Here is a 72,089-nt window from a genome sequence, read left to right on the forward strand (position 1 = left end):
TCAGGCTGTCTATGATTTGTGTAACTTAAGGATGGCACAGTGTCTACAGCCAAGGATTATGGCTCCATGCAGAATTGAGGGCTCTCTCTGTGCTCCTGAGGCTCTAAAGTTTCTCTAGCAATGAATACTCGGGATTCTTCTGATTATTTCTTGCTCTAGGTATGTTTTTGTTCTCCTGCTCTGCCCTCTAAGCCTTTCTTTCATCTTCCCCAACCTATTTCTCAATGCTAGGCCCTTTCGTTATATAGAAAACATGCCATGACTCTGGAGGAAATGTGACGGACCAGGATATAGGAGGTAATTTTAGGCATGGTACAGTTTTATCTGAAGGACAAAGGCAGACGTTGCAGCCTGAACTATTGTGCAAAAGTCTGTCTCTTACATCATTTTTCTGATGGCAGGGAGTGGCTATCCTCTTCTCCCATCTCCTGTACTATGTTAGGTAGTTATCCATGTAAGAACTAACATCTGGGAAGACTAGCAATTCAACCCTATTTAGTTCATTTCCACCAAGTGCTTATAGTCCCTAGAATGTTTGAGTATGAATGACACATTAACTCAACATTTTCTATATAACTTCACATAGGCACAGTTGGGTATTCTGCAAAGACTGGTGCTGGCAGGTGGTCAAGGCTGTTGTTTGTATCTCTCCTGACAAACTTGTGCCCATGGTTACAGGACATCATGTTACTCTCTACACCTGTTCCTACAGAAAGGAAGTGACTCTCAAGTGCTACCTCCATTCTAATAAGGATCCTCTAACTTCAGAGCAAAGATGTCTTGAATCCATGATGTCACGAATGTAGCTTAAAGTTCCTGCTTCCTGAAATCCCCTGGTTTTCCTAAGTGATTTAAGTTTTATAGGGCTGTGGATACTAAAGTGACCCTAATAATAACACAATCTGTACCCAACTATAAAGAGGAGGAAAACCGTCATAACCTGGGGAGTTTAGTAATGTGATGCATTTGTAAGAATCATTTCCTTTCCCTATCTCTGTCTATCTTTCTCTCAGTGTCTTTCTCTGTCTGTCATTCCTCTCCTGTCTGTCTGTCTTTCTGTCTGTCTGTCTGTCTGTCTGTCTGTCTGTTTGTATCTCTCCCTCTGTCTGTCTCCATCCCTTTGTGTTTGTACTTGGTGGAACAGAAAATACTTCATTTCTCAAAAATGATAGGAAAAAAACATGTGTTAGGATTATTACTTAGTGAATGCACATATTTCGTGCTTTTGAACTTGAAAATTGTCATCAATGTGCACATTACCTTCCCCAAAATGTGTGTTTAAAACACATGTCTACCATTATGAATGTATATGGGTCACATGCTGACATTCAGGTGGAGTGTCAGTGTGAACTTCTTTCCTTATATCTTGAAGACAGATGGAGCCTTGATTTCTGTCTGTATATTTTCCTGGAGTTATCATGGCAAAATCTCAAACATATTGGCCAGGTGGCAGAAACTGTTACTTTCTGTTACCTCAATACTGACAATGAATTTCCCCACCCCTCTTCTTTTTCTTCCCTGGTCCATCCTTTTCCCCTACTCCCTTGTTCTGTCCATTTAGACTGAGATCAAGAAGGAGCTCTGGTATTATTAGGAACTTTCACAAATCACAGAAATTGAATAAGTAGAGCTTAATCAAATCAAGACTCTGGGGCTGATGACCACTGATCTGTTGAGGAACTAGCTTTTTGTGTTGATACTGTACACTTTTTATGTGAGGAAACACAAACTATAAAATATTTTCACCAACTATCCTCCTCACCTTCGAATTATTAATTCTTTCCCAGTGCTTATGAATTCTAACATTTTCCCTATTACTTTATTTCATAATTCTTTGATTTGCAAACATTATAGTAAAATTATATGCATTACCCATTGCCCCTGTCCCTCAAAACACTTCCAAATACCCCCCACGCTGTTTTTTGCCTTCATGGCTTCTCTTTGTAACATAACACTTATTCTTAAATGCACAACTACAACATGCTCAGTTTGAGTACTGCTCCTTGTATATGTGTTTTCCATGCCATCTTTGGTTTTGGACATCCAATTAGTGTGTTCTCCCCTGGAGGAAATGATTCCTCCTGTCCTTACTTTTCCTTAGCTGTATGCAGTTCTTTGTGTAGGGTGAGTAGTGGGCTTTTGTAGGATGATGTCGTACAGGTTAAGGCAGGTACAAAATAGAATGAGGCCTGTCATTGGACAAGAAGGAAAGATGGGCAGGAAAAAAGTTTTAGAGAGAGAAGGAACTGGAGAGAGAGAGAAAAGAGAGAGAGAGAGAGAGAGAGAGAGAGAGAGAGAGAGAGAGAGAGAGAGAGAGAGAAGAGAGAAAGGGCTGGGAGACATCCTCTGCACCTTTACAGGTTACTATGAGTATTCTTAAGGGATGGCTGTGTACAGGGCTTTGTATGTCTAGGTGGGAAATTATATCTTATCAATTAGATTGAAGGTTATTGTTTTGTGTGTTCTTTCATGTGGTGATTTGAATTCAAGAGAGTATGTGGTGTCTGGAGACACTAGACCAACAAGAAATTAGAATGTATATTTTTGGCATGGTGGCAACCTGCCTTGGGAAGTAGATGGGTAGAGAGATTGTTGCCAGGCTAAGAGAGAAGCCATTGACAGTGTGATATGGGATGGAGCAAAGTGGGTGAGAGGCTTTGCTGACTGAGATGAAGATATCTACCAAATATCATGGGGCACTGCAGTGCTGGACTTATTGTGGGATAAAAGACAGCATTTTTTATTTTAATTTTGTGACAACAGGCTTTCCTGTACTTTCACATGTCTCATTGTTCTCCTTGCTTAGCTCATGTTTAGGTAGGCTCAACTCCTTAACAATGCAAGGAGATACAATCTCACAACAAACTCCCTGATGGCCCAATCAAGAATGGCTGGATAATTTTCACTTAATCATGACCATAGAATGGGATGGCCCTAAGACTATTATAGTTGTAGTTTTATTTAACACCCCAATTTCACATGTCAAAAGTAAAAAGTAAAAGAATTTTGACAGTGGTATTTGATTCTTGGGGTCTTTTCTCAGAGGCATCATGACAAAATATTAAAGTCATTGGGTGGATGCAGAGTCATTTTGAATTCAGAGGAAAGACCAAAATTCCACACTGTTTGGAAAGTGGACCTGACTCCATCATTCTACAATTTTGGACATTTTTGTCTTTTCTTTTTCAGGTAGGGAAACCACTGATCAGTCAATAACAGAGCTTAATTGACTAAGTCTACATGACAAGAACTTGTATGACAAAACCATCAGCTGACATGTCTATAGAGCTCGTTCTGTGTGAGAAACAGTTCCATATTTGGTGGGTATGTATACAGCATGCTCTTTCACATCTAGGGTCCTCTGACACAGGTACAGATCTGACTGTCCGTATGTTCTAGAGGAGGTGACTGAAGCACTGAGTGCTTAAGGTCACGTCCATGGAAATGGCAGTGGGTAGAGTTTGATTCAGAGTCCAAATTGATAATCATTTGTTCTAGAGGTTTATTGAGAATATTTGGCCTTGCTGGACAGTGTTGGCACATGATTGATCCAATGACTTACAAGTTAGAAGGTGGAAGATCTCAGATAGAGGCCAACTTGGTCTACAGAGTGTGTTCTAGGACAGCCAGGAATACACAGAGAAAGACAGTATTGAAAAACAGAGAGGGAGAGAAGGAAGAAATCAGAGGGTAGAGGAAAGGGGGGTATAGGGAAGGAAAGCACACACACACACACACACACAAACACAGAGAGAGACAGAGACAGAGAGAGACAGAGACAGAGAGAGAGACACAGAGAGAGACACATACAGAAAGAGGATGATTTTTTTTTCTGTTTTCTGGTGCTAAAAGAGCAGAATAAAGCAGACACAGAGAAAATGACCCTGTGCACATGAAATTTGTGGGCACACATTCCTCCAGGGGGGCACATTTCAAGTTTGGTGCATTTCTCCATTCCAATACACCAGATATATAAAGCTATTGTGTATATGACCATCAATTGAGATGCAGCTCTTGGCCCAGAACTAGTACACCTTGGGACCATGAGCAGAAATGCTACTTAGACCTCATGGAATTGTTTAATGTACAAGAATTTTTATATTCTGCAGTAACACCACAATGTTATGCACAATTCATCCTTGATTGGAAAGCATTAGGACAGTGGGGATGGCTGTGAGGTGGTGTGAGCTGGAGATGAGTTTGGTGATGTGGAATCAGGATGAGGTGACAACTTGTTGCCAGCTCAGTGTTGGTTGGCATTTGTGAACAAGGCCATAATTTGTAATGAAGTGTTTTCTCTTTTCTCCTGAGGTTGTTGCTATTTGATTCCTACCAAGATAAAATGAATAAAGACAACATACTCCACACTGACACTACCATAAAAATCACCTTGTTCTCTGAAGTGAGCATTGGGATCTCAGCTAACAGTGCCCTGTTTTTTTCCCACCTCTTCATGCTCTTTGAAAAGAACAGATCTAAGCCCATTGATCTCTACATTGCTTTCTTATCCTTAACCCAACTAATGCTGCTTATAACTATTGGACTTATAGCTGCTGACATGTTTATGTCTCGGGGGAGATGGGATTCTACCACATGCCAGTCCCTTATCTATTTGCACAGGCTTTTGAGGGGTTTTACCCTTTGTGCTACCTGTCTGCTGAATGTCCTTTGGACCATCACTCTCAGTCCTAGAAGCTCCTGTTTAACAACATTTAAACATAAATCTCCCCATCACATCTCAGGTGCCTTTCTTTTCTTCTGTGTTCTCTATATATCTTTTGGCAGTCACCTCTTTTTATTGACAATTGCTACCCCCAATTTGACTTCAGATAATTTTATGTATGTTACTCAATCCTGTTCATTTCTACCCATGAGTTACTCCAGAACAAGCATGTTTTCCACACCAATGGCCATCAGAGAAGCCCTTCTTATCGGTCTCATTGGCCTGTCCAGTGGGTACATGGTTGCTTTCCTACGGAGACACAAGAATCAGGCCCGGCATCTTCACATCACCAGCCTTTCTTCAAAAGTGTCCCCAGAGCAAAGGGCCACCAGGACCATCCTGCTGCTCATGAGCTTCTTTGTGGTTCTCTACATTTTGGAAAATGTTGTCTTCTACTCTAGAATGACAGTCAAGGATGGGTCAGTGTTCTACTGTGTCCAAATTATTGTGTCCCATAGCTATGCCACCATCAGTCCTTTTGTGTTTATCTGCACAGAAAAGCGTATAATTAAGCTTTGGGGGTCAATGTCTAGCAGAATAGTAAGTATTTGATTACTGAGTGATGGATATGGTCCCTTAATATAATCCAATATGTTGTCATAATAGCTATGGATCATGACATATTGGGAACATTCTGTGTCTTAAATTGATATATAAAATTTTCTTTTTTCTGTTTAATCTGTTTCCTTTGTGTGTGGATGATAAGTATGTAAAGGAAGATTAAACAGCATGTCCCCTCAGATATCACATGATGTTTATATTGTTTTATTGTGTTTTCAGAGGAGATCTGTGAGAAGGCTCTCATTTGACCTGGGTTACATCACTGCTTTTAAGATCATAAGGATCAATTTTATGTTTTAACATAGTCTATCTGTCCGTCCATCTGTCTGTCTGTTTCTCTCTCTCCCTCCCTCTCCCTCCCCCCCTCTCTCTCTCTCTCTCTCTATATATATATATATATATATATATGTGTGTGTGTGTGTGTGTGTGTGTGTGTGTGTGTGTGTGTGTGTGTGTGTGTGTGTGTGTATTTGAATACAGGTTTTCATGGAGGCCAGCACTGTCAGGTACTCTGATGCTAGACCTATAGACACTTGTGGCCCATCCAGTGTGGGTGTTGGTAATTGAACTTGAGTCTTCTCTGGATCAGGATACCAACTGCTGAGCTGTCTCTCTGGCACAATCCATGACTTTAACTATGTGATATCTATGACATTTCTAATTATTCAGTTGCAACAGTTTTTTATATTTGGCAAAATACATAAGGAAACATTGTTTTGAGAGCCAATTATCACATGATCCAGAAAACAGACACGTATGGAGCTTAAACTATATGCAGAAAATGATAGTTTTTTTCCCTCAATGATGCTCAGACAACCAGATTTAAAATAGTGAAAGGTAGTAATAGCTACTGTTTGGCAGTGCCAGAGTGTGGGATCAGATCAGTCTTCCCATATTGAGAAAGGTTAGTCTTAGTCCACCAGGAATACATTGAACATGTACCCTGTCATAGAGACATAATCACATAAACTACAAAGGACAGACTTTAGAGGAGTCAAACTGACAGAGATGGTGAACAGAATAAATTACATGGAATCAAACAAAACAAACTTAAATATTAAATTAGTCAGAAATAATTTCTTTGCTGTAGTATCAGCAAATATCATGAAAACTGTGGGATTATAGCATGTCTGCATACCTGAAATTATACCAATACCTCTCCAAAGCACACTTTGTGCAGGGGAACACAAACTTACTTTAAATAGCTGAACAGTGTCAGAGAGCCACACAATTCACAACTCTGAACATTCCTAGAGGCATACTTCACACAGTAAAACTGTTTTATGTCACTCAATGTGAGGAAATGTCACCTACATATACCCCACCACACCTAGAATCCAGCAATTTCAGTGCTGACACATATAATCTAAAGAAATAACAAAACTGATTGGAGAAAAGAGAAAGATTGGGGGAGCTCTTTTGTGTGTTGTCTTCACTTTGAGTGAACCCTCAAATAGGCTGTGTGTCAACAATTGAATGGTATTTAACTAGATGATATGAGAGAACCTTATAATATCAAGAATGGAGGATAAAGATTAAACAACACAACTGTAAGTTGTAGAAAATATGTGAGCAGCATTGGGCCTGTTGACTCAAGTCTGTAATCCTGAGGTTGACACAGCAGAGAGCATGTTAAAGGTCAGCATGAGCTACAGAAGTGAGTCTACATTTCTATACCACAGCCACAAAAACAAACATAAAAATAAGAATAACAATGTTTTTAAAAATCCCAAAATAGGCTGGGTGTTGGTGGCACATTTATTTAATCCTAGCACTCAGGAGGAAGAAGCATGTGAATATCTGAGTTGGTGGCCAGCCTGGCATGCAGATTGAATTCCAGGCAGCTAGGGCTACACAGAAAAACATTTTCTCAGAAACTAAATGTATATACATATACACACACACATAACACACACACACACACACACACACACACACATCAAAACCAAAAATTCCCCCCAAAACACATGGAAATTATGCACAGAAAAGTACTGGGTGAATGGCATAAAATCCACAGTGAGATGCCACAATCATGCGTCAGAACCATACAGATGCTGACTGTCAGAGCAAATGGCAAACACTCGGAATTTTGGGGCCAAGGGTAGACGTATGGAGGTTTCTCATCATAACATCAGGGAGAATTCACATAGAGGCACAGGCAACTCACAGGAGATTCCACAGTCCCTCATCCTAACGCAAAGAAACTAAAACATATAAAATGGGTAAAGACCCATTTGACATTAAGAATTAGCAAATTAGTTATTTTGGTTAACTATGTGATGGACCCTTTCATTCCTTTGATAGAAGTGTCATGGGAATTTATGAGAATATTTGAACCCAGTTCCCCATACCTCCGTTGTGCTGTTGTCTAGGATGAAATACAGTAAAATCAAGAAGCAGGTATAATTTTCCAGCAGGGATGCCCTCTTTGTGGGCCTCTAGTAGACAGACTTCTATCATATACAGACATTAAAATCATAGTCTGCAGAGATGTGTTAAAGGCACCAGTAACACAAGAGTGTTCAGATCTCCACAAGCATAGCATACAGCTCTGCCATATCCATCTCGGTAAGTGCCCTGCAACTAAGTGCAGGATCACAAGATTTTCAGGTCCCAGGAAGGCTGTGGGAGGAAGAACTTGGGGGCTGCATGAAGGTTTTCAGCATCTGCAGAGGATGAGCTCTGATCACCCCTCAGCCTAGGGGACTGTGTTTTGCAGAATGAGGGGATTTTATTATAAGATTTATTTCTGTGATGTAGAACCTCCAAATTGTATTACATTAATTTTATGCCAGCATTTCTTTTCTAATTTAATGACTCGCAGTGTATGCATTTTGTTACATATGTGTACTTTTACAAACATATCAGAGAATTGATGCTTTCATTTCAAATATTAATTACAAATCACCTTTGCATCTGTGATTGTTGTATGACAAATACAAGTATTAAAAGTGAGTTCTGTATTTTTAGTAATTAAAATAATTTCTGGATCTTTAGAGGTGAGTCCCACCTTCAATCTCATATTTTAAAGGGTACCATCTCATTGCTTCAAAGTATAAACCAGTATTTTCTCATTACATCGTTGTCTCCCTATTCACTCTAAGTGGTTACAAACTGGTGCTGTTAGTATTTGACCCATACTGTATAAGTTAAGAAATGTCAGCAGAGTGACCATGAGGACGAGGAGGCAGGAAACTAAACACTGAACACACAGTGGATGTGGTATCCTCCTTGGGCCCTGAGGCACCAGGAATTGATAAGTTACAGAGCTTGGAAAAAACAATCTCTGTATTCTATTAATGGAAATAAATATCCCTTCAATTCCTCTACTTCTGCGTGACCTCCCTACCTTGCAGGAGCTCTTGAGGCATGCTGTCTCATTCCTGTCCTTTACTCTGTTTTTGACTTTCATATTTTTCAAAATGCACCATTTTTTAAAAAGGAAAGTTTCATTTTAAAAATTTATTTATTCACTTTACATCTTAATATCAGCCCTCTCTCCTCTCAGTACCCCTCACACAAGTCCTCCCTCCATATCCCTTTCCTCTTCTCTTTTGACAAGGGGAGCCCACTTTGGGTATCATTTCCTCCAACCTGGTACATCAACAAGTACCTGAAGGACTAAGCATATCCTCTCCCACTGAGTCCAGATAAGGAGGTACAGTTAGGGGAATAGGATTCACAGACAAGCAACAGATTAAAGGACAGCCCCCACTCTAGTTGTTTGAGATGCTGCATGAAGACCAAGCTGCATATCTGCTCAATATTTGCTGGTGGCTTAGATCCAGCCCATGCTGGTTTCATTGGCTGGTGGTTGAATCTCTGAGAGTATGAACATATTCACAGTAGTTGATTCTGTTTTTCCTGTGGTGTCCCTGTCCTGTTCAGTTACCTCAATCCTCCAACCAACTCTTTCATTAGACTTCTCTAATTCCATCCAATATCTGGCTGTGGGTCTCTGCATCTCTTTCCATTGGCTACTGGAAAGTCCAACCTGTGCTTGCTCTTTGGTTGGTGGTTTAAACTCTGGGAGCAACCTAGGATCCAGTTTACTTGATTCTGTTGGTTTTCAGGTACATTGGAGCCTCTCAGAGAACAGTTATGCTAGGCTTCTCTCTACAAGCATAACAGAGTACTATTAATAGTGCCAAGGATTGCTTCTTACCCATGGTGTGGGTCTCAAGTTGAGCCAGTTATCGGTAGGCTCCTTCTCTGTTTTATATGTGTTCCTGCACATCTTGTGGGTAGGACACATTATGGGTAGAAGGTTTTGAAGTGGGTTGGTGACCTTACCCCTCCACTGGGAGTTCTTCCCAGACACAGGAAATGGCCACATATGGATTCATATCCTCAGCTGTTAAGGAGTCTCAGCTACAAATGCCCCCAGAGATGTGTGAGACCCCCCCATCCCAAGTCTCTGGCATGTTCTAGGATTGCTCACATGGCTGATTTCCATTCTCTCTCCCTCACTCTCCTCTCCCTATTCCTGATACCTCCCCATGCCCTCTCCCAGCCATTTTCCTCTCTCCATCCACCTCCAATATCTATTTTATTCCCCTCATGAGAAAGATTCAACCTTCCTCCCTTGGACCTTCCTTGTTATTTGGCTCCTTTGGGTTTGCTGTTTATTCTGTGGTTATCTTCTATTTTATGGCTAATATACACTTGGAAGTGAGTACATACCAAGCATGTGCTTTTGGTCTAGGTTACTTCATTCATGATGATATTTTCTAGTTCTGTCCATTTGCCTGCAAAATGCATGATGTCCTGTTTTTAATAGCTGAGTAATATTACATTGTGTAAATGAACCACATTTTCTTTTTCTGTTCTTCTGTTGAGGGACATCTAGGTGGTTTTCAGTTTCTGTCTTTTGTAAGTAAAGTTGCTCTGAACATCGTTGTACAAGTATCTTTGTGGGATGATGGAGCATCTTTTAGGTATATGCCCAGAAGAGATATAGCTGGGTAGAGCTATTATCAGTTTTCTGGGAAACCACCAAATTGATGTCCAAAGTGGTTGTCCAAGTTTTTACTCTCAGCAGCAATGAAAAAGTGTTCCCCTTGCTCTGCATCCTTGCCAGTATGTGCTATCTCTGTAGTTTATGATCTTAGCCATTATGAGGGATTCAAGAAAGAACCTAAGAGTTGTTATGATTTTCATTTCCCTGGTGACTGAGGACTTTAAACATTTCATTAAGTGGTTATCAACCTGAGATTCCTCAGTTTGAAATTCTCTGTTTAGATCTATATTCCATTTTAAAATTGGGTTATTTGGCTTGTTGGTTTATTTGACTTGGTGTTTAACTTCTTGAGTTCTTTGTCACATTTGAATATTAGCCCTCTGTCAGGTGTAGGGTTGGTGAAGATCCTTTCCTAATTTGTGGCCTCCTGATTTGTCCATATGACAGTGTCTTTTGACTTATAGAAGCTTTTCAGTTTTATGAGGTCTCATTTATTAATTATTCCCTAATCCATTGTGTTCTGTTCAGGAAATTGTCTCTTGTACCAGTGAGGTCAGGGTTATTCCCCACTTTCTGTTCTATTAGTTTAATATATCTTGTTTTACATTAAGGTCTTTGATCTACTTGGATAGGAGTTTTGTGAAGGGTTATAAATATGGATCTAACTTCATTCTTCTACACTGTGGGTTTATTTCTGGGTCTTTGATTTGATTCAGTTGACCAAGCAGTCTGTGTCTGTAGCATTGCCATGAAGGTTTTTTTTTAGGAGTCAATTTTTAGAGATCACAGTTCTCAATATTTCAATATAATGTTATTAAGAATATTTGTTAGTAGAGTTAAAGAATAAAGAGGACACTGCAGATGAAGGCAAGGACAGGTCCAAGAGATGCTGTACAAGGGCAGTGGGAAAAGGAATATGTTCTGAGATACACAGTAGCTGCTACTTTCTCTCTTCTCTCTCTCTCTCTCTCTCTCTCTCTCTCTCTCTCTCTTTCATTCTTTTGTAGCTGTTACTTTATAAGAATGCTCATGTACAAAGAAGCCTGACAGTTGGGCAGACAGTCCTCTAAATTTGCAAATCCTTAGGACAGTGAGGACAGAGGGATGGTTTTTGAGATTGGAGATCAGATGATGTTGTGGTTTAAGTGAGTTCTGAACTGATATATTTTCCCAAGATGATAGCATGGTTAAGATTCACAATGAAGGCTGTATATAGGACGAAGGTTATCTTTTTTTTTTTTCCATCCTGCGAGATTTGTTCAATGCCTCTTTGCCACCTAAGATGGGTCAGAAGGACAAGCTCGATCCTTTTCTGAGACATCAGAAACACTTTCTTTTCTGAAATATAATTAAGATCTCAGGCAACAGTGTTGTTCTCTTTCTCTATATCCTTGTGTTCAGTGGTGGGCATAGGGCCAGTCATGTTGACCTGTTCATTGGCTTACTGACCCAAATCTACCTACAGATGTTGCTGGTGGTTGGATTCATGGGTACATATATTTTTATGCTTTGGTAATGATGGGATGACATCACATGTAAATCACCTATCATCTTATTCCGTTTTTGAGCAATCTCTCCATTTGTACTGTCCTCCAAGCATCATTCCCAGTTCCAGACTCTTCTGATGAGGAAAATTTAAAAGTACCTCATTCACGTATGATATATTATGGTCCTACTTTGTCCTGTCTTCCTTATATTGATCCATTTCCAGTAATCTTTTCATCTCCCTGTTGTTACTCCTAATGTGATGTCAGACCATCTACTATATGTAACTGAGTACTGGTCTTTTGTACCATTTCCCTATGCAATACATATTATTCACATTGTTCATCTTCAGGGACGCATTCTTGGTTGGTGTCATTGTCCTCTTCAACAGGTACATGCTATCTCTCTTGTCCAGGCACAGGATTCAGACCTAGTATCTTCACAGAACCAGCCTCCTCCAAAAGCTTCCCTAGAGCAAAGGGTCCCCTGGACCATTCCAATTCTCATGAGCTTCTGTGTGCTGATGTCTATGTTGAACTGGTTTATCTCCTGCTCAAGACATCTGTTTAAAAACATTCCAGTATTCTCCTCTACCTGGATTCTTGTTAGCCACAGCTATGCCATGATCAGTCCCTCTGTGTTCATTTGCACAGAAAAGTTATAAATGATCCTCAAGGTCAATGCCTAAGAGGACAATGACTATTTATTATTCAGTGATGGCAAAGTGTCATTAGGATGAGACCATATTGGCATCTGGACCATGCATCATTTGTGGCTACTTTATGCATACATATTTCTACCACTCTTCTCCAACTCTTCAAACCCTCCAACTCTAGGAGGAGAGAGAGAAAGGTAGACAGGAAAGGGGACGTCAATATCATTAGACTACTTCTTGCTGATTAGGGGCATCAAGTTGATTGGTGGAAATTTTGTTCTTTTTCTTCCAGGATATCACCAAGCAGCAACCAGAAACATCAGAAGCAGGAGGAAGAGCAGCAGTCACATTCCCTTTTGGGGTGTTTGTATTTATATATTCTCTCAAGAGTCTCTGGAATTCCAAATGTCATATATTTGGGAAAACTATCTGTGGTTGCCAAAATCATGCCCTGGTCAGAGCATAATGCAAACATAGTCCACTGCTGTGGACAATCTGATGCATCCCCATATCCCATAACTTGCATAAAACAAAAATATTCACATAGCATTTCTATTTATTTTTTATTTCTATTTATTTATTTATTTATTTATTTATTTATTTATTTATTTTTATTTTTATTTTATTTTTACACCAGATTTTATTCTTCTCCCAATTCACCCTCTAACTACTCCACATCCCATATCTCTTCCTTGCCCTCCTATCATCCTCAAGAATGTACCCACCCACCAGACATTTAACATCCCTGGGGCCTCCAGTCTGTTGAGATTCTTGAGGGTTAGGTGAATCTTCTCAGTCTGGCCTGGGAGTCCTCTGCTGTGTATGTATTGGGGACCTCATATCAGCTGTATATGCTCTCTGGTTGGTAATCCAGTGTCTGAGAGATCTCAGGGGTCCAGGTTAATTGATAGTGCTAGTCTTCCTACAGATTTGTCCTCCTTCTCAGCCTCCTCCAGCTTTTCCCTAATCCAACCAGAGGGGTCAGCAGCTTCTTTCTTGTGGCTATTGTGAAGGGAATTATGGGAGAACAAAGAGTCCTGCATCCCAGAAGAGAGAAATCATAGTGAAGGAAACTGATCAGAATTAAGTCTAAGGAGTAAAAGGAGAACAGTTAGGGTTGTCTATTTGGTTGCAAACTTTCTGATCTGGCAGATGTGGCAAGGGATCTCAGATAAAGTTTTTGTTCAGCCATCCCAAGATAGCTGTTATTCAGGGCATGGTGACATAAAAGTAGAGATGATACTATACTGGGATTTCCATACTCTTCAGGGGGAACTTGCCACCTTGAACAGATTAGCTGTAGAGCTGCAATAAAGACTCCCTTCATCTAAGCCTGTGAAGGATCTCCTCAGGCAGAATTCTTCCCTACTATGTCCATCTGGGTAAGTGCTCTACATAAAGTTCAGAATCAGAAGGTGGTCGTGACCCAGGCAGGATGAGGGAGGAGAAGTTGGGGGCTGCATGTAGATTTTCATCATCTGTAGAGGAGACCTTGAGCTCTCATGACCCCTCAGCAAAGGGACAATGTTTTGCACAGCAACAAAGGTATGTTCTTCTTAAGATGTTTAATTTTCTGATATAAAAACTCTTAAAATTTATTTTGGACTATTTCTTTCGACTTAACAACCCACATTAATTTGGTAAACCTACAGTTAACACTTGTCATGTATATGATTAAAAGCTTTAAAAGTTCCAAGTCTATTTTTTAATTAAATGTTTTCATTTCATATCTATTATTTTCATAGATCAACAATTATTGATAAAAGTGGTTTACAAATTTGAGTGACTAAGTCATCAAAATAACTATGAAGAAATCAATCCTTTGTTTCTAATAGCTGATAGAGGTCACTCTCCCATGACTACAGCATGTCTACTAATGTTTGATCATGGTTACTTCTCCCATTTATTTATTTAATTTCAAATATGTTTTTAATTAAATAGGAATGTCACTTTTCTTCTCCATCTTCAACCCTGAAACTAACTGCACAAATGTGCCCCACTCAAATTCACTGACTTTTCCCTTAACATTTTTATGTACAAAATATGTAAGTGTATGTTTGCATAAATACATAAATGCATTTTGGGGTTGAGTTTAATATGGTCCTAGGGCTGATTGCTTTGTATTGGATAAGCAATAATGGTGCTCATGCTTGATATTTCTTCCTCTCCCAGGAGATTCTAGGAGCCTATCGTTTTTTGTATAGGGAAAAATTTCCACTTCCATTATTATCATGTCTGTTGGTGTTGCCATTGTTCCAGTCTTGCTTTTGCCACCAATTTCAGGAGAGACTATCTCTTTGTCAACTTCCTAGAATCTGGCTCCTTCTAAATCTTTCTGGTTTGTCTTCATAGATGTTCTCTGAGTCATACCTGCAGGAACTGTGATGTAGACTTATTCATTGTGGGTAGGAACCGCCACAATATGTATATATCTCTGCATTGTGTGGTTGTGCTTTCTGTGATAGTCTCCATATGCTGTGAGGAGAGGCTTCTATGTGGAGGGATGGTAGCATTGCTTATCTCTAGGGATAATACCTAGAATATATTTAGGAATTATGTTGGTCTACCAAAGTGATGGTTGTAAATTCTTTTCTTAGGTCATTTTCATTATTGGTCCCTGGAAGTTGGATATGTTTCTAGAACCAGACATGATTCCCCTCTTGTTGAGGGCATTGGGTTCTCCATCATATCAGACAGCTGTTGGGTACCACCAAGGGTAAGTGCTTCTATTACACTTGCTTTATTACAGGCTTGCTTTGCTCTTCTTTGTTGTTGTTCAGAATGGTTGCAGTCTGACAGGACTACTGATTCTGTCCCTCCTTAGACAGGTTGTAGAAGAGTTTCTGTGCCAAGGAAGCTAGACCACAGCAAGGAGGCTTTCAAGTCACATTTAGTCAAATAATCCTCATCATATGTTGGTAAATATGTGGCATCTTCAGGACCTATAACCTCTGAGAGGCAACCATGGCTCCATTAGTAGTCTATATCATTTTGAGAATTACTGAACTACCCTGAGCATATCTCCACAGAAGGTTTCTTGTGCTTGCTCCAAAGGTTTGTTATTATTCAGTTCTTGTGGGAGCATTGTCATTCAAACTGACGCAGACTTCAATTTTCCAATGCAGTTTCAGAAGTCACAGATTGGCAATGTGAGCCCTTGGCCTTGCTCACCTTGGTAGATGTCACTTGAGGGAGCTATGATGATGTAATTACAGGAGAGTGATATTAAATGCATTTTGAACAAGAACCCAAAGCCCAGAAATACAAAAGGGCCTTTTCTCTCTCTTACTTACTCAATAAAAATAAACCTTCCAGTTTCACACATATGAAAATGCTTGATCTCCTGTTGTTTTGTGTTAAATGTGATGTAATTGAGCCTCATCCCATCTTCTTCTTTATATTTAGTTTTCAGATTCTTATCAAACCAAGGTTTTTAATGAAAGTTGGTAAGGAGGTGAATGTGAAACCACAGCTTGTTTTGCTTTGACACATAGTTGGCAGATTCAAAAGCTCATTCTACAAAGGACAACTGCACATGACAATAAAGGACCTACCAATGTTCACTCGTGAATGCTTTTTATTCTCAAACCAAATTCAGACATTAGGAAATTGTTCTGTCAAGCTTCAGCTCCTGCTCAGCCTACAGAAAGTGTTGCCAAGAGCACCATGCCTCTGAGGTCCCTAAAACACTGAGTAATCAGTGAACACAAAGTTTCCACTCTCTGCTACAAACACAAATACCCAACTTCTTGAATAAACACTAGTTAGGTTCAATTAATACCTTCCCCTGTGTTCTACTCACTGAGTTAAATTTTATTTCAACTTCTTTAACAATAGAAAATGTACCAATCTCTTTTTGTTTTATGTGGAACAATTCAGGATCAAATGTAACTGTAGACGTTACATACTCTATTCTTGCTTGTTGTCCCTGCCAGTGACTGGTGACTGGGCTCTTCTGGCAGACTCTGGTTGGTTTGATTTTCTAGAGATAGTAACACAACTGTGATATGGCATTTCAAAGGTATATTCAAAGGAAAGACCAGGACTCTCAGGATATGGACTGTTCCACCATTATACTGTTTAGTAATTTTGATCTTCTCTGTTTCAACTGAATGATGTTAAAAGGACTGTGTTAATTTTCCCAAGTCAGGGCAGAGAAACACATGAGAAAAAGACCAGTGGCTGACATGTCCATGGAGATCATGACATAGAAGAAATATGTCCACATTTGGTGTGTATACCTCATCTTCTTTTACTCCTATGCTTTCTCCCACACTGGTGTATCATGGTCCACATATTTAATAGGATGTGACTCCAGTCCAGCCTCAGAGTGCTGAGGTGTGTGTGTGTGTTTGTGCAATATGACTATGGGTACAACCTTAATCAGCATGAATCCTAAGTTCACTTACCTGCATTTTAAGTGGAACCATGATGAGAATATTTTGTCAGGCAATTAATGGAAAGGTAAAGAGAATGACCAAAAGAAATAACTCTGTGAGTGTCTAATGCATGGGATCTCATTCTCAGAAAAGCTTCATTTTATTGATGACATTTCCCACTTCAGATAATCAGAAAATAAAGAACTATTACATGCTTGACAACCAAGATGATACAAATCAAAACCACATTAGGCATTGCCCAGATAAATAGACATAAGAGATAATAGAAAAGTAAATATTTTCTATAATGTATGGAACTTGACTGTAGAGCAAAACTTACACGCTGATAGAGTTTCATAATTAAAATTTTAAGCTATCCACAGTTGGACATGTTAGACAATGTGTGAGAGTAAGGATGGATTCTGAGTGATGTAAAAAGGAGCTGAATTTCTAGACAGTAGCAGATAAATTGGGATACATCTGTACACATTCAGGGTAATGTTCCTTTCCTGGAGGTAGAAGGCAATATGTAACAAATTACTTGCTTCCTCGTCAGAGAGCTACTATGTGCTTCTACCCACATTAATATGAATAAAGACACTACAATGTACTGTAGTGCTTACATCAGAGATGTCTTCTTCTGTGAGATAGGCGTCGGGATCTCAGCGAACAGCTGCCTTCTCCTCTTCCATATCTTCATGTTCATTCGTGGGCACAGGCCCAGACTCACTGACTTGCCCATTGGCCTCGTGGCCCTAATCCACCTACTGATGCTGTTACTTGCAGCATATATAGCCAAAGACTTTTTTATGTCTTCAGGTTGGGATGATATCACATGTAAACTGTTCATTTTCTTGCACAGGTTTTTCAGGAGCCTCTCTGTTTGTGCCACCTGTATGTTGAGTGTCTTCCAGGCAATCATCCTCTGCCCTCAAAGCTCTCACTTAGCAAAGTTCAAACTCAATTCTCCACATCAGCTCTCATGTTTCTTTATTTTCATGAGCATCTTCTATACATTCATCAGCAGTCATATTTTAATAGCAGCTATTGCCACACGAAATCTCACCTCGGTTAATCTTATACATATCACGAAATCTTGCTCTTTTCTACCCATGAGTTCCTCAATGCAACGCACCTTCTCCACACTGCTGGCTTTCAGGAATGCCTTCCTTATTGGTCTCATGGGCCTCTCAACTTGCTACATGGTGACTCTCTTATGTAGGCATAAGACTCGGTCCCAGCGGCTTCAGAACTCAAAACTTTCTCCAAAGGCAACTCCAGAGCAGAGAGCCATCTGGACCCTTCTAATGTTTATGAGCTTCTTCCTGGTTATGTCAACTTTTGACAGTATCATCTCATACTCCAGAACTATATTCCAGGGAAACCCATCTCTCTATTGTGCCCAGATTCTTGTAGCTCATAGCTATGCTGTAGTCAGTCCTATGCTGGTTCTTAGTAATGAAAATCGTCTAACTAACCCGTTGATATCCATGTATGAGAGGATAGTGAGGTTGGATTTTCTGTGCTGGTAAGATTCCTCAGGATGTGGAATAATATATATAATTATAATATATTATTATAATATTATTATATATTATATATAATATAGCTCAGAGCTATGAATCATGGCAGTATGTGCATGTTTTGAGGTTAAACGAAAATGTGGATTTGTGCCTTTTTTTTTAACTTGTGCAACTTTCTATAATGTATGGATGTCAGATTTATATTCTAAAAATTTCAGCCACATACTGAGTGATTGCAAAGTTTTTTCTCTTAACTCTTTTTGGGAGAAACTGGCAAGATGATCTCCCCTATGAAATCTTGATCCCCTTCACTTCTCCAAATCTGTACTGGATAATGACATTTCTCAATATTTGAACTGTCCCATTATTATCATTTTTTCACAATTAGAAAAACTATGTATTATGACATGATACAGAAGACATACACGTCTGAACACACATATCCATTATTTTTAGGAGTAAAAATTATTTATACTAAAATGGGTATGAGAAAATTTTAACATCCCAAGAACAAACAAAGGGCTAGAACTGTCTGAATACAAGAACACTGCTGTAGCCTCTATCTGATCCAACTATTAGTCATTATTCAGAATGGATGAGAGTTTAGCACATGAACCAATGCTAATGAGACCTGAAGCTATTCTGATAAGAAATTTCAGTTACACAGAAGGTTATACTATATGAATCTACATACAGAGGGCAGGACTCAGAGGATCCAACATGAACAAAATAGAGCATGGTGTTCTAGATACTCAAGAAATAGACATTGTGGACGTTTTGCTGAAGGAGTTAGAATTTCAGTTCAGGAAGGGAGTGCTGCTGTAGACATATGCACTCTGGTTGGACTATAATTTGTGTGCCCTCTTCAACACCACTGTAGGTCCACAATGTTCAGAATGGGAAATGTGTATCTCACATGCATTTTCTGATGATGAAATGTGTTCATGTACTTTTGCCATGATGTATAAAATGAACAAAAATGTAAAGATTCTAAAAGTACCAAACTGCAATTTCTCAACAGTTTAAAAGCTCATGATAAATTTGTTCCATGTAATGGTTGTCCATCCTTCTCTGCCTCTTATCCTCAGTTTTCCCATGAAGGATACAAGTTCTTCAGTTCATCAGCCCTCTTAGGGAGGAGCTTCTGCACCTTGGAAGGGTTTCCCACCTGTTGTAGGAGTACAGTTCTGACCTTATTGATCAGGTATTTTATATGCAGTTGAAATTCCAAATGAAAGTAGATCAAAGTAAATAGCATATTAGCTAGCTTGGAAACAACTGATTGTATGCCAAGTGTGGGTTTATTCTTTTGTATTGGAAAAAAATCAATCAAAGTTAAAACATACCCAATGATGTGTTTTTACATCAGTGTCTTAGCATCATATGTAGTTAATATGTCAGAAGAACAACTTTGTGAAATATTATGAATTACTCCAACCAATATTCTGTCACCTAGAAAAGTTCTACAGATGTCAATATGGTCATTGCCTTTAAGGATTATCATTTCTCTTTTTTAAAAAAACGTTTATTCATTCTTTGTGACATTCATACCATGTACAATTTTTATATTTCCTCTGTTCTTGCAACCTCTCCCACCACAAAGAAAATAAAATAAGGTAGAATAAAAGAAAGCCTTGTCGTAGAAGATGTAGTGTGTCATGGTGTATCCTAGAGAATGCCATTTGTCCACACATCTTTACTTGCAAGTGCTCATTACAATGAGTCCTTGGTCTGATTCAAGGCCTCTGGTTTCTGCTACACTATCAGTGGTGTATACTCTCAGGGACTTCTCTTTGATATTCTGTTGCTGCCCTTATTATGAAGATCCTTCAGTTTTAGTTCTGTAGGATTAGCCCTTTCACATACTCCAGCAGACCATAGATTGGGGAGATATTGGGGAGGTGATGATTTGACCAGTCTGCTTCTCTTTTTGCTTAGCACCATCATGGAGAGCCCTCCTGTACTTTAAAGTTTAGCTTATCCAATGCCAGACTAGTAAGGAGCAAAGACAGTTGTCCTGCTCTCATGTCCTCAGGGCTGGCTCACTCTACTTTTGTCTCCAGAGTCAGATCTACTGTGCTTCCCAGGTGACATGCAGAACCTGCTTTCCTGAGTGCTGCAGCTGCTGAAGGGCAGTACACACTCCCCTGAGTGTGTTGGTGGTTGATTAATGGGGCTAACTCATCAGAGTTTCTTAGGCAGAATTTCAGACCAAGGACATCTACATAGCTTTTGAGGGTAATATGGGCCTGGGACATCAAGTAGACCCCAGATCCCATAGACTACAGACCCAGACATGACCCTCAGAAGCAGCATGGTCCCAGATGTCCCCATGGCTTTAGATGGCTGCCCAGACCACTCACAAGAGTATGATCCTGTTCACTAACATACATATTTGACCTCCAGCAGCAGCCAAGACCACATACATTGGTTTGGGCTTTGGTGGTAACTCAGGTCACAGACATAGATCAACACAGACCTCAGCTGCAGGAGAACAACACACCCTTAAAAGGTCCTTGATGGCAGCCAAAACTACATTCTGGCCTTCTCACACCTGTCTCTTCCTCTCTACTTAGAGTTTCCAGTTCCATTTCTGCACTGTTTCAAGACCCATTAGACTTCCTTTCTCTTACATCTTTCCAGGAATACTCCATCTTTCCCATCCTTCCATCACACCTTCCTCCATCCTATGGACACCCTTGGATGGTGCTTGGGTATCTTTTTTCAAACCTTCTTGGGGCAGCATTGCCAGGACAGGTGGTTGGGTCAGGTTGTAATTTTTACAATTGTGTCCTAGCCTCTTTATTTTGAATATTCTGCAGTGATATAATATATATTATGGTATTGTGCACATGTAATATACAATGATTAAATATTATATGTAATTGTTATATAATCATATATTATATTACAATTACTTATAATTCACAGAGAGGGAGATAGATAGATAGATAGATAGATAGATAGATAGATAGATATTGAGAGAGAGAGAGTAAGCATCCACTTTTGAATTTATACTAGGCTAGGGTCACTTGATTTGGCTACTAGGAATTGAACTAGGCTGATTGGACTGTCTGCAGCAAAACTAAAACTGGTAATTTAATACAGAGCCACCAGACTTGTAATACCTTTATCAAAGACAGAATATAATGGCTATTGCCAGGATCATATAGTCTTAGTTGCCAGTATACCATAACATTTGTTGGGTATACATGATACAACAACATTAATATCTAAGACCAATCATCCTGAAAGCTTCCATGCTTCCTTGACAACTATGAGAACAGAGGCCTAAATGCTTCATAGTCTGAGGGAATATATTAGTCTCTCAGACCTAAAAGGCACATTGTATCCTGGGAGCCATGGACTCTACCCTGAAAAACCTATGATATAATTTTTTCAAAGAAGCCAGGCCAGGCCTACTCCATGATTACCTGCAAATCAGCTAAGGGCACATGCGTGCACACACACACACACACACACACACACACAGAGAGAGAGAGAGAGAGAGGAGAGAGCATACAGATTGCTTAAGATCAAGCTAAATATATTTATCTCTAACATTTGTCACTTCCTTATGATGGACATTTTTGAAGCATTTCTTCTTGCAGTTTGAAATCTGTGGTAAACTACTGTTATCTCAAATCTCCATATTTTACAAAGCATACTATAGAGTGATTTCTTTCTGATATTTTGATCTTATTACTGAAAACAGATTGCTTTTATCATAGGATATACCCTGATTACAGTTCATTCTCAGTCTATTCCTCCACATTCTTCCAAATATTCCCTCCTATCTGCATCCACTCTACTTTTTCTCTCATTAGAAAAGAACATCTTTCTAAGAGGCAATGACAAAACATAAAATAAAGTACAATAATACAAAACAAAAAGCATCACAACCAAGTTGGACACATCTAACCAACAGAAGAAGAGGGGCCCAAGAGAAGGCACAAGATTGAGGGAGTGGGTCACTCATACCACAGGAGTCCCATAGAAACCCTAAACTGAATGTTATAATATTATGCAATATTATGCAGAGAGTCTGGTGCAGATCCATGCAGGTCCTGTGCTTGCTGCTTCTGTCCAGATGAGTTCATAAGAGCTTTGCTTAGTGGATTTAGAGGTGTTGTTGTCTTGATGGCCTCCATTTTCTCTGCTCTTTCACTGTTTCTGCCTTGTCTTTCCTGGGGTTCCCTGAATTCTGAAGAGATTTGATGGAGGCACCCCATTTGAAGCTATATGTTCCCAAGGTCTTCTCTCTCCTTCTGTCTCTTTGTCTCTGTCCCTGTCTCTCATTCTGTCTCTCTGTCTCTCTCTGTGTCTCTGTCTCTGTCTCTGTCTCTGTCTCTGTCTCTGTCTCTGTCTCTCTCTCTCTCTCTCTTCTCTCTCTCTCTCTCTCTCTCCCTCTCTGCATAAGTACTGGCTGTGGGTCTCTGTATTTGTTCTGAGTTGCTGCACAAGGAAATCTCTCATGATGACTGAATAAGACATTCACCTCAGAGTATGGAAGAACATCACTGAGACATTTTATCATTGCCTTTTTTTAAGACTAGAAGTAGTTTTGTCATCAACCTCTGGTCTACTTGGTTTCTGTTCCTTGCTCACCCAAACAGTGTTGGGTATGGGGTCCATCTCATGGAATGGGCCTTAAGTCAAACCACACCATGGTTGCCTACTGCTACAAGGTTTCTGCCAGGTTATCCTAGGTCGTTTTACTGGCAGAAGTGTATTAGAGAGAAAGGCTTTGTGGCTGGCTTGGTGTTTGACTGAAGAGTATATTCTCATATGACAGACGGTATTTCTACATAGGCACATGCTCAGCCTCACCATGTTCAATGTGTTTTGTGGGTGTTGTCTTTAGTAACGGGTCTTTGCTGTCATATTGTGGGCAGCAACACATTGTCTTGGTAACTGCCTGGAATCTTTTGAGATTTCCCTGGGACAGCGAAAGAGATGGACAACTGAATGGTGTCTATGGCATCAACACAAGTGCAAGGACACCCCCCCACACACTCACAGACTGAAAGAGACAGAGGTACAGAGGCAGAGAAACAGAGAGACACAGAGAGAGACAGAGAGTCAAAGACAGAGACAGAGACATAGAGTAAACCTTTTAAATTTAGATAGTGAATAAGAGAAGAAACACAATACATCTTTGACCTCAACTAATGACATGAGGTGTGCAGTCTTGCAGTATTCTAACTAGCTGGAAAGATAATTCAAATGTAAGGCTCTAACGCATGTGTATTTTTCTGTATCAATGACAGTATCATTTGTCATTCCTAACTCTAAAGGGTAATTTGGGGAGATTTTATACATCAAAACACCACTCTCATCATGAGCAGTGATGTCATAATCTGCACTTTCATCCCATTAAAGGATCTTTTAAAGAAATAACATGAGCACTGAATGACGCAAGAAGAGCATCTGAAGAAAGATTGTGACTCATCCTCTCTACAACTGTAGCTGCTGAAATGTGCTGATGAATGTCTCTATGTTAACGGAGTGCATGTCCTGACTGACTAAAAAGAGAGAATATCTGCAGAGACTTAAACATTAAGAATATGGGTAGATCCTTCTTTAAAAGGGGAACAAGAATACCCTTGGCAGGGAATAGAGAGGCAAAGATTAAAACAGACACAGAAGGAACACCCATCCAGAGCCCATGCATATACAGCCATCCAATTAGACAAGATGGATGAAGCAAAGAAGTGCAGGCCGACAGGAGCCGGATGTAGATCTCTCCTGAGAGACACAGCCAGAATACAGCAAACACAGAGGCGTATGCCAGCAGCAAACCACTGAACTGAGAATAGGACCCCCATTGAAGGAATCAGAGAAAGAACTGGAAGAGCCTGAAGGGGCTTGAGACCCCATATGTACAACAATGCCAAGCAACCAGAGCTTCCAGGGACTAAGCCACTACCTAAAGACTATACATGGACTGACCGTGGACTCTGACCTCATAGGTAGCAATGAATATCCTAGTAAGAGCACCAGTGGAAGGGGAAGCCCTGGGTCCTGCTAAGACTGAACCCCCAGTGAACTAGATTGTTGGGGGGAGCGTGGCAATGGGGGGAGGATGGGGAAGGGAACACCCATAAAGAGGGGAAGGGGGAGGGGGATGTTTGCCCAGAAACCGGGAAAGGAATAACACTCGAAATGTATATAAGAAATACTCAAGTTAAAAAAAAAAGAATATGGGTAGAAATGAATAAACTATTTTCAGAAAACTGTAAAAACATGAACAGAGAAAAATGTAGTGGCACATGCTTTCAATGCCAGTACTTGACCTAGAGAAAAGGGTAAATGCAGGCAGAGCTCTGTGAGTGCAAGGCTAGCTTCGTGTATATTGTGAGTTCTAGACCACCTGGGGCTACTTGATGAGACCCTGTCTAAAAATTAGGAAAATATTCCCTCCCTCTTAATACCTAGTTCTCTCCAGAATCATGTTTCCATCTATAATCTCTAACTGAATGTTGGCAGAAGGCAAGAATGGTTTAAAGCATTTTACTCATATTTGATGTCGTGAATACAAATCACCCCATGTGACATCATTTTACTTCCTCCTCCTTTTTATAAATGAGTCTCTTCCGGTACCCAAGGCTAGCCTTGAACTTACAATCTTCCTGCCTCCACCTCTGGCACCATCACATTATGCAGGCATCAGGAGTGAACCACCAGGCTTGATTGACTACAACCTTCAGCTGCAGACAATGAGGTCTCTTATGTCACAGGGCTAATATACTTCCCATAGCTGTGGGTTAGTCATATTGGAGAAGAAATCTGTTCCTGCCTCTGTCAGTGAGGATGGTATTGAACATCCAGGCTCCTCATAGAGCATATCCCAGCTTGGCCTCTATTATGTCCATCTGATCACCCTCATAAAAGCAGGGGTGAGGGAGGTGGGATATGGTATTTTCAGAGGGGAATGGGAATAATATTTGAAATGTTACTAAATAAAATAATAAATCAAAAATTACAAAAATCATTGCTTCTGGTGTCTTGCTTTTATATCCCAGCTGCCCAAGGATGCTATGTCCACAGTGAATGGGCCATACCAAATCAATCATTGATCAAGGAAATATCCCTCAGACTTACTCCTAAGAGCATCTGGTGGAGAATTGACTGTCTCTCTTCCCACAGGACCCTATCCTGTGCCAAACTGATAAAAACTCACTAGCAGAATACTACAGCACATCTCTGAATACGATGGGAGCAGATCTTACAATGTGCTTTGATGGCACACAAGAAAATCATCTAGTTACCTTCAGTTATCACCTGATCCAGTCTAGAGTTGTCCTAAGACTTCTCAATAAAAAGGTAGCTAAGGAAGCCAATGGTAGAAAGCCAGTAGGCAGCATTCTGTAGTTTCTGGTTCAGTTCCTACTTGAGCTACTCCCCTGGCTTCCATCACCAGTAGCCTATAGCTTGTAAATTCAAACAAATTAATGTATGTCCATTCCTTTTGGTCACAGTATTTTATGACATCAACAGGAAAGCAAGGATAGGGAGCAACTTTAATGATGGTGGTGGAATGTAGTTTTTTCCCACAGACAATAATGCAGTCAGAAAAGTTGTTTGAAGTATTTACATTCAGCTTTGACATTTAAAGAAGTATTTCCATTAAAAAATCATTTGTTCTGAATACCATTGTAACACAAAACAGTATCTTCGCAGCAATTTCAGTACTCAATGTCAAAACAGCCAGGTGGGACTGTGCATGTGAGGGTTGGATCAACATCTGTGTTGTCCTTCTCTAGGACCAATGTCAGAATATTGTAGAGGATATGTTCCTAGGACATCACTGTGGTTTTTCTTGGGTTCCCTGAACCTGATTGGTTCAGTTGAATAACTTCCTACAGACCATAGTGTAGATGACAACAAGAGTCTATTATAGGATACCATGAAGTATTTATTCTCAATGGCAATATTGAGCAATGTGACTCCATCTTGGCAGAAATCAGTGTCCCGGGATGAAAGCCAAAGAGCCTGTTGTTTGGTTTTACATCCCAAGGTAGACCTCCTACTTTTTCAAAGGCTCTGAAACAGGCAGCTTCCCCAAAGGCTCTTTTCAGTTCATGGTGTTCTTACTAAGAAGTTAGAAACTTACCAAGGTAATAGGTTCCTAGCTATTCAGAAACTCATATCTCATAACAGGATGAGATGCACCTCCAATATTCTACTATTTTTACTAAAATTCATGTAATAGCAGCTTTAAAAGAATTATGGACATCTTCAGCATCTGGAAATCCCTTTCCTTTCCTGGGCCATAGGGAAGCCCTGCTATCTGCATTGTCCTTCATTTTGTCTGGTCTGTTTCTACCCTTGTAATCTAAGGAGGAAGATTTGTGCAACTCTCCACTCCCTTAAAATTGGTGTTTTAACAAGAACACATATGGAAGATTCAAAGTAGGTTTGAAGGAAAGGATGGGGACATACACTCTGGCAAATGCAAAAATACTATATTAGTCTACAAACCTACTGGAACCTTTCCCTTTGGAAAGTGGAGTACTGTTCTTTTCTCTTTTTCTTTTTTCTTTTACATAAATGCATTCAAATATTTATTTCATTCAGTTTATGCATTTGTAAAATAAAATAAACAATGTTGTTAATAAGCATATGAGATTGTGTTAGGGTTACCATATCATTTTTATTGGTTATTTTTATTTCTTTACATTTCAAATGTTATCTCCCATTCCAGTTCCCCCCACACCCTATACCTAACCCCTCCTTTGCCTCTGTTCCTATGACCCTGCTCCCCCACCAGCCCACCCACTCCCACCTCAGTGCCCTAGTATTCTTTTATGCTGAGTCATTGAGACTTGACAGGCCCAAGGGCTTCCCCTCCCATTGATGTCCTATAAGGCCCATTCTCTACTATATATGCAGTTGGAGCCATGTGTTCCCCCGTGTGTACACTGTGATTGGTGGTTTAGTCCCTGGGAGCTCTGGGGGTTTGGTTGGTTGATATTATTTGTCTTATGGGTTGCAAACCCCTTCAGCTTTTTCAGTACTTGCCCTAACTCCTGCACTGGGTTCCCCATATTCAGTTGGATGTTGGACTACGTACATCTGGATGGCCTTTCCTTCAGAGTATGCTCCACTCTTTGTCCAAGCATTTCCTTTTGACAGGAGGAATACTGGATTATTTTTGAGGTAAGTATGTTGCCCAATCTAGAGTACTGTTCTTTGACACAGAATGTTTTTATCCTATTTTCACAATTTTTGACTTGAACAAAACTGCTATAGTCTCTCTTTTCTTCTTTGTTTGGTACTGGAAATCTCACAAGTTGGTAACTTAACCTCAGTTCTGGATTTTACAAACAGTTGACTGTAGGGGAGGGCCCTCCTTACTGACCTTTGATGATCTATACTGCTGCATATTAGATGGAGCTTCAGCATCTCTAAGAAGCTGGAGAACTATCTATCTGCATTTCTCTTCCTTCTTGTCCTTGCTCTCATCCCTTGCCTTGATAGCATATGTGTTGATGTGGTTGTGCAGCAAAACCTCATCTTTTGGTAATGTTGAGATTCATCTTGAGCCTCTTCCTTCCACAGCTTGGGTGCTGTCTGGTCCAGTTGACCCATCCTGCAGGACAGTCAACGAGGGTGCAGGGGGTACCTGGAAGAGAACGGGGGACAAGAGACATGAAGAAAGACACCAAGAGTCTGATCAAGGCAAAAATTTAATTTTTTCCCAAGGCTGAATTTATACCATAGCAGGAGTAACAGAGAGAGGGAGGAAGTGGGAAGCATCAACGCAAGCCAAGGACACAGTAATCATGTGGTCAGCTGATGTCAACAAGATCTTGGTTTTTCAGAAAGGTTACAGGTTTGCCATATCATTAGTCAGCAGGATGTTGGTTTCTCAGAAAGGTCACAGGTTTGTCATATCATTGGGCATCCTGACATAGATGTATTTCTCAGCAAGATCACAACATTGTTATATCATTAGTCAGCAGGATGTTGGTTTCTCAGAAAGTTCACAGGTTTGTCATATCACTGGGCATCCTGACCACCAGATTTGTATTAGTCTTCTGCAGCTGACTGGGGATTTTCCATGAACCCAGTCATACTAAACTCTAACTATAATATTAACATCAATAATGGAGGGTTTTAAGGGCATCGCTCCCAAGAGGGTCCCAGCAGACTACGGGCACTGAGGAAATGAGGAAATGACAGACAAGCAAACCCATCCAGTAAAGCTGGGGTTGGCTTGGAATTTATGATGGAGGAGTTGCAGCACTTCTTAATGTGTATAATATATTCAGCTGAAAAAGGAAGTGACGTTATTGTATACAGATAAAGGAGGAAGCAGGATTTGCATACAGTTGAGCAGGTTTTCCTGCTCTTAGGGGTAACTGTCTCTGTCATGTACATTCTTCAGGCTGGAATAGTGGAAGCTATGGTGTATATTCCCTGCACATACTAAATACATTCCGATTTGGATCACAAGAATGCTTTGCCATCCCACCAAGCTTTATCCATGGAAGGTTTTGTCCTTACTATGGGTCTGAGTCACTGGTCATTGCCAAAGCTGTGCTAATGTCAAATTGCACACATTCATACAGGACTTGGTTAGTTTCCTACAGAACCATTCATGAGTCAGATCTCTTAACCTCTTAGAAATGTTCCAATTCATTTGACTAACAGCACTGTCATTGTGGCAAAGCATGTCATTAAGCAGCAGGCATGTAAGCTGTAATAAACTGAGAACTCACATCTTGAACCCTAAGCTGGTTTCTCATAACCATGACTGCCTCTCCAAAGGTCTCCAGCTATTGCTTTCTCCCTCCTCACTTTTCTATCATTTCTTATAAAATTAACTTTTAAATATCACTTACAGTTTGAATCCTGAAGCTGAGCATATGGAAATTAAGGCACACAGAACCAACACTACATAGAATTCAAATATTCCACATGAGGACAAACCCAGCGAAAAGCTGCAATTTAATTATGTAGAGAGATGGTGTCAGAGCCGATGGGAAGTCATGGGAGGCCCATGAGTCTCTCACCCCAGAGCATGAAATGGTTTGGGATTGATTATACCTGAAGTTCAAAATGATAAAAGTTAGAGTTGTCGAGTAGGCGCAAACTTTCTGATCCCTCCCCAGGTATTGCAAGATAACTCAGATAGTTTATGCCCAGCCCTCCCCAGATGGCTCTTATCCAGATCATAGAGAGTAAGATCAAAGGCAGTGGAGATGCTCCACTGGGATGCCAGTTCTCCGTGCTCCACAGTGAAAACTTGCCACATTCTACAAACACTAAAATTACAAGTTACTCACAAGCATTACAAACTCCCTTTAGTCTGTGCAGGATCTCGTCAGGCACAGAGTTCTCCCCCAACAATTCTATACAGGTAAGTCTCCTGTACCCTAGTGCAGAATCTGAAGGTGGTCTGGTCCCTGGCAGTCTGAGGAAGGAGGAGTTTCCAGTCTACAAGGAAGTTTTCACATCTACAATGGAGATACTGAGCTCTGGTGGCTTCTCAAAAGAGGGGAATGTGTTCTGCAAAGGTAACAAACATATTTTCTTCCAAGGATATTCATCTTCAGTAACTCCTAAAGTTCATATATTTTGCTCACTTTTGGAATACCCATAGATTTTTGGTTTGGACTCATTTTTCAAAAGTAAATTGACACTCTGTGTTACCACTTAAGTCACACAATGGATTTCCTGATTTATTTTTTCTCACAGATCTCATGCTACCAGATCTTCTCATCTTACCAAAACAACTTTAAACCCAAAACTTAGTGTAATGTCCTTATCTGTGGAAGTCTAGAATTGTTATTGTACACGACTTCTGTGGTTTGAATAATTTAGAGATATAGAGATGTGGTGGTTTGCATATGCTTGGCCCAGGGAGTAAAACTATTAGGAGATAATTTCTTGTTGCAGTAGGTGTGGCTTTGTTGGAAGAAGTTTGTTACTGTTGGCATGGGATTTAAGACCCTTGTCCTAGCTTTGTAGAAGCTAGTCTTTCCAGCTTGCCTTTGGAACAAGATGTAGATCTTTCAGCTCCCCCTACACCCTGCCTGCATGCAGGCTGCAATGCTCTTGAGTTGATTATAATGGACTGAAACTCTGAACCTGTAAGCCAGTCCCAATTAAATGTTGTCATTCATAAAAGTTTCCCTGGTTATGGTGTATGTGCACATCAGTAAAACTCCAAGATAAAATTTGGTAGCAGATCCTGGTTATTGCTGTGGTAGCCCTGACCATGCTTTTTCTTGGAAGAATGTGACTTTTAAGGAGTTTGGATTTGGAGTTCAGAGGGATGCTTTGATTGGGGCTTATATGACAACCTATTAGGAATATGTCTGACTTTGTTGTTGAAGGTGATTTGAACTGTGGAAACCTGGCTATAGAGGTTTCAGAGGAGAGAAGTATTCATACGTAGCCCAAACCCTTTGGAGGAGCCCAGAATATCATACATGGTCCTATACACTGGTACAAGGATCTGTAATGTTGAAGTTGCCTTGGAGACCACAAGTTGTTCAAGCTTCAAGAGCTGTGGAATATCTGCTGTGGAAAACTGCTAACAGGGAGTGGAGCCAGCAAGGAGAAAGACGTTTATTTAACTCAACAATTATGAAAAAGGAGTTGGAGATCTGAAAACCATTTTCGCCTATAATCTGGAGATGCAGTTTGGATTTTGCTCAGCTAGTTGCCTATCTTGCTTTGAGGATTATAGTTAAGTGATTGGATGAATCTCAGAACAGATTTTGTGTTTGGACTTTTTGCATTGTTGAGTCTGCTATAGACTATGGGAACTTTGGAATTTGAACTAAATGTATTTTATACTAAAGCTAGGTATGACTCCAATAGATTCATGGGTGTAAACAAGCTATTGGGAGCCAGGGGAGTATGCGTTGCCTTTTAGGAGGAAGTGCATAACTATGGGGGTGGGCTTTGAGACTCTCCTCCTAGCTTCCTGGAAGATAGTCTTCTCCTGTCTGTCTTTGGAACAAGATGTAGAACTCTCAGCTCCTCCTTCACCATGCCTGCCTGGATGCTGCTATGTTCCCACTTTGATGATAATGGCCTGAACCTCTGAGCCTTTTATCCAGCCCCGTAATTGTTGTCCTTATAAAAGTTGTCTTGGAGATGGTGTCTGCTCACAGTAATAAAATCATAACTAAGACAAAAGCTTTACAAAGAAATGAAGCAGCAAGTTCATGGCTTACATGATGGACAGCCTCACAGTGTGCTGCATTTCATTTCCAGTTCATCTAGAGCTACTAGAACTCAGAGGCTGTCCTTATCCTGGTCTCTGACCCAGGGGAAGTCTCAGTTAAGGATCATGGTTGCCAGTTATGAAATATCAAGTCCATGGTAAACTTGGTCTTATTTTCCCAGGGTCCTAAAAATGGAAATTTATAACTCTAGTTTTTTTGGGAAACAATTGCAAAGCACTCAAATAATGGGATTGCCTTGAGGTTGTTGCTTTCTCTATGTCTGATCTCTTTTACTAGCTGCCATAATTCCCCAAACTGCATCTAATAATGGTTTTAGAAATAGATAAACAGAATTCTATCTCTATGTTTATTACAAAGAGACCATCAAAGCTGGTGGACAGGGAGGTCATTAACCCCTTGTTTGATGATGGGATTGATCCATCACATGACAGGTTGTGTCAGAAAAAGTTTCTTCTGCAGAATGGCTCAGTCTTTATAGTAACACCAGGCATTTGTGACAAAACTGTCAGGTCTGTGACAAGGCTTCACTAGGACTTCCTCACCCTTTCCTATAAGAGCACACTGTTGTCTCTGGGGGGGGTCTGATGATGTGGTTTTAAATACTACAACAGTCTATCTGCAATTGTGAGCCCAGAGGACAACAAAAAGTGTTTCACTTACTCCTTATCACAAGTATTTCTCATGGTGTTTCCAATAGCACATACACAGCCTCTTTCTTCATGGTCTCTCTTGACACAGTGTTGACATCTTCTTACTGATGGTTTTCCTTGCATGACGGTTTTCCTCTCCTTCACAGTCTTCCAAGTAGTTTTCCAAGGAGAATTGATAAAGAATACTTCCTGCTGAAACTCCATTCTAAACCGAACTTAATTTCATGAAGCAGAGCCAAACCCATCTTCGCAGGCCTCAGTCCACTGTTCAGGAAAGCACATTAGGGGTGAGAGTGATGGTAGCATAGCAAGGGTGAACTGTGTGACAATGACAAACACAAGTACACCAGTTTCTTAAATGTAAGGACAGACAGGCAATGCTCAGACATGACTTAAACTCTGCTCTTTATGCAGCCACTCAATACCAGTGTGTAGGTAGGCTGCAGTGATGTCATAGAGAAGAAAATAGACAGTGTGCCTTTCTCTTCCCTGATGCAGTGCACCTATGGGGTCATAAATACTCAGCATGCAGTGGGTTCTTCAGAGAGGTTTCCCTCTTCCATTTTGCTCTCTACTTACCCCCAGATGACAAGGTCAGATTATTGTTGTGAACACTGGCCATTTGTTTGAAGCCTATTGACAATGCCAAGAATCTTAGGCTGCCTATGATTTGTGTAACTTAAGGATGGTACAGTGTCTACAGCCAAGGATTATGGGTCCATGCAGAATTGAGGGCTCTCTCTGTGTTCCTGAGACTCTAAAGTTTCTCTAGCAATGAATACTCGGGATTCTTCTGATTATTTCTTGCTCTAGGTGGTTTTGTTCTCCTGTTCTGCCCTCTAAGCCTTTCTTTCATTTTCTCCAAACTATTTCTCAAATCCATGTCCTTTCCTTATATAGAAAACATGACATGACTCCAGAGGAAATGTGACAGACCAGGATATAGAAGGAAATTTTAGGCATGGTATAGTTTTATCTGAAGGACACAGGCAGACGTTGCAACTTGAATTGTTGTGCAAAAGTCTGTCTCTTACATCATTTTTGATGGCAGGGGTGGCTGTCCTGTTCTCCTATCTCCTATATTGTGTTAGGTAGTTATCCATGTAAGGACTAACTTCTGAGAAGAGTGGCAATACAACCCTTTTTAGCTCGTTTCCATGAAGTGCTAATAGTCCCTAGAATGTTTGAGTATGAATGACACATTAGCTCAACATTTTCTAAATAACTTCACATAGGCACAGTTGAGTGTGCTGCAAAGATTGGGGCTGGCAGGTGGTCAAGGCTGCTGTTTGTGTCTCTCCTGACAAACTGGTACCCATGGTTACCAGACATCACATTACTCTCTCCAGCTATTCCTGCAGAAAGGAAGTGACTCTCAAGTGTTACCTCCATTCTAATAAGATCTTCTGACTTCAGAGCAAAAATGTCCTGAATCCATGATGTCATGAATGTAGTTTAAGATTCCTGCCTCCTGAAATCCCCTGGTTTTCCTAAGTGATTTACATTTTGTAGTGCTATAGATACTGAAATGAACCTAATGATAACACAACCTGCACCCAACTATAAAAAGGAGGATAGCCCTCACCACCTGGGGAATTTAATAATGTGATGCCTTTGTGAGGATCATTTCTGACCCCCCTTTCTGTCTATCTTTCTCTCAGAGTCTTTCTCTGTCTGTCATTCCTCTCCTGTTGGTCTGTCTTTCCTCTGTCTGTCTGCATCCCTTTGTGTTTGCATTTGGTGGAACAGAAAATATTTAATTTCTTAAAAACGATAGGAGAGAAACATGTTAGGATTATTACTTAGTGAGTGCGTATATTTCATGTTTTTGAACTTTAAAATCATCACCAATATGCACATTTCCTTCCCTGAAATGTGTATATAAAACACATGCCTACCATTATGAATGCATATGGGTTACAAGATGACATTCAGGTGGAGTGCCAGTGTGAACTGCTTTCCTTATATCTTGAAGGCAGATGGAGCCTTGATTTCTGTCTGTATATTTTCCTGGGGTTATCATGGCACAAACTCAAACATATTGGCTGAGTGGCAGAAACTGTTACATTATGTTATCTCACTACTGACAATGAATTCCCCCACCCTCTTCTTTTTTTCCCCTGGTGCTTCCTTCTCCCCCACCTTCTTTATGTTTATTTAGACAGAGATCAAGGAGGAGCTCTGGTATTATTAGGAACTTCACAAATCATAGGAATTGAATAAGTAGATCTTAGTCAAGACTCTGGGGCTAATGACAACTGATATCTTTAAGAATTAGCTTTTTATGTTGATACTATACAATTTTTATGTGAGGAAATGCAAATTATTAGATGTTTTCACCAACTATCCTACTCACCTCTGAATTATTAACTGTTACCCAGTGTTTATGAATTATAACATTTCCCTATTATGAAATTTCATAATTCTTTGATTTTTAAACATTATAGTATGATATGAATTATCCACTAGCCATGTTCCTCAAAACTCTTCCTAATAACCCCCATGCTCTCCTTTGCTCTCATGGTCTCTTTTTATTACATAACATTTATTCTTTTTTTTCTTTTTTTCCATCTTTATTAACTTGGGTATTTCTTATTTACATTTCGATTGCATAACACTTATTCTTAAATGCACAACTACAATATGCTCAGTGTGCATACTGCTCCTCATGTGTATGTTTTCCATGCTGACTTTGGTTTTGGATATCTAATTGATATGCTCCCCCTGGAGAAGACGATTCCTCCTGATCTTAGTTTTTCTTGGGAGTCTGCAGTTCTTTGTGTAGGCAGAGTAGTGGGCTTTCCTGTACCTTGGCATGTCTCATTGTTGTCCCTGCTTAGCTCATGTTTAGGCAGCGACATCACCTTAATATGACAAGGAGACACAGTCTCACAGTAAACTCCATGATGGCCCAGCTCTTCAATAAAGAAGAGCCTATACTTCAAGACTTGGTGGATAATTTTCACTTATCATGACTGCAGAATGGGATGGCCCTGTCTATTATAATTGAAGTTTTATTTAACACCCTGATTCTACATGACAGAAGAAAAAAGTAAGAATGTGTTCACAGGGATATTTGATTCTTGGGGTCTTTTCTCAGAGGCATCATTGCAGAATATTAAAGTTATAGGGTGGATGGAGAGACATTTAAAAATCAAAGAAAACTCCAAGATTTCATACTGTTTGGAAAGTGAACTTGACTCCATCATTCAACTGTTTTGGACATTTTCATCTTTTCTGTTTCAGGTAGGGAAACTGTTGATCAGTCAATAACAGAGCTGAATTGACTCAGTCCACATGACAAGACACTGCATGAGAAAACCAACAGCTGACATGTCTATAGAGATCATTCTGTGCCAGAAATACTTCCAGGTTTGGTGAGTATGTATATAGCATGTTCTTTCACACCCAGGGTTCTTTGACACAGGCACAGGACTGACTGTCCACATGTTCTAAAGGAGGTGACTGGAGCTCTGAGTACTTAAGGTCATATCTGAAGAAATGGCAGTGGGAAGAATTTGATTCAGAATCCAAATTGATAATCATTTTTTTCTAGATTTATCGAGAATATTTGGCCTTGCTTGGCAGTTTTGGCACATGTCGTTGATCCAACCACTTATAAGTTAGAAGGTGGAAGATCTCTGAGATAGAGGCCAGCCTGGTATACAAAGTGTGTTTTTGGATGACCAGGAATACACAGAGAAACCATGTATTAAAAAAAAAGAGGAGAGAAAGAATAAAGGAGAGGGTAGAGGAAAAGGGAGGTATAGGGAAGAGAAAAATACACACAGAGAGAAAGCAAGAAGGACAGAGACAGAGATAGAGAGAGACAAAGAGACAGAGATACAGACAGAGAATGATTTTTTTCTGTTTTCTGGTAGTAAAACAGCAGAATAAAGTGGACACAGAGAAAATGACACTGTGCACATGGAATCTGTGGGTGCACAGTCCTCCGGAGAGGCACATTTCTAGTTTTGTGCATTTCTCCATTCCAATTCACCAGACATGTAAAGCTATTGTGTGTACAACCATCAAGTGAGATACAACTCTGGGCCAAGAATGATTAAACCTAGGGACCATGAGCAGAAATGCTACTTAGACCCTGTGGAAGTGTTTAATGTACAAAAAGTTTATATTCTGAGGTAACACCACAATGTTATGCACAAGTCAGCATTGATTGGAAAGCATTAGGACAGTGGGGACAGTGGGGATGGCTTTGAGGTGGTGTGAGCTGGAGATGAGTTTGGTGATGTGGAATCTGGATGAGGCACCATCTTATTGCAGCTTGGTTTTGGTTGGCATTTGTGAACAAGGCTGTATTTTGTAATAAAGTGTTTTCTCTTTTCTTCTGAGGTTGTTGCTGTTTGATTCCTACCCAGCTACAATGAATAAAGACAACATCCTCTACACTGACATTAACATGGAAATCATGTTGTTCTCTGAGGTGAGCATTAGGATCTCAGCTAACAGTGTCCTGGTTTTTGCCCACCTCTGCATGCTCTTTGAAAAGAACAGATCTAAGCCCATTGATCTCTACACTGCTTTCTTATCCTTAACCCAACTAATACTGCTTATAACTATGGGACTCATAGCTGCAGACATGTTTATGTCTCGGGGGAGGTGGGATTCTACCACATGCCAGTCCTTTATCTATTTACACAGGCTTTTGAGGGGTTTCACCCTTTGTGCTACCTGTCTGCTGAATGTCCTTTGGACCATCACTCTCAATCCTAGAAGCTTATGTTTATCAAAGTTTAAAAATAATATCCCCATCACATCTCAGGTGCCTTTCTTTTCTTCTGTGTTCTCTATATATCTTTTAGCAGTCACTTCTTTTTATCAACCATTGCTACCTCCAACTTGCATTCAAATAATTTTATGTATGTTTCTCAGTCCTGTTCACTTCTACCTATGAGTTACTCCAGAACAAGCATGTTTTTGACAACAATGGCCATCAGGGAAGCCTTTCTTATCAGTCTCATGGCCCTGTCCAGTGGGTACATGGTGGCTTACCTATGGAGGCACAAAAATCAGGCCCAGCATCTTCACAGCACCAGCCTTTCTTCAAAGGCATCTCCAGAACAAAGGGCAAGCAAGGCCATCCTGCTGTTCATGAGCTTCTTTGTGGTTCTTTGTGGTTCTCTACATTTTGGAAAATGTTGCCTTCTTTTTTTTTTTTTTCAGATTGTATAAGTGTTAATACCTCTTTAATCAAAATATAATTTTGAAAGCATTAAATCAACTGTCATAAATGATAAACTTAAATTCTTATTCAAATATTACTGACTTCTTTTGTCTATCTTTATTAACTTGAATATTTCTTATTTACATTTTGATTGTTATTCCCCTTCCAGGTTTCTGGGCCAACATCCACCTAACCCTTCCCCTCCCCTTCTACAGGGGCTTCCCCTCCCCATCCTCCCCCCATTACCACCCTCCCCCCAACAATCACGTTCCATGGGGGTTCAGTCTTGGCAGGACCAAGGGCTTCCCCTTCCACTGGTGCTCTTACTAGGCTATTCATTGCTACCTACGAGGTTGGAGCCTAGGGTCAGTCCATGTACAGTCTTTGGGTAGTAGCTTAGTCCCTGGAAGCTCTTGTTGGTTGGCATTGTTGTTCATATGGGGTCTCAAGCCCCTTCAAGCTCTTCTAGTCCTTTCTCTGATTCCTTCAACGGGGGTCGAGTTCTCAGTTCAGTGGGTTGCTGCTGGCATTCACCTATGTATTTGCTGTATTCTGGGTGTGTCTCTCAGGAGAGATCTACATCAGGTTCCTGACAGCCTGCACTTCTTTGCTTTATCCATCTTATCTAGTTTGGTGGCTATATATGTATGGGCCACATGTGGGGCAGGCTGTGAATGGGTGTTCCTTCAGCCTCTGTTCTAAACTTTGCCTTCCTATTCCCTGCCAAGGGTATTCTTGTTCCCCTTTTAAAGAAGGAGTGAAGCATTCACATTTTGGTCATCCTTCTTGAGTTTCATGTATTCTGTGCATCTAGGGTAATTCAAATATGTGGGCTAATAGCCACTGTTATCTTCTACTCAAGGATGACGTTCAAGGATGGGTCAATGTTCTACTGTGTCCAAATTATTGTGTCCCATAGCTATACCACCATCATCCCTTTTTTGTTTATTTGCACTGAAAAGTGGAGGACTAAGATTTTGAGGTCAATATATGGCAGAATAATAGATAATTGATTATTCAGTGATGGGTATAGACCCTTAGTATAATTCATTATGTTGTCATCAGAGGTTTGGATCATGACATATTTGCAACATTCTGCATCTTAAATTAGTATATGAAATTTTCATTTTTTCTGTTAAATCTATTTCATTTGTGTATGGGTGACAAGTGTATGGAAGAAAATTAAACAGTGTGTCCTCTCAGATATCACATGAGGTTTAGATTTCTCAGTACAATTTCAAAGGAGATCTACCAGAGGGTTCTCATTTGACCTGAGTTACCACACTGCTTTTAAGATCATAAGAAGGATTTATTTTAAGTTTTAACATTGTCTGTTTGTCTGTCTGTCTGTCTCTGTCTCTCTGTCTCTCTGTCTCTCTGTCTCTCTGTCTCTCTGTCTCTCTCTCTCTCTCTCTCTCTCTCTTTCTCTCTGTGTGTGTGTGTGTATCTGTGTGTGTACTTGAGTATAGGTGCTCATGGAGTACATAAGTGTTAGGTACTCTAATACTTGTGGTCTACCCAGTGTGCATGTTGGTAATTGAACTTGAGTCTTCTATGGATCAGGATACTCAACTGTTGCGATGTCTCTCTGCTATAATCCATGACTTTCACTATGTGATATCTATGACATATCCAATTATTCAGTTTCTAGTTTTTTTTATATTTGGCAAAATACAGAAGGAAAGATTGTTTTGAGAGTCAATTATTACATGATTCAGAAAACATACACATATGGAGCTGAAACTATAGGCAGAGAATCATACTGTCATTTGTTTTTTTGGTTTTTTTTTTGGTTCTTTTTTTTTTGGAGCTGGGGACCGAACCCAGGGCCTTGCGCTTCCTAGGCAAGCGCTCTACCACTGAGCTAAATCCCAACCCCCATACTGTCATTTGTACAGTAATGCTCAGATAGTTAGATTAAAATAGTGAAAGGTAGCAATAGCCACTATCTGGTGGTGTCTGAATATGGGTTCAGATCACAGTCTTCCCATGTTGAGAAATGTTTGTCTTATTCTACCAGGAACACATGTTTGTACCCTGCAAGAGAGACAAACACAGTGAATTACAAAGGACATACCTTAAAGGAGTCAAATTGACAGAGATGATGAACAGAGTACTTTAAATGGAGACAAAACATACAAATTTAAATATTAAATTAGTCAGAAATAATTTCTTAGCTGTAATACCAATATACATCATGAAAACTGTGGGATTGTAGCGTATCTGCATACTTGAGATTAAACCAATACCTCCCCAGAGCACACTTCATGCAGGGGAGCACAAACTCAGACACACACTTTAAATAGCTGAACAGTCTTAGAGAGAAACACACTTCACAACTCTGAACATTCTCAGAGGTATACTTCACACAGTTAAGCTGTTATATGTTACTAAATGTGAGGAAATGTCACCTACATGCACCGCACCATAACTAGAATCCAGGAACTTCAGTGCTGACACTTACATATAATCTAAAAATAACTGAAAACTTATTGGAGAAAAGAGAAAGATTAGGGGAGATCTTTTGTGTGTTCTGTCTTCACTTCAAGTGAACCCTCAAATAGGCTGTGTCAACAATCTAGTATTTAACTAGATAATATGAGAGAACACTTAAAATATCAAGAATGGAGAATAAAAATTAAACCACACAATTGTAAGTTGTATAAAATATATGAGGAGCACTGGCCCTGTTGACTCAGGTTTGTAACCCTGAGGTTGAAACAGCAGGATAGCAAGTTCAAGATCAGCATGAGCTACAGAAGTGCATCTACATTGCTACACCACAGCCACAAAAACAAACATAAAAATAAGAATAAAAAAGTTTTTAAAAATCCCAAAATAGGCTGGGTCTTAATAGCACATGTATTTAATCCTAACACTCAGGAAGCAGAGGCATGTGAATATATGAATTGGTGGACAGACTGGTGTATAGGTTGAATTTCAGGACAGCTAGGGTTACACAGAGAAACCTTTTCTCAGAATGTATTTCTCTATATCTATCTATCTATCTATCTATCTATCTATCTATCTATCTATCTATCCTGTCTATCTATCATCTCAAAAAAATCCTCCAAAAAATACAGGGAAAATATGCACAGGAAAGGTTTAATCTACCTTCTAATTCCTGGGTGAATCACATAACACGCTCAGTGAGATGCCATAATCATGAATCAGAACCCTATAGATGATGACTGTCAAGGCAAATGGCAAACACTAGGAATTTTGGGGGCAGGGGAGAAATTGGATGTTTATCCTCCACAACACTGAGTAAAATTCACCTAGAGGCCGAGGCAACTCATGGGAGCTTCTGCAGTCCCTCATCCTAATGCTGAGAAAGTAAAACATATGAAATAGGTAAAGCCAAGAAATCTTACCTTAAGAATTAGCAAACTTTTGGTTAACTATGTGATATGACCCTTTCATTCCTCTGGTAGAAGTGTCATGGGAATTTATGAGAATATTTGAATCTAGCTGCCCCTATTTCCAGTGTGCTGTTGTCTATGATAAAATACAGTAAAATCAAGAAGCAGGCATAATTTTCCCACAGGGATGCCATCTTTGTGGGCTCCCAGTAGACTGTTATCATATACAGACATTAAAATTATAGTCTGTAGAGGTGTGTTAAAGGCACCAGTAACACAAGAGTGTTCAGATCTCCACAAGCATAGAATACCGCTCTGCCACGTCCATCTCAGTAAGTGCCCTGCACCCAAGTGCAAAATCAGAAGATTTTCAGGTCCCAGCAAGGCTGTGGGAATAAGGGCTTGGAGGCTGCAGGGAGGTTTTCAGCATCTGCAGAGGAGACACTGTGTTCTGATTACCCCTCAGCACAGGGAACTGTGTATTGTGGAATGATGGTATTTCATTATAAGATATATATTTCTGTGATGTAGAATCTCCAAATTAATTTTAGGCCTTTATTTCTTTTTATTTTTAATTTAGTGACTCTCAGTTTAGGCATTTTGTGTTACATATGTGTACTTTTACAAACATATCAGAGAATTGATGTTTTCATTTCAAATTTTTATTACAAATCCTATTTGCATCTGTGACTGACATATGACAAATACAAATATTATAAGTGAGTTCTGTAGTTTTAGTAATTAAAATAATTTTAGGCTATTTAGAGTTGAGTCTCACCTTCAATCTCATATTTTAAATGGTACCCTCTCATTGGTTCAAATTATCTACTAGTATTTCCTCATTACTTCTTCATCTCCATATTCACTCTCAGTGGGTACAAACTGGTGCTCTTTGTCCTTGACCTATATGTCATAAGTTAAGAAATGTCAGCAGAGTGACCATGATAATGAGGATGCAGGAAATTAACCATTGAACACACAGTGGATGTGGTGCCTGCCCTGGACCCTGAGGTGCTAGAAATTGATAAGTTCCAGAGCTCAGAAAAAACAATTTCTGTATTCTGTTAATTGAAATAAATATCCCACCCAAATCCCAAATCCCGTGGGGGAAGAGAGCTGAACATCCAGAAGTACAGACCATCCTGAGACCTCAGGACAGGCTGCCACTTCTGCCCATCTCCGCCCACATTCCTGGTCCAAGAGGAAACTGCATAGTGCCTCTGGACACAAGAATATAGAAATGGTCAGCTGCCAGTACCTGTGGTTCTGGTCTTCACTCAGAACTGAAAAGAACTGAATTGGTTAAACAGCTCCCCTGCACCCAAATCCAGAGGGGGGAGAGAGCTGGATGCTCAGAAGTGAAGACATTCCTGAGAAATCAGAGGATACTACTCTCTGCCCACATTACTGACCCAAGAGAGAATAGCCTAGTGCCAGCTGTGCCCCCTCAGTGCAGTGTCCTAGGAGCAATCAGGGACAGGACCCTTCTGATTACTGCCTGTGCCAAGAGAAGAAAGCCAATCACAAGGAGCGCCTATATACCTGAAAGCAGAGGTAAGACACAGGTTTCTGCTCCAAGTGACCTGCTTGGTGGACTCAGGACACACAGAGGCAGAAGTTCGCTGGGACAGGACACTTCTTGTCTCTGGTGGTGACTTGAACTGAAATGATATTATCCCACAGTTCCCTGCACCCAAATCCCATGGTGAAAACAGCTCAACACCCAGAAGTACAGACCATCCTGAGACTACAGGACAGACTACCACTTCTGCCCACCTCTGCCCACATCCCTGGTCCAAAAGAAAACTGCATAGTGACTCTGGACACAAGAATAGAGGAACAGACAGCTGCTGGTACCTGTGGTTCTGGTCTGCACCAAGAACTGAACTGAACTGAGCTGAACTGAACTGAACTGAACCAGTCAAACAGCTTCCTGCACCCAAATCTCCTGAAGGAGAGAGCAGGACCCTCAGAAGTGCAGACATTCCTGAGAAGTCAGAGGAGACTACCCTCTGCCCACATTTCCAACCCAAGAAGGAATCACTTAGTGCCAGCTGTGCCCCCTGGGACCAAGAACCTAAGAGCAGTCCAGGAGTCAGATGACTCCTGCCTTCACTGAGAGCTGAAAGACAGTCACCAGGATTGCCTACACACCTGAGAACAGAACACCTGTTCCCAGAAACCGCTAAAAGAAAACAGGAAAACAGTTCTTCAGGATTGCAGACACAGAGGCCTTCAGGAGCATCAAGCCACTGTCAGAAATGGCAAGACAAGCTAACACCAGAGACAACCTGATTGCAAGAGGCAAGTGCAGGAACATAAGCAACAGAACCAAGACTACTTGGAATCATCAGAGACCAGTTCTCCTACCAAAGAAAATACTGAATATCTAAATACACTGGAAAAGCAAGATTTAGATTTAAAATCATATTTTCCAATAATAATGGGGGACTTTAAGAAGGACATAAATAACTCCCTTAAAGAAATGCAGGACAAAACAAGTAAACAAGTAGAAGCCTATAAAGAGGAAGCACAGAAATCTCTGAAAGAATTACAGGAAAACGCAATCAAAGAGGTGAAGGAATTAAAAATGGAAATAGAAGCAATAAAGAAAGCAGAAATGGAGACAACCCTGCATATAGAAAACCAAAGGAAGAGACACGGAGCTGTAGATACAATCATCACCAACAGAATCCAAGAGATAGAAGAGAGAATCTCTGGAGCAGAAGAGTCCATAGAAATTATCGACACAACTGTCAAAGATAATGTAAAACAGAAAAAGCTACTGACCCAAAACATACAGGAAATCCAGGACACAATGAGAGGATCAAACCTAAGGATAATAGGTATAGAAGAGTGAAGACTCCCAACTCAAAGGACCAGTAAATATCTTCAACAAAATCATAGAAGCAAACTTCGCTAACCTAAAGAAAGAGATGCCCATAAACATACAAGAAGCCTACAGAACTCCAAATAAACTGGAACAGAAAAGAAATTCCTCCCATCACATAATATTCAAAACTCCAAATGCACAAAACAAAGAAAAAAATATTAAAAGCAGTAAGGGAAAAAGATCAAGTAACATATAAATGCAGAACTATCAGAATGACATCAGATTTCTCACCAGAGACTGTGAAAGCCAGAAGATCCTGGACAGATGTCATACAGATCCTAAGAGAACACAAATGCCAGCCCAGGTTACTGTATTCAGAAAAACTCTCAATAAACATAGATGGAGAATCCAAGATATTCCATGACAAAACCAAATTAACACAATATCTTTCTACAAATCCAGCAGACCAAAGGATAATAAGTGGTAAAGACCAACACAAGGAAGCAAGCTACACCCTAGAAAAAGCAAAAAAAAAAATCGTTTTGCAACAAAACAAAGAAAAGACAATCACACAAACATAATATCATATCTAAATACGAATATAACAGGAAGCAACAATCACTATTCCTTAATAACTCTCAACATCAATGGACTCAATTGCCCAATAAAAAGTCACAGAATAACAAACTGGATATGCAATGAGGACCCAACATTTTGCTGCCTACAGGAAACACACCTCAGAGACAAAGACAGAGACAAACTCAGAGTAAAAGGCTGGAAAACAACGTTCCTAGCAAATGGTCTGAAGAAGCAAGCTGGAGTAGCCATTCTAATATCGAAAGAAACTAAAGACTTCTTAGAATTTAATGAAAATTTAATGCCCAAGGTTATGGGACACAATGAAAGCTGTGCTAAGAGGAAAACTCAGTTCTGAGTGCCTGCAGAAAGAAACAGGAGAGAGCATATATCAGCAGCCCGACAGCACACTGAAAAGCTCTAGAACAAAAAGAAGCAAATTCACCCAGGAGGAGTAGAAGGCAGGAAATAATCAAACTCAGAGCTGAATTCAACCAAGTAGAAACAAAAGGACTTTACAAAGAATCAACAGAAACAAAAACTGGTTCTTTCAAAAAATCAACAAGATAGATAAACCCTAAGCCAGATTAACCAGAAGACACAGAGAGTGTGTCCAAATTAATGAAATCAGAAATGAAAAGGGAGACATAACAACAGAATCAGAGGAAATTCAAAACATCATCAGATCCTACTACAAAAGCCTATATTCAACAAAATTTGAAAATCTGGAGGAAATGGACAATTTCCTAGATAGATACCAGGTACCAAAGTTAAATCAGGAACAGATAAATCATTTAAACAACCCCGTAACTCCTAAAGAAATAGAAGCAGTCATTAAAACTCTCCCAACCAAAAAGAGCCCAGGTCCAGATGTGTTCAGTGCAGAATTCTATCAGACCATCACAGAAGACCTCATACCAGTACTATCCAAACTATTCCACAGAATTGAAAAAGATGGAGTGCTACCGCATTCCTTCTATAAAGCCACAACTGCTCTTATACCTAAAGCACACAAAGACCCAACAAAGAAAGAGAACTTCAGAACACCTTCCCTTATTAATATCAATGCAAAAAGAGTCAATGAAATTCTTGCAAACCGAATCCAAGAGCACATCAAAATAGTCATCCAACATGATCAAGTAGGCTTCATCCCAGGTAGGTAGGGATGTTTTAATATACAGAAAACCATCAATGTAATCCACTATATAAACAAACTGAAAGATAAAAACCACATGATCATGTCATTAAATGCTGAGAAAGCATTTGCCAAAATTCAACGCCCATTCATGATAAAATCCTTGAAAGAACAGGAATTCAAGGCCCATGCCTAGACATACTAAAAGTCATATACAGCAAACAATTAGCAAATATTAACTAAATGGAGAGAATCTTGAAGCAATCCCACTAAAATCAGGTACTAGACAAGGCTGACCACTCTCTCTCTACTTATTCAATATAGTTCTCAAAGTCCTAGCCAGAGCAATGAGAGAACAAAAGGAGATCAAAGGATACAGATTGGAAAGGAAGAAGTCAAAATATCACTATTTGCAGATGATATGATAGTATATTTAAGTGATGCTAAAATTTCCACCAGAGAACTACTAAACCTGATAAACACCTTTAGCAAAGTGACTGGGTATAAAATTCACTCAAATAAATAAGTAGTCTTCCTCTACACAAAAAAGAAACAAGCCTAGAAAGAAATTAGGGAAAGGACACCCTTCATATAGATCCTCGAATTCAAGCAATATTATAGGGCAATAGTAACAAAAATTGTAGGGTATTTGTACAGTGACAGGCAGATAGACGAGTGGAATAGAATTGAAGGCCCAGAAATGAACCCACACATCTATGATCACTTGATTTTTGACAAAGGAACCAAAACCATCCAATGGTAAAAGAGCCTTTTCAGCAAATGGTGCTGTTTCGACTGGAGGTCAGCATGTACAAGAATGCAGATCGACCCATTCTTACCACCCTGCAGAAAGCTTAAGTCCAAATGGATCAAGGACTTCTACATCAAACCAGATACACTCAAACTAATAGAAGAACAAAGGGGAAGAACTCAAACACATAGGCACTGAGAAAATTTCTGAACAAAAACAATGGCTTATGCTCTAAGATCAAGAATTGACAAATGGAATTCCACAAAACTGCAAAGCTTGTAAGGCAAAGGACACTGTTGTTAGGACAAAATGACAACCAGGAGATTGGGAAAAGAGCTTTACCAATCCTACAACTGATAGAGGGCTTATATCCAAAATATACAAAGAACTCACAAAGCTAGACTACAGAGAGACAAATAACCCTATTAAAAATGGGGTTCAGAGCTAAGCAAGAATTCACAGCTGAGGAATGCCAAATGGCTGAGAAGCACCTAAAGAAATGTTCAACATCTTTAGTCATAAGGGAAATGCAAATCAAAACAACCCTGAGATTTCACCTCACACCAGTGAGAATGGCTAAGATCAAAAACTCCAGTGACAGCAAATGCTGGTGAGGATATTGAGAAAGAGGAACACTCCTCCATTGTTGGTGGGATTGCAGACTGGTACAACCATTCTGGAAATCAGCCTGGAGGTTCCTCAGAAAATTGAACACTGCACTATCTGAGGACCCAGCTTTACCTCTCTTGGGCATATACTCAAAAGATGCTCCAACAAATAACCAAGACACATGCTCCACTATGTTCATAGCAGCCTCATTTATAATAGACAGAAGCTGAAAAGAACCCAGATGTCCTTCAACAGAGGGATGGATACAGAAAATGTGGTACTTCTACACAGTGGAATGCTACTCAGCTATCAAAAACAATGACTTTATGAAATTCATAGGCAAATGGATGGAACTGGAAAATATCATCCTTTGTGAGGTAACACAGTCATGGAAAACATACATGGTATATACTCATTGATACGTGGATATTAGCCCCAAAGCTCGAATTACCCAAAGATGCAATCCACAGACCACAGAATGCTCAAGAATAAGGATGACAAAAATAGGGATGCCTCCATTCCTTCTTAAAAGGGGAAACAAAAATATCTATAGGAGGTGATATGGAGGCAATGTTTAGAGCAGAGATTAAAGGGAACGGCCATTCAGAGCCTTCCCCACATGTGGCTCATATATATACAGCCACCAAACCTAGATAAGATAGATGAAGCTAAAAAGCGCATACCGAAAGGGACAGGATATAGTTCTTTCCTGAGAGACACAACCAGAGTCCATCAAATACAGAGGTGAATGCTAGCAGCAAACCACTGAACTGAGAACAGGACACCCTTTGGGGATGTTAGAGGAAGGATTGAAAGTGCTGAACAGGCTTGCAACCCCATAAGAACAACAATGCCAACCAACCACAGCCTCCAAGGACTAAACCACTATCCAAAGACTATACATGGACTGATCCAGGGCTCCAACTGCATATGTAGCAGAGAATAGCTTTGCTGGGGCACCAGTGGAAGGGGAAGCCTTGGTCCTGCCACAGGGAATGTCAGGGGAGACGAAAGGGTGGATGGGGGGGAATAACCCCTTGTGGGAGGCTGAGGCATAGGGGTGCTTAAGGACAGGAAACCGAAAGATATCCAATTAAAAAGAAAAGAAAAAGAAAAATTTAGAAAGAGCAATAACAATCTTAGGCGGGGGAGAACAAATACCCCTTCTGATTCCTCCTTTTAACTCTATATAACCTTCCTACCTTGCAGGAGCTCTTGAGGCATGCTGTCTCATTCCTGTCCTTTACTCTGTTTTTGACTTTCATATTTTTTCAAAATGCAGTTTTTAAAAGGATAGTTTTTTAAATTTATTTATTCACTTTTAGCTTAATATCAGCACCATATCCTCTCAGTATGCCTCACACAATTCCTCCCTCCATATCCCTCTCCCCTTTTCTTCTGACAAGGGAAGCCCACTTTGGCTATCATTTCCTCTGACCTAGCACGTCGTTAAGTCTCTAAAGGACTAGGCATAACCTCTCCAACTGAGGGCAGGCAATGTGGTACAGTTAGGGGAATAGAATCCACAGACAGGCAACAGATTAAAGGACAGCCCCCACTCTAGTTGTTCGAGATCCTGCATGAAGACCAAGCTGCATATCTGCTCAATATTTGCTGGTGGCTTAGATCCAGCCCATGCTGGTGGTTGAATCTCTGGGAGTATGAACATACTCATAGTAGTTGATTCTGGTTTTTCCTGTGGTGTCCCTGTCCTGTTCAGTTACCTCAATCCTCCAGCCAACTCTTCCATTAGACTTCCCAAATTCCATCCAATGTCTGCTGTGGGTCTCTGCATCTCTTTCCATTGGCTACTGGAAAGTCCAGCCTGTGCTTGTTCTTCGGTTGGTGGTTTAAACTCTGGGAGCACCCTGGGATCCAGGTTACTTGATTCTGTGGGTTTTCAGGTACATTGGAGCCTCTCAGAGAACAGTTATGCTAGGCTTCTCTCTACAAGCATAACAGAGTACCATTAGTAGTGTCAGGGATTACTTCTGACCCATGTCGTGGGTCTCAAGTTGGGCCAGTTATCGGTAGGCTCCTTCTCTGTTCTATGTGTTCACTTACATCTTGTAGGTAGGACACATTATGGGTAGAAGGTTCTGTGGGAGGGTTGGAGTCCTTTGGGAGTTCTTCCCAGCCACAGAGAGTGGCCACTTATGGATCCATATCCCCAGCTGTTAGAAGACGCAGCTAGAACTGCCCCCAGAGATGTGTGAGGCCTCCCCCATCCCAGGTCTCTGGCATGTCCTACGATTGCCCACGTGGCTGATTTCTATTCTAGTTCCCTTGCTCTCCTCTTCTTATACCTGATTCCTCCACCTGCCCTATTCCAGCCATTTGCCTCTCTTCATCCAATATCTATTTTATTCCCCCTCATGAGAGGTTTGCAAGAATTTCATTGACTCTTTTTGCATTGATATTCATAAGGGAAGGTGTCTGACAGTGAGAAAACTGCAGATGGAAGCAAGGACAGGTCCCAGAGATGCTTGCACAGGGGCAGTGGGAAAAGGAATAAGTTCTGAATTGTATAGCAGCTGTTATTTTATTTATTTATTTATTTATTTATTTATTTATTTATTTATTGTAGCTTTATAGAAGGAATGTGGTAGCACTCCATATTTTTCAATTTTGTGGAATAGTTTGGATAGTACTGGTATGAGGTCTTCTGTGATGGTCTGATAGAATTCTGCACTGAACACATCTGGACCTGGGCTCTTTTTGGTTGGGAGAGTTTTAATGACTGCTTCTATTTCTTTAGGAGTTACGGGGTTGTTTAAATGATTTATCTGTTCCTGATTTAACTTTGGTACCTTGTATCTGTCTAGGAAATTGTCCATTTCCTCCAGATTTTCAAATTTTGTTGAATATAGGCTTTTGTAGTAGGATCTGATGATGTTTTGAATTTCCTCTGATTCTGTTGTTATGTCTCCCTTTTCATTTCTGATTTCATTAATTTGGACACACTCTCTGTGTCTTCTGGTTAATCTGGCTTAGGGTTTATCTATCTTGTTGATTTTTTGAAAGAACCAGTTTTTGTTTCTGTTTCTGCTCTTATACCTAAAGCACACAAAGACCCAACAAAGAAAGAGAATGCTCATATACAAGGAAGCCTGACAGGTGGGCAGACATTCCTCTAACTTTGTAAATCCTTAGGACATTGAGGACAGAGGGAATCTTTCTGAGATTGGAGATCAGATGACGTTGAGGTTTAAATGAGGGCTGAACTGATATGTATCCCAAGATGATAGCAAGGTTAAGATTCACAATGAAGGCCATATGTGGGATGAAGGGTATCTTTTACTTTACCCTGCAAGATTTGTTCTATGTTTCTTTGCCACCTAAGATGGGTCAGAAGCACAAGCTGGACAGTGTCCTTAGACATCAGAAAAACTTTCTTGTCTGAGACACGATTGGGATCTCAGGCAACAGTGTTCTTCTCCTTCTCCATATCCTCGTGCTCAGTGGTAGGCATACGCCCAGGCTTGTTGATCTGTTCATTGGCTTACTGGCCCAAATCTACCGACAGATGCTAATGATGCTGGATTCATAGGTACAGATATTGTCAAGCTTTGGTGATGATAGGACGACATCACATGTAAATCACCTATTGCCTTTTCAGGTACTGTTGTTGTTGTTTCCTCCATCTTTATTAAATTGGGTATTTCTTATTTACATTTCAATTGTTATTACCTTTCCCGATTTCCAGGCTAACAAACCCCGAGCCCTTCCCACTCCCCTTCTTTATAGATGTTCCCCTCCCCATCTGCCACCCATTACCTCCCCCCAACTATCACGTTCACTGGGGGTTCAGTCTTGGCAGGATCTAGGGCTTCCCCTTCCACTGGTGCCCTTACTATGCTATTCATTGCTACCTAAGCAGTTGGAGCCCAGGGTTAGTCCATGTATAGTCTTTGGGTAGTGGCTTAGGAACTGGAAGCTCTGGTTGGTTGGCATTGTTGTTCATATGGGGTCCCAGCCCTTAAAGCTCTTTCAGTCCTTACTCTGATTCCTTCAACGGGGGTCCCGTTCTCAGTTCAGTGGTTTACTGCTGGCATTCACCTATGTACTACCTGAATTCTGGCTGCATCTCTCAAGAGAGATCTACATCGGGTTCCTGTCAGCCTGCACTTCTTAGCTTCATCCATCTTATCTAGTTTGGTGGCTGTATATGTATGGGCCACATGTGGGGCAGGCTCTGAATGGGTGTTCCTTCAGCCTCTGTTCTAAAGTTTGCCTCCATTTTCCCTCCCAAGGGTATTCTTATTCCCCTTTGAAGGAGTGAAACATTCACATTTTGGTCATCCTTCTTGAGTTTCATGTGTTGTGTGCATCTAGGGTAATTTGAACATTTGGGTTAATATCCACTTACCAATGAGTGCATACCATGTGTGTTTTTCTGTGATTGGGTTAACTCACTCAGGATGATATTTTCCAGTTCCATCCATTTGCCTACTAATTTCATAAAATCATTGATTTGATAGTGGAATAGTATTCCATTGTGCAGATGTACCAAATTTTCTGTATGCATTCCTCTGTTGAAAGGCATCTTCTGGCTACTATAAACGAGGCTGCTATGAACATGGTGGAGCATGTGTCTTGGTTATTTGTTGGGGCATCTTTTGGGTATATGCCCAAGAGAGGTGTAGCTGGGTCTTCAGGTTATGCAATGTCCAATTTTCTGAGGGAACTCCAGACTGATTTCCAGAATGGTTGTACCAGTGTGTAATCCAACGAACAATGGAGGAGTGTTCCTCTTTCTCCACATCTGCGCCAGCATCTGCTGTCACCGGAGTTTTTGATTTTACCCATTCTGACTGGTGTGAGGTAGAATCTCAGGGTTGTTTTGATTTGCATTTCCCTTATGACTAAAGATGTTGAACATTTCTTTATGTGCTTCTCAGCCATTCAGCATTCCTCAGCTGTGAATTCTTGTTTAGCTCTGAACCCCATTTTAATAGGGTTATTTGTCTCCCTGCAGTCTAACTTCGTGAGTTCTTTGTATATTTTGGATATAAGCCCTCTATCAGCTGTAGGATTGGTAAAGAACTTTTCCTAATGTGTTGGTTGCTGTTTGTCCTAACAACAGTGTCCTTTACCTTACAGAACCTTTGCAGTTTTATGAGATCCCATTTGTTGATTCTTGATCTTAGAGCATAGGCCATTGGTATTTTGCTCAGGAAATTTTCTCCAGTGCCCATGTGTTCGAGATGCTTCCCCACTTGTTCTTCTATTAGTTTGAGTATATCTGGTTTGATGTGGAGGTCCTTGATCCACTTGGACTTAAGCTTTGTACAGGGTGATAAGAATGGATCGATCTGCATTCTTCTACAGGCTGACCTCCAGTTGAACCAGCACCATTTGCTATCTTTTTTTCCATTGGATGGTTTCGGCTCTTTTGTCAAAATTCAGGTGACCATAGGTGTGTTAGTTCATTTCCTGGGTCTTCAATTCTATTCCACTGGTCGATTTGCCGGTCTCTGTACCAATACCACACAGTTTTTATCACTATTGCTCTGTAATACTGCTTGAGTTCAGGGATAGTGATTCCCCCGGAGTCCTTTTATTATGGAGGATAGTTTTAGCTATCCTGGGGTTTTTGTTATTTCACATGAATTTGCAAATTGTTCTGTCTAACTCTATGAATAATGGGATTGGAATTTTGATGGGGATTGCATTGAATCTGTAAATCACTTTTGGTAAAATGGCCATTTTAACTATATTGAACCTGCCAATTCATGAGCATGGGAGATCTTTCCATCTTCAGAGGTCTTCTTCAATTTCTTTCTGCAGAGGCTTGAAGTTCTTATCATATAGATGTTTCTCTTGCTTGGTTAAAGTCACACCGAGGTATTTTATAATATTTGTGACTATTATGAAGGGTGTAGTTTCCCTGATTTTTATCTCAGCTTGTTTCTCTTGTGTGTAGAGGAAGGCTACTGATTTATTTGAGTTAATGTTATACCCAGCCACTTTGCTTAAAGTGATTATCACGTTTAGTAGTTCTCTGGTGGAACTTTTGGGATCACTTAAATATACGATCATATCATCTGCAAATAATGAAATTTTGACTTCTTCCTTTCCAATCTGTATCCCTTTGATCTCCTTTTGTTGTCTGATTGCTCTGGCTAGGACTTCAAGAACTATATTGAATAAGTAGGGAGAGAGTAGGCAGCCTTGTCAAGTCCCTGATTTTAGCTGGATTGCTTCAAATTTCTCTCCATTTAGTTTAATATTAGGTACTGGTTTGCTGTATATGGCTTTTACTATGTTTAGTTATGGGACTTGAATTCCTGTTCATTCCAGGACTTTCATCATGAAGGGGTATTGCATTTTGTCAAATGCTTTCTCTGCATCTAATGAAATGATCATGTGGTTTTTATCTTTCAGTTTGTTTATATAGTTGATTAAGTTGATGGTTTTCTGTATATTAAACCATCCCTGCATACCTAAGGGAAATTGGTATGAAGTTCTCTTTCTTTGTTGAGTCTTTGCGTGGTTTAGGTATAAGAATAATTGTGGCTTCATAGAAGGAATTTGGTAGCGCTCCATCTGTTTCAATTTTGTGGAATAGTTCAGATAGTATTGGTATGAGGTCTTCTATGAAGGTCTGATAGAATTCTGCATTGAACCCATCTGGACCTGGGCTCTTTTTTGTTGGGAGAGTTTTAATGACTGCTTCTATTTCTTTAGGAGTTATGGGGTTGTTTAAATGGTTTCTCTGTTCCTGATTTAACTTTGGTACCTGATATCTGTCTAGGACATTGTCCATTTCCTCCAGATTTTCAAGTTTGGTTGAATATAGACTTTTTTGGTAGGATCTGATGATTTTTTGAATTTCCTGTGAGTCTGTAGTTATGTCTCCCTTTTCATTTCTGATTTCATTAATTTGGACACACTGTGTCCTCTGGTTAGTCTGGCTTAGGGTTTATCTATGTTTTTGATTTTCTCAAAGAACCAGGTTTTGGTTCTGTTGATTCTTTGTATAGTTTTTTTGTTTCTACTTGGTTGATTTCAGCTCTGAGTTTGATTATTTCCTGCCTTCTACTCCTCCTGTGTGTATTTGCTTCTTTTTGTTCTAGAGCTTTTAGGTGTGCTGTCAAGCTGCTGATATATGCTCTCTCCTGTTTCTTTCTGCAGGCAATCAGAGCTATGAATTTTCCTCCTAGCACAGCTTTCATTGTGTCCCATAAGTTTAAGTATGTTTTACCTTTATTTGCATTAAATTCTAAGAAGTCTTTAATTTCTTTCTTTATTTCTTCCTTGACCAAGTTATCATTGACTAGAGCATTGTTCAACTTCCATGTATATGTGGCCGTTCTTCCCTTATTGTTATTGAAGACATCTTTAGCCCGTGGTGGTCTGATAGGATGCATGGGATTATTTCTATCTGTCTGTATCAGTTGAGACCTGTTTTATGACCGATTATATGGTCAATTTTGGAGAAAGTATCATGAGGTGGTGAGAAGAAGGTTTATCCTTTTGTCTTAGGATAGAATGTTCTATAAATATCTGTTAAGTCCATTTGGTTCATGACTTCTCTGTCTAATTCTCTGTTTAATTTCTCTTTCCGTGATCTTCCATTGAAGAGTGTGGGGTATTGAAATCTCCTACTATTTTTGTGTGAGGTGCAGTGTGTGCTTTGAGCTTTAGTAAGGTTTCTTTTATATATGTTTATGCCCTTGTATGTGGAACATAGGTATTTTGAATTGAGAGTTCATCTTGGTGGATTTTTCCTTTGATGAATTCGAAGTGTCCTTCCTTATCTTTTTTGATGACTTTTGGTTGAAAATCGATTTTATTCGATATTAGAATGGCTACTCCAGATTTCTTTTTCAGACCGTTTGCTAGGAAAGTTGTTTTCCAGCCTTTCACTCTGAGGTAGTGTCTGTGTTTGACTCTGAGGTATGTTTCTTGTAGGCAGCAGAATGCAGGGTCCTCATTGTGTATCCAGTTTGTTATTCTGTGTCTTTTTATTGGGGGATTAAGTCCAGTGATGTTGAGAGATATTAAGGAATAGTGGTTGTTGCTTCCTGTTATATTCGTATTTTGATGTGAGATTATGTTTGTGTGCTTTTCTTCTCTTTGTTTTGTTGCAAGACAATTAGTTTCTTGCTTTTGCTTGGGTGTAGCTTTCCTCCTTATGTTGGGCTTTACTATTTATTATCCTCTGTAGGTCTGGATTTGTAGAGAAATATTATGTAAATTTGGTTTTGTCATGGAATATCTTGGTTTCTCCTTTTATGTTAATTGAGAGTTTTGCTGGATATAGTAAAATGGGCTGGCATTTGTGTTCTCTTAGTGTCCGTATGGCATCTGTCCATGATCTTCTGGCTTTCACAGTTTCTGGTGAGGAGTCTAGTGTAATTCTCATAGGTCTGCCTTTTTATATTACTTGACCTTTTCCCTTACCACTTTTAATACTCTTTCCTTGTTTTGTGTATTTGGTGTTTTGACTATTATGTGATGGGAGGAGTTTATTTTCTGGTCCAATCTATGTGGAGTTCTCTAGGCTTCTTGTAAGTTTATGGGCATATCTTCCTTTAGATTAGGTAAGTTTTCTTCTATGATTTTGTTCAAGATATTACTGGTCCTTTGAGCTGGGAGGCTTGACTCTCTTCTATATCCTATTATCCTTAGGTTTGATCTTCTCATTGTGTCCTGGATTTCCTGGATGTTTTGTGCCTATAGCTTTTTCCATTTTACATTACCTTTGACTGTTGTGTCCATGATTTCTATGGAATCTTCTTCTCCTGAGATTCTCTCTTCTATCTCTTGCATTCTGTTGTTGATGCTTGTATCTAAGGCTCCTTGTCTCTTCTTTGGTTTTTTATATCCAGGGTTGTCTCCCTTTGTGCTTTCTTTATTGCTTCTATTTCCATTTTCAATTCCTTCACCTGTTTGATTGTGTTGTCCTGTAATTCTTTCAGGGACTTTTGCATTTCCTCTCTATAGGCTTCTGCTTTTTTTTTTTTTCTTTCCTGCATTTCTCTAAGTGGAGTTCTTTATGTATTTCTTGAAGTTCTCCATCATCATGATCAAATGTGATTTTAAATCTAGATCTTGCTTTTGTGGTGTGTTTGGATATTCAGTGTTTGCTTTGCTGGAGAATTGAGCTCCGATGATGCCATGTAGTCTTGGTTTCTGTTGCTTGGGTTCCTGTGCTTGCCTCTTGCCATCACGTTGTCTCTGGTGTTACCTTGTTCTGCTATTTGTGACATTGGTTAGATGGTCCTATAAGCCTGTGTGTTGGGAGTGCTGTAGACCTGTTCTCCTGTTCTCTTTCAGCCAGTTATGCGCACAGAGTGTTCTACTTTCAGGCGTGTAATTGTTCCTGTCTACTGTGTTCCTGTGAGTGTGTGTCCTGAATCCACCCAGTATGTCACTTGGAGCAGAAAAGTTTGTCTTACCTCTCATCTCAGGCCTGAAATTGCTCCTCAGAGCCAGGTTTCATCTGTCTGTTAGGGCAGCAACCAGAAGGGCCCGCCCAGCCTTCGCTCGTTCCCTGTGCACAGGGGCCCCAGATAGTGCTAGGTGTTTTCCTCTAGAGTCAGAAATGTGGGCAGAGAGTAGTCTCCTCTGGCTTCCCAGGCATGTTTGCCCTTCTGAATGTCTAGCTCTCCCTCCCACGTGATTTGGGTGCAGGGAGCTCTTTGACTGGGTCCCTTCAGATCTGGGCGGTGTCTGGACCGCAGCGTTGAGTGTTCCTATCTTCCTGTTCCTAGAGGCTCTATACAGTTTCCTCTTGGCCAGGGATATGGAAAAGGGTGGGCAGTACTGGAAGTCTCTCCTGCCTTGCAGTCTCAGGAGTGCCCACCTGTCTGGGCGCTGAGCTCTCTCTCCCATGGGGTTTAGGAGCAGGAAACTGTAGGCCTGGATCAGCAAGGTTTGGGCCCCAGCTAGAAACTGGAAGTGTCCAGTCCCCGAGGAATTTTGCCTCTGTGTGTCCTGAGTCCACCAGGTAGGTCACTTGGAACAGAAAAGTTGGTCTTACCTCTAGTCTTGGGGCTGGTGTTGTTCCCCAGAGCCGGGTGTCAGCTCTGCGTGAGGGCAGCAACCATAAGGGCCTGCCCCACCTTCACTAGGGACCCTGTGCACAGGAGGCCCAGATGGTGCTAGGCGTTTTCTTCTAAAGTCAGAAATGTGGGCAGAGATTAGTCTCCTCTGGTTTCCCAGGCGTGTCTGCCCCTCTGAAGGTCTAGTTTTCCCTCCCACTTGATTTGGGTGCAGGGAGCTTTTTGACCAGGTCCCTTCAGATCTGGGTGGTGTCTGGACCCCAGCATTGATTGCCCCTATCTTCCTGTTCCCAGAGGCCCTACACAGTTTCATCTTGGGCCCGGGATGTGGGCAAGGGTGGACAGTACTGGCAGTCTCTCCTTCCCTGCAATCTCAGGAGTGCTCACCTGTCTGTGTGGTGAGTTCTCTCTCCCTCGGGGTTTGGGAGCAGGTAGCTGTGTGCCAGGATCAGCAAGGTTCGAGCCCCAGCTAGTAACAGGAAGTGCCCATTCTCTGAGGAATTTTGCCTCTGTGTGTCCTGAGTCCACCAGGCAGGTAACTTGTGGCAGAAAAGGTGGTCTTACTTCTGGTCTTGGGCCTGGAGTCGCTCCTCCGTCATTTCTCTTTCAAGTGAGCCATATTACTTCTCAAGACTCCAAGGTCCTGAGTCTCAAATTCATACAAGGAACTTTGTCAAATGGTTTGTTGGCAGGATATCTCTCACAGATTCCTCAACTTTCACTGTAGCACCATAAATGTGCAACAGGTTATGTAACCAACAAAAGTGAGACGAAGAGTTTTGCTCCAATAACTGTTCAAAGAGGACCAGTCAGGACAACACAGGGCACAGTAACCACAATGCAGCCTGGGACAGGATCTTTCCAGTCTCCATCTGTGCTCAGAACTAAGGCTGTCCCACAACCCTCCATACACATATCCTGCTCAAAGGGAGATGGTCTGTCAGTAGTGATCTTACTCCTAAGATTATAGGCTCACAGATCCACAGGAGGGTCAAGCTCCAGTCAGAGACACCAGACCAACTAACACTAGAGGTGACCAGATGAAGAGAGGCAAGGAAGAGAACTAAGTAACAGAGACAAAGACGACTTGGCACAATCAGAACTCAGTTGTCTTACCACAGCAAGTACTTGATAACACATCAAACCAGAACAGCAAAATTTGGCTTTAAAAATCACATCTCAAGATGGTGATAGAGGACTTTAAGAAGGACACAAATATCTTCCTTCAAGATTTACAGGGGAACACAGGTAAACAATTAGAATATTGTCTTAGTCAGGGTTTCTATCCCTCCACAAACATCATGACCTAGAAGCAAGTTGGAGAGGAAAGGATTTATTCAGCTTACACTTCCACAGTGCTGTTCATCACCAAAGGAAGTCAGGACTGAAACTCAAGCAAGTCAGGAATCAGGGGTAATGCAGAGGCCCTGCAGTGATGTTACTTACTGGCTTTCTTCCCCTCGATTGCTCAGCTTGCTCTTTTATAGAACCCAAGACTACCAGGCAAAAGAGGGCACCACTCACAATGGGCTGGGCCCTCCCACTGGATCATTAGTGGAGAAAATGCCTTAGATCTGAGTTTCATGGAGGCATTTCCTCAAATGAGGCTCCTTTCTCTGTGAGAACCTCAGATTCTGTCAACTTGACATATAAAACTTGCCAGTGCAAAGATCTAAAAGAAGAAACACAAAATTCCCTTTAAAAATTACAAGAAAACACAAGCAAACAGGTGAAGGAATTGAACCAAACCATCCAGGATCTAAAAATGGAAATAGAAACAGTAAAGAAATCACAAAGGGAGGTAATCCTAGAGATAAAAAAATACCTAGGAGAGAGATCAGGAGTCATAGATGTAAGCATCAGCAACAGAAAATGAGATAGAAAATAGAATCTCAGTGGTAGAAGATATCATAGAGAACATTGAAACAACCATCAAAGAAATTGCAAAAAGCAAAAAGCTCCTGCCCAAAACATTCAGGAAATCCAAGACACAGTGATAAGACCAAATCTAAGTATAATAAGTGTAGAGGAGAGTGAAGAGTCCCAGCTGAAAGGGGCAGTAAATATCTTCAACAAAATAATAGAACAAAACTTTCCTAAAAAAAGAAAGAGATGCTCATGTACATACAAGTAGCCTACAGAACTCCAAATGGATTGGACCAGAAAAGAAATTCTTCCCTTCACAAAATAGTCAAAATACCATATGTGCAAGACAAGGAAAGAATACTAAAAGCAGTAAGGGAAAATGTCATATAACATAAAAAGGTATACCTATCAGAATTATACCAGACCTCTCAACAGAGTATAAAAGCTAGAGTACCCTGGGCAAATGTCATACACACTCTAAAATGCCAGCCCAAGCTACTATATCCAGCAAAATTCTCAGTTACCATAGAAGGAGAAACCAAGGTATTCCATAACTAAAATTGACACATATATTTCCACAAATCCAACCCTACAAAGGATAATAGATGGAAATATCCAACAGAAAGAGAAACTACAGCCTAGAAAAAGCAAGAAAAGTAATCTTCTTTAAGCAAACCCCCCAAAAGATAGCTACACAAACAAAATTTTATCTCAAACAACAAAAATGATAGGAAGTAACAATCACTATTCCTTAATATCTCTTAACATCAATGGACTCAATTCTGCAATAAAAAGACATAGACTAACAGACTGGATGTGTCAACACGACCCAGCATTTTGCTGCATACAGGAAACATATCCCAGTGACAAAGACAGACACTACTTCGGAGTCAAAGGCTGTAAAACAGTTTTCTAAGCAAATGGTCACAATAAACAAGCTGGAGTAGCCATTCTAATACCGAATAAAATTGACTTTCAATCAAAAGTTATCCAAAAAGAAAAGGAAAGTTACTTCATACTTATCAAACTAAAAGTCTACCAAGATGAACCTTCAATTCTGTACATCTATGTTCCAAATGCAAGGGCACCCACATTAATAAAAGCAACTTTACTAAAGCTCAAAGAACACATTGCACCACACATAATAATAGAAGGAGACATTAACACCCCACTCCAACAATGGACAGATCATGGAAACAGAAAATAAACAGACACAGGTAAACGAACAGAAGTAATGAACCAAAAGGATTTAACATATATTGATAGAACATTTAATTCTGAAACCTTCTTCTCAACATAGCATGGTACCTCCCCCAAAATTGACCAATAATTGGACACAAAACAGGCTTCAACAGATACAAGAAGATGGCCATACTCCCATGCATCCTATCAGATCAACACAGACTAATTCTGTCCTTCAATAACAGCAAAAACCACAAAGGCCACATAAACATGGAAGCTGAACAACACTTTACTCAATGATAACTTGGTCAAGGAAGAAATGAAGAAATTAGAGACTTTTTAAAAGAATTTAATTAAAATGAAGACACAACATGCCCAAACTTATGGGACACAATGAATGCAGTGTTAAGAGGAAAAGTCATAGCTCTGAGTACCGAAAAAACAAACAAAACAAAACAAACAACAAAAAAACAAAACCCTTGAGAGAGCATACACTAGCAGCTTGAAAGCACACCTGAAAGCTCTAGAACAAAAAGAATCAAATACACCCAAGAGGATTAGACAGCTGGAAATAATTTAACTCGACTGAAATCAACCAAGTAGAAACAAAAAGAACTATACAAGGAATCAACAAAACCAGGAACTGGTTCTTTGGGAAAATCAACAAGGTAGGTAAACCTTAGCCGGAATAAACATAGGGCACAGAGACTGCACACAACTTAACAAAATCAAAAATGAAAAGGGAGATATAACAACAGAAATTGTGGGATTTAAAAAAAACCCATTAGATCCTACTGCAAAACCTATGCCCAACAAAACTGGAAAATCTCGAGAAAATGGACAATTCTCTAGATAAATAGGAGGTACCAAAGTTAAAGCAGGATCAGATAAACCAACTAAAAAGTCCAATATTCCTAAAGAAATAAAAGTAGACATTAAAAAACTCCTCCCCAAAATAAAGCCCAGGACCAGATGGGTTTAATGCAGAGTTCTATCAGACCTTTAAAGAAGACCTACTAACAATACTCTTCAAACTGTTCCACAAAATAGATACAAAAGGAACATTACATAATTCATTCTTTGAAGCCACGATTATGCTTATATGTAAAGGACAAAGACTGTACAAAAGACGATAACTTCATACCAATTTCTCTTTATGAATATCAAGGCAAAAAAACTCAATAAATTTCTTTCAAACTGAACCAGAGAACACATCAAGAAGATTATTCACCATTATAAATTAGGCTTTATCCCAGGGATGCTGGAATGGATCAATGAATGGAAATCCATTTACACAATCCTCTATATAAAGAAACAAAAACAAACAAAAAACAAAACAAAACAAAAAGAAACCAAAAAATCCCCACGATTATCTCATGAGATACTGAGAGAGATTTTGACAACATTCAACATGCCTTCATGATGAACATCTTGGAAAGATCAGGGATTCAAGGCCCATACATAAACATAATAAAACCGATATACAGCAAACCAGGAACCAGAGCCATTAGACAATAAAAGGAGGCTAAATGTATACAAGTTGGAAAGGAGCAAATAAAAATATTACTATATGCAGACGATATGTTAGTATAATTAAGTGACCCTAAAGTTCCACCAGAGAACAATTAAGCCTGATAAACAACTTGAGCAGAGTGGCTGGGTATAAAATTAACTCAAAAAAATCAGTATCCCTTCTCTACACAAAGGCTGAAAAAGAAATGAGGAAGACAATACCCTTTGCAAAAGTCACAAATAACATAAAATACCTTGGTGTAACTCTACACAAGCAAGTGAAAGATTTGTACAACAAGAACTTTAAGTCTCCAAAGAAAGATAACAAAGAAGATATCAGAAAATGCAAATATCTTGCATGCTCATGGATTAGCAGGATTAATATAGTCAAAATAGCCATCTTGCCATAAGAAATCTACAGATTCTATGTACTCCCCATCAAAATTTCAACTTACTTCTTTATAGAATTAGAAGGAACAATTTGCAAATTCATTCTTATCTCCTAGTACTTAGCTCAAGTCCAAGTGGATCAAAGACCTCATATAAAACCAGATACACTGACACTAATAAAAGAGAAAGTGGGGTAGAACCTCCAACACATGGGCACAAGGGAAATTTTCCTGAACAGTACACCAATGGCTTATGCTATAAGACCAAGGATAAACAAATTGAACCTCAGAAAATCCCAAACTTTCTGTAAGGCACAGGACACAATCAATATGAAAAAATGGTATCCAAAGGATTTGGAAAAGATCTTTACCAAACCTACATCTGATAGAGGGATAATACCCAATATATACAAAGAACTCAAGAAGTTAGATACCAGAGAACCAAATAACCCTATTAAAATGGGGTCCAGAACTGAACAAAAAGTTCTCAACTGAGGAATCTTGAAAGGCTGAGAAGCACCTAAAGAAATGTTCAACATATTTAGGCATCAGTGAAATGCAAATCAAAACAACCCTAAGGTTATACCTAACACCAGTCAAAATGGCTAAGGCAAAAAACTCAGGTAACAGCAGATGCAGGTGAAGATGTAGAGAAAGAGGAACACTCCTCCATTATTGGTGGGATTGCATGCTGTGGAAATCAGTCTGGTGATTCCTCACAAAATTGGACAGAGGAAATAACTAAGGACCCAGCTATAACACTCCTGAGAATGTACCCAAAAGATGATCCCACATATAACAAGGACACATGCTCTACTATGTTCATAGCGGTCTTATTTACAGTAGCCAGAAGGTGGAAAGATCCCAGATGTCCTTCAACAGAGAAATGGATAAAGAAAATGTGGTACATTTATACAATGGAGTACTAATTATCTATTAAAATCAATGAATTCATGAAATTCCTAGGCAAATGGATAGTGCTAGAAAATATCCTAAGTGAGATAACATAATCACAAAAGGACACAGATGATATGCACTCACTGATAAGTGGATATTAGTCCCAAAACTTGGAATACCAACATACAATTCATAAGCCACATGAAGCTGAAGAAAAAGGATGACCAAAGTGCGGATGCTTCAGTCCTTCTTACAAGGGGGAGGAAAATACTCATAGGAGGAAATACAGAGACAAAGTGTGGGGCAGAGACTGAAGGAAATGCCATCCAGAGAGTGCCACACCTGAGGATCCATCCCACATACAGACACTATTGTGGATTCCAAGAAATCAGGCTGACAAGAGCCTGACAAAGGCTTTGCAAGAGCCTGACAAACACAGAGAAGGATGCTTTTAGCCATCCATTAGAATGAGAATTAGGTCCCTAATGAATAAGTTTGAGAAAGGAGAGAAGTATCTGGAGAGGTTTGCAACCACATAGGAAGAGCAATAATATTAACCAACTAGATTCCCCTGAGCCCCCATGGGCTAACCCACCAATCAAAGAGTGTACATGGAGCAAACAATTGCTCCAGCTGCATATAGAGCAGAAAATGTCATTGTTGGGTATCAATGGGAGGAGAGGCCCTTGTTCCTGTAAAGGCTCAATTCCTCAGTGTAGGAGAATGTCTGGGTGGGTAGGAGGGAGTGAATGGTTGGGTGATTGGGGTAGCAACCGCATAGAAGCAGGAGTAGGGACGTAATAGGGGGTTTCCGAAGGGAAACTGGGAAATGGGATTACATTTGAAATGAAAATATGAAAAAATCCAAGAAAACAAAGAAAAGAAAAGAAAAGAAAAGTACAAAAAGAGTGTTTGAGATGATGTGCACTGGTGGGTATGGCAAGATGCACAGACATGAGGATCACAACAATATGTCTAAACAGCATACACCATAAAGAAGTCACAAATGGGCCATTGAGCATGAAAGCTTGACCTTGAATCAGTACTCACAATCTACATAAAGGTAGTGAGAGAACCAACTCTCCAAAAAGGTCCTCTGGTGCACATAAAGATGTAACAATTTTAGTATTTTCCTGTAAAATTGCATTAAAAATATTATCACTTAAATGAAAATATAAGATGAAAATATTTTAGTTATTTAGACCATGTGACAGTACCATTAAGCATTAGAGTTAAGAAAACATATTAAATGCACAATCAATAATTTGTATTAGAAAACTCAGAGCTGTGGGAATTGTTGAAAATATTTTTACAAGATAAATTTCTGAAATAAAAATTCTAGAGTTTCATTCACTAAGTTAATCATTTTTCCAGATAAATAACCTGAGCATTCTACATACTCATATGTATGAGTATAGTATTGTCATAGCAATAACTTTTTGAGTAAAAGAGTTTTAATGAATTAGTCCCTCTTAATGTGACATATTTCTCTCACATGCATGCCCTCTTAAAGTTCCTATGTCAAAATAAGGAGGAGGAAAATTTTTCCAAAGTAAAGATAATGTACAATAATTTTCTGGACACACATAATGTCTTTGGATCTTGGGATGATCCTAGGAAAATCACAGTGATTTGAAACCACAGGTCTTCCCATTTGTACCCCAGTTCATAAATAAATGAATAGGCCTTAAGCTTGATTTTGTTTCCCGACTGGCTCAACACTATATATAATTTATATAACCCATTTAAATTATTCTATGTCTGCCACAAGACTAGTTACATTTATTCAATGTCATCCTTCTGACTTTCTCAGAGTCCAGGTGGTAAATCTCCCCCTCCAACTAAATCCCAGAGTCCCTATCTCTCTCTACCAGAACTCCTACCTTTTATTTCCTGCCTTTTGCTAATAAGCCTTCAGCTTTTATTGACAGGTGATGCTTTCACTCAGTACATAAGGGATTCTTTCTACAATATAGTGGTTTGTGAGACTCCAAGTTCCGTGCAATATGCTGTCGCTGTGAGGTATATCACAATTTACTGGGTTATATTCAGGTCCATACACATCACTGAATAATCAAATATTTATTATTCTGCCACTCATTGACCCCAAAAACTTGATTATGCGCTTTTCAGAGAAAATAAACACAAAAGGGTTGATGGTGGCATAGCTATGGGACACAATAATTTGCACACTGTAGAGTATTGACCCATCCTTGAACTTCGTCCTTGATTGGAAGATAACAGTATCTAAAATGTAGAAAACCACAAAGAAGCTCATAAGCAACAGGATGGTCCTGGTGGCCCTTTGCTGTGGGGATGATTTCGAAGAAAGGCTGGTGCTGTGAAGATGCTGGACCTGCTTCTTGTGCCTCCATAGGAGAGTCACCATGTACCCACTGGACAGAGCCATGAGACTGATAAGAAAGGCTTCCCTGGTGACTATCAGTAAGGAAAACATGGTTGTTCTGGAGTAACTCATGGGTAGATGTGAGCAGAACTGAGTAAAATGATCTTTGGTTAAATTGGGAGTAGCAATGATCAATACAAAGAGGTGACTGCTAAAGGACATATAGAGAACACAGAGGGAAAAAAAGGCACCTGAGATGTGATGGGGAGATTTATGTTTAAATTTTGTTAAACAGAAGCTTCTAGGACTGAGAGTGATGGTCCAAAGGACATGCAGCAGACAGGCAGCACAAAGGTTGAAACCCCTCAAAAGTCTGTGAAAATAGATAAGGGACCTGCATGTGGTAGAATCCCATATCCCCTGAAACATAAACATGTCCGCAGCTATGAGTCCCATGGTTACAAGCAGCATTAGTTGGGTTAAGGATAAGAAAGCAATGTAGAGATCAATGGGCTTAGACCTGTTCTCTTCAAAGAACATGCAGAGGTGGGCAAACAACAGGACACTGTTAGCTAAGATCCCAACACTCAATTCAGAGAACAAGGTGATTTTTATGTTGGTGTCAGAGGGGAGTATGTTGTCTTTATTCATTGTGTGTCGGTTTGAAGCAAATACCAAAAACCTGAGAAGAAAAGGGAGAACAAAATATTACAAAATCATTACAAAAATCATTACAAAATACAGCCTTGTTCACAAATGCCAACCTACACTGAGCTGGCAATAAGATGTCACCTAATCCCGATTCTATGTCACCATGGTCAGATCCAGCTCACAATACCTCAAAGCCATCTTCACTGTCTCCACTGTCTTAATGCTTTCCCATAAAGGCTGAATTGTCTGTACTGTTGTGAGGCAGCTACCTCAGAATATAAACTTTCTTGTACATTAAACATTTCCATGAATTCTAAGAATAAATTTCCTCTCCAGTACCATGGGTTTGGTTCATTCTGGGGCAAGAGCTGCATCTCATTTTGTTGTCAGACACAAAATAGATTTACATATCTGGTGAGTTTGAATGGAGAAGAATGAATGAAATTAGAAATATTCCCTGCTAGCAGGCTGCGTGTCCATGTGTTCCAGTGCACAGGGTCATTTTATTTCAGTGTCTGCTTTATTCTGCTGCTTTACCACCATGACTAATATTCATCTCTCTCTCTCTCTCTCTCTCTCTGTCTCTCTGTCTTTCTCTGTCTCTGTCTCTGTCTGTCTCTGTCTGTCTCTCTCTGTCTCTCTGTCTCTGTCTCTGTCTCTGTCTCTGTCTCTGTCTCTGTCTCTGTCTCTCTCTCTCTCTCTCTCTCTCTCTCTCTCTGTTTCCCTACCACACACTTGTCTGCTCTCTTGTATCCCCACTATCCTTCCTCACTCTTTCTCACACAGCTTTTCTCTGTTTAGCACTGGCTGTCCTAGAACCCATTCTGTATAGCAGGCTGTCCTCTGACTCAGAGATCTCACAGCCTCTACCTCCTAAGTGGTTAGATTAAAGACATGTGCCAACACTGCCCGGCCAGCCAAAATATTGTTAATAAATCTGCAGATGAATTGGTTACCAATTTGGATTCTGAATCAAATTCTACCCATTACTGTTTCCTAACAGTGTGACCTTAAACACTCAGAGATCCAGTCACCTCCCGTAGAATATATGGACAGTCAGTCTTGTACCTGTGTCAGAGAATCCTAGGTGTGAAAGAGCATTCTGTATATATACCCACCAAATCTGGAACTATTTCTGGCACAGAATGATCTCTATATCCATGTCAGCTGCTGTTTTTCTCATGCAGTGCTGTGTCATGTGGCCTTGGAGAGACAATTCCGTTCTCAAAATGACTAATCAGTTCTTTCGCTGCCTGAAGATGAAAAGAACAAAATGACCAGTACAGTAGAATGGTTCAGTCATGTTCTCTTTCCAAACAGTTTCAAATCCTGGGTTTTCTCCAAATTCTTAACGACTCTGCATACAACTTATGACTTTTATCTTTTGCCATGATGCCTTTGTGAAAAGATCCTGAGAATCAAATAACACTGTGAACTTGCTCTTACTTTTTCTGTTTTGGCATATAAAATCAGGGTAGAAAATAAAAATACAGTTATAATAAACTTAGGGATATCTCATTCTAAGATCATGATTACATGACAAATATCCACCCAGTCTTGTAGGATAGGCTCTACAGGAATCTTCAATGTGATTCTAGGTGCAGACGTCTACTCCAGACTGCAGAGAAGACTGCTGAAAGGACATGAGAAATGCAGTGGGTACTTTATGTAGAACTCAACATTTCCTTTAATGAACAATTTGTAAGGCCTATCCTGTTGTAAAAAATTCCCAGATACATAGGAAAGTATTATGAGCTAAAATCAAGGGTGTGAGATAAAATAATTTCACAGACTTTTAGTTCATTTTGTACTGTAATATAGTATATAAACAAGAAACAATACGTAAAATGTTCTAAATATTTATCAGGAAAACTTGTCTTTGCAACAGGAAAAGATCAGTACAGACAACTGTGGGTCTACATTCTATCCTGCCAATGCAGGGAGCTTGACTCTGTATTCCCAATGCCACCACTGTTAGTCCTGGGCTCCCTGGGCTTCAGGAAAGATTTGAGACTTGGCTCTGGGAACAGGAAAACGCAGTCTAAGATATAGGTAGGGGGAAGCTGATCTTCCATGACTTTCACCCATCTAGTTGCTGATAGAAAAGTGCACAGAGAAGTTGGGAAAGAAACGATGGGAAGCCACTGGCCCATGAAAATGCCAGCACCTGGGAGCTGAGGAGAACACCTAGCCTTGGGATGGGCCTGGGTCCACAGGCTTAATTCAGCTAAGAAGCAATGGTTGTCTGGAAATACAAAGAGGCCTTCCATGGGAGATTTAGGCAGCAAGGCTCTGTAAGCAAATACCTACTCCATACTCCCCACTGCAGTGGTACATGAAAGAGACAGTCCTCACTTCCAAACAGTTTGTCAGTTGTTCATTGTGGAAAATGGATGTGTACCTACTTTTTAGGTTGGCCCGGAGATTTTATAACTTTTGTGAGAAGGAAAGTCTAGGAAGGGAAGCTTATTGGCTAACCCCTCACAGCCCTGAAGTACAACATTAGCATGGAAAACTCTTTTTTTGCTTACTTGACCAACATGGGGAGCTTAGAACATGTTCCATACCAGGAATCTGGCAGGAGCAGGGAGGCACCTACTCTCTTAGGAGTGTGTACTCAGTTTCCAGGGTCTCAGACTTGCCCTACCTTACCACGTTTCCTGCCATGGTCTACTATTCCATAGAAAACCACAGTCAATTTCTAAAGTTGGGGATCCCAGTCTCAGGGGATCCATCTACCAAAGAATTCGTGCAGCTGAGAACACTGCACAAGTTGGGTGGAACCATTGAAGAGCTGGGCCATCAGGGAGTTTGCTGTGAGATTGTGTCTCCTGGTCCTGCTAAGGAGATGTGGCTGCCTAAACATGAGCTAGGAAAGAATAACAATGATCCATGTCATGGTACAGGAAAGCCCATTACTCAGCCTACACAAAGAACATCAGAGAGGTAAGAAAAACTAAGAACAGGAGAAATTGTATCCTCTAGGGGTGAGCACACCAATTGGATGTACAAAACCAAAATCAGCCTGGAAAACACACATACAGGGAACAGTACATACACTGAGCGTGTTGTACTTCTGCATTTAGAAATAAGAGTTATGTAATAAAGAGAGGCCAGCAAAGTAATGGAGAGCTTGGGAGGGGAGTTATTTGAAAGGGTTTTGAGGAAGTTATGGGGCAGTATAACTCATATCATTATAATACATTTTTTAAATGAAAGAATTATGCAATGGAGAAATAGGGAAAATGTTAACATTTACCAACCCTGGGTAAGAACAAATAATTCAGAGCTGAAGTGAATAGTTGGTGAAAACATTTACTAATTTGGCTTTGTGAAATAGGTTGGGAAGGAAGAAGGAAAGGTTTAGAAGGCAGAACAGCAGAACAAAACACACCTGGAGCAGGAAATGGCCAGAAAGATCCTGAGCATTTCTTGATAGAGCAACTGTAAAGGCTTCAACTGACCAGCAGAACAAAGACAGCCCCTCGTTCTGCATGGAGCCAGGAACCCAAGTCTGTACGCACTTCAGTGTGTGTCAGTGTCACAGTGACACAGTGACACTTCACTGTGTCATCCTTCAGTTACACAAATCATGGACAGCCTGATATTTATGACATCAACAATAGGCCTCAAACAGGTGGCCAGTGTTCAGCACAACAATGACCTGACCTTGTCATCTGGGGATTGGGAAGGGTGGAGTAGAGTAGAATGGAAGTGTGAAACCTCTCTGCACAACCCACTGCATGTTGGGTGCTTATGGCCATGTGGGTGCACTTCATCAAGGTAGAAAAAAGGCAGAGTGTCTATGACATGGGTTCAGCCTACCTATACCCTGGTGTGGAGAGGCTGTGTAAAGAGCAGGGTTTAAGTCAGGTCTGAGCAGTACCTGCCTATCCTTATGTTTATGAAATTGTGTCCTTAGGTATGTCATTGTCACACAACTCACCCATACCATTCTACCATGCTATCATTGCACTCACCCCCACTGTGCCTCCTTTTACAGTGGACTCAGGCTTTGCAAGGTGGGACTGGCTCTGCTTCATGAAAGTGGGTTCTGTTTAGGATGGACTTACATCGGGCAGTATTCTTTATCTAACAATTCTACCTGGACAGCTACTTGGAAGTCAGTGGGACAGAAGCCACCAGTAAGCAAATGATAGCACTGTCAGGAAATGTTGTGAAGAAAGGGGACTGTATGGTTGTGATGGAGGAAACCCTGAACAATGTGTGACTAAGAAGTGACTGAAATGCTTCATATTGTCCTCTGGGCCCACACTTATAGCAGTATTCAAAACACATCTTCAGAAACTCCATATATACCCCTGTGCTCTTATGGTGAAGGGACAGGAAGTCCCAGTGAAGTCTTGTCAAAGACCTGCCAGGAGTTTAGTCACAGATGCCTGGTGTTACTGTAGAGACTGAGCCGTTCTGCAGAAGAAACTTTTTCTGATACAACCTGAGACGTGGTGGATGAATCCCATGATGGAACAAGGGGTTAATGGGCTCCCTGTCCAGCAGATTGCATGGCCTCTGTGTAACAACTAAAGAGATAGAATTTTTTTAATTATTTCTAACTCCATGAGACAATACTGTTTGGGGAATTGCGTGAGCTAGTAAGAGAGACCAAACCTAGAGTAAGCAACAAAATCCAGTTTGCCCCAGTGTTTGAGTGTTCTGTAATTGTTTCTCTCAAGAAATCAGGGTCATAAATTCCTGTTTTATGGCCTGGGGAAGCCATCAGGCAAAACCACCACTAAGTTTAGCATGGTCTTGATATTTCATAACTAGCAACCATGTACCCTACCTGAGACATACTATGGGGCAGAGCACCTCCTCCAATAAGGTCACATCTCTTAATAGTACCACTCCCTGGGCCAACCATATTCGAACCAGTACATTTCTACTCTGTGGCCCCCCACAGGCTTATTTAGACACATGAGACTATGTAGCCATAGTATAATTTAAAAAAAACACACATTTAGGCCAATTTCAAACATCCTAATATACTATATCAGTCTTAAATATATGAAAAATCCAATATTTAAAGTCCCCTCAAGATTCATTTAATCACTTAACAGATATACACAAAGCAAGACAGGAATCTAGTTGGACATGCTTCAAATTCTTCATCTCCATGTCTGATATCAAAGTGGTTTTAGATTTGCAGTTCCTTCTTCACCTTTGTCAACTGCAAGAAACTCCTTTTCCTGGGCTGCTTCCACTCCCTATTAGCAGATTTCCTCAGGAGTTATCCCACAGCATTGGCAGCCCAAACATCTTGAGAATTCCAAGGCAATGCCAACATTGCAGCTTCTTGTTCCAGTGCAATCCATACCTGATCTTCTGGACTTCTCTAAAGGGCCTGGCCTATAGATTAATATTCTGCTCTTCTGAAACCTTTAGAGCCAGGATTTCACAGTTAAAATCATCCTCAAAAACAAAGTCATCCATATTCCCAATAGGATGTCACATAAGCCCCACTTAAAGCATCCCACTGCACTCAAAAAGTCCAAAAGTCACATTCTTCCAAGAAAGAGCATGGACAGGCCTATGACAGCAATAACCCAGTCCCTGGTACAAATTCTGTCTTAGAGTTTTACTGATGTGAACTGACACCATGACTACGGCAACTCTTATAAGGACAACATATAATGGATGCTAGCTTACGGTTCAGTGGTTCATGATCAATTACATGGGATGGCAGCATCCAGGCATGCACAGTGTAGGAAGAGCTGAGAGTTCTTCATCTGCAGGAAAAGATTGGCATCCAGACAACTAGGATGAGGGTCTCAAAGCCCATGTGAACAGTAACACACTTCTTCCAACAAAGCCACATCTACTGCAACAAGGAATTTTCTCCTAATAGTTTTACTACCTGAGTCAAGCATATTCAGACTACCACAGTTTGTATTGATGAATTATTCAAACCAGAGAAGTCATGTCCAATTACAATTTAGACACCCAGAGATGAGGACTTTACACTAAGCTGTGAGTTTAAGGTTACCTTGGTACTGTGAGACGATGTTGTAATGTGAGATCTGTAAGAAATATTAAGTCAGGAAATTTAATGTGAATTAAGTGACAGAGAACCAATTTACTTTTGAAAAATGAGTACAAACCAAAAAATCCATGGATATTCCAAAAGTGAGTAAACTCTATGAATTTTAGGAGTTACTGAAAATGTATATTAGAAGAAAATATATTCCTTACCTATGCAGAACACATTACCCTGTGCTGAGCAGCCACCAGAGCTCAGCGTCTCCATTGCAGATGCTGAAAACCTCCTTGTAGCCTGGAAACTCCTCCACTCTCAGGTACCTGGGTGCCTGAGACCAGATCGTCTTCAGACTCAACACTTGGGTGCAGGGCACTTACCCAGATGGATGTGGTGGGAGAAGACTTTGTGCCTGAGGAGATTCTACATAGGCTTGTATTAATGGAGTCTTTAATGAATATCAGGAATTTGTAATTTTAGTGTTTGTACAATGTGACAAGTTTTCACTGTGGAGCATGGAGAAGTGGCATCCCAGTGGAGCATCTTCCCTGCCTTTGACCTTACTCCCTGTGACCTGGATAACAGCCATCTGGGGAGGGCTGGGCACAAACTTTGTCTGAGTTATCTTTGCAATGCCTGGGG

General features: G+C 40.3%; 4 protein-coding genes across 4 annotated transcripts; 3 read left to right on the top strand and 1 right to left on the bottom strand.

Moving 5' to 3' along the window:
- Positions 1-3,276: 3,276 nt before the first annotated feature.
- LOC116902948 (vomeronasal type-1 receptor 97) lies at positions 3,277-5,469 on the top strand. Its single transcript, XM_032905273.1, has 2 exons — positions 3,277-3,320; positions 4,312-5,469. The coding sequence occupies exons 1-2, from the start codon at positions 3,277-3,279 to the stop codon at positions 5,273-5,275; spliced, it is 1,008 nt and encodes a 335-aa protein (XP_032761164.1). The 3' UTR covers positions 5,276-5,469.
- An 11,875-nt stretch (positions 5,470-17,344) lies between these two features.
- LOC116902949 (vomeronasal type-1 receptor 98) lies at positions 17,345-18,295 on the top strand. Its single transcript, XM_032905275.1, has one exon. The coding sequence runs from the start codon at positions 17,351-17,353 to the stop codon at positions 18,293-18,295; it is 945 nt and encodes a 314-aa protein (XP_032761166.1). The 5' UTR covers positions 17,345-17,350.
- A 17,182-nt stretch (positions 18,296-35,477) lies between these two features.
- Positions 35,478-38,342, top strand: LOC116904443 (vomeronasal type-1 receptor 97-like). Its single transcript, XM_032907269.1, is given in 4 exon segments — positions 35,478-35,521; positions 36,498-36,907; positions 36,910-37,281; positions 38,170-38,342. Coding segments are annotated over 4 exon segments (999 nt in total).
- A 26,186-nt stretch (positions 38,343-64,528) lies between these two features.
- Positions 64,529-65,476, bottom strand: LOC116902950 (vomeronasal type-1 receptor 96-like). Its single transcript, XM_032905276.1, has one exon. It carries the CDS (start codon positions 65,450-65,452, stop codon positions 64,529-64,531), a length of 924 nt encoding a protein of 307 aa, XP_032761167.1. The 5' UTR covers positions 65,453-65,476.
- Between the last annotated feature and the right edge of the window lie 6,613 nt (positions 65,477-72,089).

The sequence above is a fragment of the Rattus rattus genome, chromosome 6 (genome assembly GCF_011064425.1).
Source record: "Rattus rattus isolate New Zealand chromosome 6, Rrattus_CSIRO_v1, whole genome shotgun sequence".
NCBI lineage: Eukaryota > Metazoa > Chordata > Mammalia > Rodentia > Muridae > Rattus > Rattus rattus.

Coding starts and splice junctions, on each gene's coding strand:
- LOC116902948 (XM_032905273.1), top strand. CDS start 3,277: ATGTCTATAGAGCTCGTTCTGTGTGAGAAACAGTTCCATATTTG. Junction 3,321..4,311: donor GAGAAACAGTTCCATATTTG/GTGGGTATGTAT, acceptor TTTTCTCCTGAG/GTTGTTGCTATTTGATTCCT.
- LOC116902949 (XM_032905275.1), top strand. CDS start 17,351: ATGAATAAAGACACTACAATGTACTGTAGTGCTTACATCAGAGATGTC.
- LOC116902950 (XM_032905276.1), bottom strand. CDS start 65,452: ATGAATAAAGACAACATACTCCCCTCTGACACCAACATAAAAATCACC.